Here is a 64,092-nt window from a genome sequence, read left to right as displayed (position 1 = left end):
AGAGACCTTCTTCAGATTCAGAACCACCTCTGTTGCTAGCTAGCTTTTGTCAGATTTGTTCGTTTTGTTTGTTTTTGGCATTGATTTAAGAGCCATTGAAAATGTATTATTTGTGTGACTCACATACTGAACTGAAATGTGTTCACTAAAAGAAAAGAATATTCTCCATCTCACCCTGTTTGCCAGCCTCTTGTCACCGTAATGTAAGCCCTTTATGAAAAATCTTTTGTAAAATCTTTGGTGTGTGGCTCAGCTTGGAAGCAGGCATCCAGGCTCTGTCTTTGCCCCAGCTGGAGTGTAGAGGCACTAACTAATTTAGCCAATTAGACAGGAGAATGATTAAGGTGGCCAGATTGAGAAAGGCAAGGTTGGACTTTGGCCAGGACACTGGGGTTAGCACCCCTGCTCCTCCTTGAGATGTGGCTGAGAAGGATCTCTAATGACCACCAGACTCTGAGTCAGTAATGACCCCCGAGAGGGCAGCGGAAAGAGGAATGACCCTCGCACGGCTGTTTTTCTGTCTCCTTTGCTAACTAAATCTAGGTGATTATAATCTCCTATAGGTCACCGACATCAAAATCTGGCATTCTGTGACTTTTGTAGTTGTTTACAAAATAATTAATGTCACTATTTCCCTAACCCACAGTGAGCAATGGAATTTCCCAAGTAACAACTCCTACAACTCTCCACTGTCAAAATATCTGCGCTTGTCACATATCCATCCGTCTGTCTGTCTGTCTGTCTGTCTGTCTGTCTGTCTGTCTGTCTGTCCATCCGTCCATCCGCCCGCCCGTCTGTCCATCCGTCTGTGCACCTATCTATCTACAGACAAATTTAAAATGCCACACCTCATTGCCAGCGAGTAGAACCCACCAGCGCCTTGATTGTTCTCTCCCACCTTAGTGGAGAGCAAAGTTACTTCTCTCTCTCTCTCTCTCTCTCTCTCTCTCTCTCTCTCTCTCTCTCTCTCTCGCTATCTCTTCCTCCCTCTCTCTCTCTCTCTCTCTCTCTCTCTCACTGTCTCCCTCTGTCTCTCTCTCTCTCTTCTTTTCTACAACAGCCTGCTAGGTCCTGTCAGCACCCCCTCATGTATAATAAATGCCTGACATTTGGTTACTCTTACCTGCCGCTTGTAACCAGTCAAACTGTAAAAGGTGTTTTTTTTCTCTGTTCCCCACCACCCCAAATGCTAGATATTAAGAATTAATGGGCATGATTAAGACACTTTGAAACCGGAAAAAATGATATATTTAAATATTAAGTCACATGTAATTAAGAACGGAGAAATATTCATCCCCGTCGTTAGGGGCAATTATAACAATTTCCATCAAGGGATTTCCCAGCTTGACTTTTTGTTCGGAGCTATAGTGATTAACATTATGGCTAATTGAAGTCATTTTCTTAGACTCAGGGTAGTTCTCTTTCTCCCCCCTTTGTCCTGAATGGAAGCTCTGCCACTCCAAAAGCAGTTGAGCACAATTTGAATAAAAGATTTCTTTCTGTTCTCTCATAGTCTTCTCAGAAGTGGTCCCATTTAATTGTCTATTGGAGTGTTTCTCCTCTTTATTGGTTTGAAGAGGTCAGTGCTCCTAGCAGTAACCATCAGGAGACATGGGCAGGGATGTTTGACCCAGTGGGTGGACAGCACTGAAATCCCTACTTGCTGGAAAATGCCAGAGAGAGAGAGAGAGAGAGAGTGAGAGAGATTCTCATAGATGCACTTTAAACTTCACCACTCCCTGATAACCACTCAGCAATCACTGTGAAGTTAACAGTTCAATCACAGACTTAATATGCAATCATTACAGCTTAATAACCTGTAGGCAGGCACTGAGACTGGAGAGGACAGTAAGTCAGAACTTTACAATAATTGTATCGTAGTTTATATTGTGTAGTAAGCCATTCTGAGCTGAGGTATGATATCTAATAGTGCCTATGAATTTTCCAGAACTACAGCATTATAAAGATGTGACAGAAACAAAGGAATGATGTATAGCAAGAGAAACTGTGAAAGACAACACAACCTATAAATAAATTGGTGGTCTGCCTATTTTTGGCTTGAGCACTTACTGTACTGAAGCACACAAGGCCTCATAAAGGAAAACTGTGTGTGCGTGCGTGTATGTGTGTGTGCATGCGTGTGCACGCGTGTAAATACAGCAGACAAAAACTAAAACTAGCACTGTTTTGACTTAACTAACACAAGTTCACACAATGACCAATAAAAAACAAACAAATAAAGAAATAAAAATAAAATTGCAAACCTTAACCACTCCATTCACTCTTATTCTCAAAACAGTCTGCGTGTGACAGCCCCCCCACCCCACCCCACCCCACCGCACCCCCCCAGCCCCTTTCCTCACACTCTTGTGTGTGACATGGGCCCATTCAGCAGGGCTGAGAGCCATTTTAAAGTCCAACAGCAGCACCACAGAATGAGCCCAGCGGTTGTCCTCTCACAGAACGTTATTACAGAAGGAGACAAGGTCAGATTGCATGGATGATACATGGGAGGCGCTTTTGAAACAAGTAAGTTGTCTTTTTTTTTTCTTCTTCCTTTTCCTCTTTTTTTTTTTTTTTTTTTTTTTTGCATAGAGCCTAGTGTATTTATTGACCTTGGCATTTCTGACAATAGCATCCATCACATACGCGAAATCCATTCCAACAGGCAACAGTGGTCTGTTCTCAGAGCCAAACGAACTGGATGGAGGGAACAACATAAGCAGATGAAGGTATGACAGAAAACAACAGACAAATAAAAGCCTTCCACGTCCCTTTGCGTTTAGACACTCACACAGGCTCTTGTTTCTCCATTTTGACAGGGTTGATTTACGACCCTTGACTTCACCAATAAACGTTGGATCAGTATCACAAAATTATGACCACAGTTCATTCATTGATGTATTGGATGGTCCTTTGGTATAAATCAATCATTCAAAAAAAAAAAAAAATTTTTTTTTCATTGTTTAGAAAACCTTGAACCCGAAGAAATCTAATAATGAGTTATTCATATTTCTCTAAAGGGTTCGTTTCAATTTTCAAGGAAGTTTTGAGGCATGATTTAGTTAGTAGGTCAGCACTGTCTGCATGGAGACCTATTCATTCAGACTGAAGCAGGGTTTCACTGTGTCCAGAAAAAAAAATGACTGGAGACTGTCGTACTGTGCGCCACAAAGACCCAGAGACAATCTTAAAAAAAAAAAAGAAAGAAAGAAAGAAAGAAAGAACGAAAGAAAATCACCAGCAGGTTGATCAAGAAATTGTTCTGTTTGTGTTTGTTTGTATCTTTTATTCTAATCTAACTATTACACTCCATTTCCCTATTTTTATACAAGTCAGACTTTTTGGTCTTTTAAAATTCTTTATCTTTATTTATTTATTTATTCATTAATTCATTCATTTGCTTTTAATATCTGTTTTATGTGTAAATAAGCATGTTGTCTTTCTCTGTCCTCTGAAACAACATTAATATGTTAACAAGCACTGGTTGGTGAGGTCAGCAGAGGTAAATAGCACACTGAGGTGTGTGCGATATGACAGCAAAAACAGAGCATCAGTGGCACAGGAGAGTCGTGTGTGTACGTGTGTGTACGTGTGTGTACGTGTGTGTGTGTGTGTATGGTGCAGTGAAGCCTGCCTCAGGAGATCCGAGCTGGGAGCACTCAGTCGACGACCTCTGTCTCTCCTGCTGTGCTCTGTGAGAAAGCAGTAAAACACAGAGGACAGTGGAGCATTGTACTGGGCAAAGAACTCTCTCTCTCTCACTCTCTCTCTCTCTCTCTCTCTCTCTCCCTCTCTCTCTCTCTCTCTGTCTGTACAGAGTTCATGTTCAGTGTGTGAGGGGGGACCTGAGCCATATTGCACGTTGGCCTGTCTCTGAGGCCGTCATTACGGTTTCAGGCCGTCGTGTCACGTAAAGCATATTGTGACATACCCGCTCCAGACAGCGTGTCTCTTTGTCTAATTTAGAGTATTTACACTGATACTGTATCTGCATATTTTTCCCCTCTGTGGCACAAATGTTAGGCTTTTAATAATGCAAAGTGGTGCTGAATAAAAGCCATGGTCAGTTACGCAATATGATTAAAAATGGATTTACTTTACTGAAATCACAAAGCAAATAACAACAACAAAACTTCTCAGTGTAAAATTTCTGGGCGCAGATCAGTCATTGTTATTTCATGTACTTTCATTTTCCTTATAACCTATGAAAAAGAATACCAGTTACAGTAATTAAAAATAATAAACTGAAATCGAAAAAAAAAAAATGTCTGATACAGAGTTTGAGGAGCAATTGGGGAATGCTCTTTAAATATTACTGTAATTACATTTATTAAATACAGTAACGATAATAAATATATTAATGATGACAATTAAATGTACAGTAATTTAAAATATCTTCAATATGATTTAGAACATTAAATAAGTAGCATTTTGTCGTCTCAAATGTAGTAATTGCTTTCAGAAGATCGAATTTAAAAAATATATTGTAAGTTGTTTGATTTGAATGTTTTCATATTTTTAATAAAAAAATTATAATTTAAACCATTTTTGAACCTTTATGTTACTCCTTTTTAATGAACATTTAAGTCTTTCTCCAGCAAATTGTGTTTCAGTAGCTATATAACCATTGTCTTACCAAATTAAAACTAAATCGTTTCATTTACTGTACACTTAATTCCTAAAGAATTAAAAGTTTAAACAATTTTAAATTTATGGAGCTTATGATTTCACTTTCAGTTTTTGTTTTATTTTCAGTAGTAACACTTCTGAATAGCTCAGACAGTCATGTTTCATGTTGAATTGTACTTTTGTCTCTTAAACTGTTAAAATTCTTTTTTTTTTTCCCCCTTTTGAACAGAAGCAATTAATCCATAAGAATATCATTATAAAAATGAAGATAAAGCAGTTCAGTATGAAATATCTTATTACTATAACCACACTTTATTATTATTATCATTATAATTATTATTAAATTAAACTGAACAATAACAGTCAGTGGAATTATTCTTTAAACACAATTATTTGAGAGACAAACATCAAATAATGTACTTTGCTTAAAATCAATTTAAAAAATTTCCTCAGCGAACATAAACTAGTAATCCACAGCTTCTCTTTGTATTTGATAAATCAATTCATTCTTTACAGGACATATAAAAACGGTTTGAACGTTTTTTTTGTTGTTTTTTTGTTCAACAATAGATTTCTCACAGATTTATCATAAGCTTTAAAAAAAATCTTATTTATTTATTTTGTTCTTTTCTATTATCAGTCCCAGCATGTTCCTTAGCTCCACAATCAGCTTTTATGGCCTGGCCACATGCGTCTGGCTGGACGTGGAGACAGAGGAGGTGAATCCCAGGTGCTCCCATCTCTCTCACATTATTATCGCGTAACCGTTGTGGATTAACGCTGCATTTGGCCACACACAACGACACACACTACCCAAAAACGTACTGTATCATCCCAACAGCTGCTTCTTCTGTGTAGAACTGTCCGCCAAATCCGAGACCATCGACCATGTTACAAAGAAGAGACTGACTTGAACGATACACTTTATCACAAATACACACATGCACCTACCCACCCACACACACACACATACACACACACATTTTTTTACACAGACACAAGGCTCTCATTTTGTGCAGCAAAAAAAAAAAAAAATAAATAAATACAAAAACTAAAAAAATAAAAAACGGACTCTCTTCTGCAGACTAAAATGGAGAAGGAGATATACTCGCCCTTATTTGGGGGGATGGGAGGGGTAAACGGAGCTCACTCCCAAAATATGGAATGACAGTACCCTCTGGCTGTGGTTTGTGGAAATGCACCATAGTGAACCCCTGAACGTCGTCTGGGAGCCAGGCCTTGACCCAGCCCTTGCAGAAGTTTAATAGAAACCAAGCCATGGAAGGGTGGATTCTGCTTTAAAAGCTTCATCAAGTGTGACCAAGTGCAGTCAGCAGTAACCCATGTTATACAGGGCACAGTTATGACCCTCTCAAAGGCCTGGTCCAGAGGAGGTGGGTGACAGGGAGGGCCACACGCCCCTCAGAAGTTTCCCACCTTCCCTTGAAGCTGGCCAGCGTCTGCCCGGCGGGAGGTGGACAGGGCCCTGCTTTGAAAAATAACACCTTTGTGATCTCCCGTGTTCAGAGACAGAGCATGGTCTACAGATGGCACAGAGAGAGACACTCTACCACACTGGTCTGAAAAAGAGAGAAGAGCAAGGGAGAGAGAGAAAACAGCGTGTGTGTCCGTGTGTGTGCGATATGTCTATATCTATATCTATAGATGGATAGATAGATAGACAGAGAGACAGAGAGAGAGAGAGAGAGAGAGAGAGAGAGAGACAGAGAGATAGAGAGAAAGGGAGGCCTTTGAACTTATGCCAAAGATCGTTTGTGGTCTTCAGTGCTGCCAGAGGTACCTCCTGCCATTTTACGGGGGGGGGGGGGGGGGGGGGGGGGGGGGGGGGGGGGGCTTAGACTAATATTGCTGTCTTTCAGGGCTGTTTACTGCACAAAGTAGCAACACTCACAGGTTTGCTTTACAATGTGTCTGGGAGGTAGACATCAAGCAAATGTTATCTGATGACATTAAAAGTGAATCGAATGTGTAAGGAGTGATTCAGTTTAGATTATACACAAAATCACTATTTGGAGAGAAGGAAAAGACTATAGTGATTGAATTTACTTATGGATGCAGATCATTTGAATTCTAAGGAGAATATAAAGACACTGAGACTCCTTGAATACATAACATTTGAAAAGATGGATGGCTCCATTTAATAAACTAAAATGTGAAACTTTGTTGTTGTTTTTTTCGCATGAGCAATTAAGAAAAATAACTTATGACCAACAATTACCATGAAGTTTTACGAAACACGGACACCCTCCATATAGCGTAGACGTATACTGTGCCCAGCTAATGGCGAGCAGTGGAAAACGAAGAAACAGAGCGTGATCTGGAGAACCCGCTGAGTTTCTGCGGAGAGGAATAAATCATTACAGAGCCAGCCATGGTGACAACGCATTTTCCCCCTCTGTCTTAGTGGAGAGTGGAGCGTTGAACTTCTAACCCCGTATTCTGAAATCATTTTTAGCTGCAGCTGACAGTTGGTAACCGCCGCTTGACAGCACTCTCCTGATGGCCGGTGACACTTTCCTGTGTCACAGCAGGTCCTCTCCAACGATCCAGGACGCAGCAAAGGCGGTCCGCCGCGAACTGTTTTTCTTTCCGTTTTGTCTGGCGGCCACACATGAGTATGTGTATTTTGACCTTCTCTCCTCTTCCTTTGTATTTGTCCTGAGTTTTTTTTTAAAGTTTACTTGAGTCTGGCACTACTATCAGATCTAGACTAATACCCATGTGTTCTCAGTGGACAATTTTTGTTGTTGCTGTTGTTTTAATTCTTTTTGCCAAATTCTCTACTTGCTGCCCTGTTCTTCACTTTACTCTTCACCTCTTTCTTTGCTCAGTTCTTCATATCTTTTTAGACTCTCTCTCGACTAAACTCACTGGCTACAAAATCCACTGTTATTAACTACATTCGCCTCTTAATTCGTTTTCAGAATTTTACTGTCGATGAAATGTTGATGTGCTATGCATCTACTCAATGCGATTATTCTTTGTGTACGCTATTTTTGGGGCCTACTTGCCTGACCTATTCAGAGCCTTCACACTGCTCTCACCCACTTCTCACCCACGACACACACACAGCCAGTAAATTAACCCCAGGGACAAGAAGCAGGGCCGAAGGAAAAAGATCAGTCGGGAAGTCATTTTCAGCTCTTAGAAACGTATAATCCTCATCGTTACACAACGCGAAATTTAAGAGACACTCTGTTGTGAAGCTTTCTTTTGGTGCAGCACAAAGATAGCTCTGTGCTTAAGTGTTACTATAAAGCATTGGTAGCTAATCCACAAGAAGCCGCGATATGTTATTTTAATGAGTGTCGCGGTCGCTATGGCTAATGTGTCCGGGGCTCTCCGTTGCGTAGGGCGGGGAAGAAAAATCACATGATACAGGTGACTGGCGCGACGATATCTCACTAGACGCTGGCAAGATGCTTCGTCAAACCCGTGCATTGCCCCACTTCACACAACCATTACTCGTCACAAACGCCGAAACGCAAATGTGGTACTATCTAAATGTGTTTAGAGGGTCGTCCTTTCTTGAATTAGCTAATGTAAGACTTTCACCGAAGTCTTGAAACTGCAAAGAACAAAATAGATATTAAAATATGATCATGAAATGATAGAGATGCATGGAAATGGTATTTTCTTATAAATAAGAAAACAGATATATTGCTCTAGTTTTTCCAGTCTCGTTGCACCTCTCAGTTACAAAGCATGTGTCATGTAAGAATTCTGTTCTCCAATATCACAAAGCGAGAGCAGAATAAAGCGCTAAAATTTCATTGTAAACGGGCGAGCATGGAACCATATGGCTGCATACACATTTCCCCCTTTCATACATGTTTCTTTTGACATCAATAATTCCTCGGTATCCAGTAGAGCTTGGACCGCTTCCAAAACAATTATAAAGTTGCCGTGGAAACTGAGGCGGGGTGCCAGGATGAAGCATACTGTCAACGCTTGGAGAGAGACAGACACAAGGATGAAAACAAGAGGGGGGCAAAAAGCTAGAGATAGAGAAAAGGGAAAAGAAAAAAGATGACAGCACATCTGTGTATCACTGTCACGATATTTCCAAGGATCTTTTTAATTCTGTTTCACAATGTTATAGGCCTATTGCAAAAACACGAGCTCGTTTACTGGCCCCACTTGCATTGCTGAAAACGAACTTCTTTTTAAGGCAGAGGAAGGGACCAGTGTAATGTATTGTAACCTTATGCTAAGCTAATGAACAAGAAGATGAAGTCACTGTAATGGATACATTTCTACATTCATCTTTTGGCTCCTCATTACGTGCGAGTGTGACAACCTCGTTAGGAATGGACACCAGATTACCCTAGTGAATAAAGAGCAGAACCTTCATGTACTTCTTCTCTCTCTCTGTTTTCTCCCTGCTTTACACACACACACACACACACACACACAAAGAGACAGAGAACAAGAGAGAGAGAGAGAGAGAGCGAGAGAGAGAGAGAGAGAGAGAGAGAGAGACTATGGGTGCAAACTGGGCTGTAGACTCAGATGACCTGCTGAGATTTTCAAAGGCTTCTTAAGTATGTTTCTTCAGTTGGTGTTTTTAGTTAAACCCTGTTTGAAAGTTGTCACATAATTTCGTTTGATCTTAGCAAGGTATAAACTGAGAACACATTCCTTTTCGAGTGAGAATGTGGAATTTCTATTAAAAGTATTAATGCTTTCATAAATATTGTCTGTGATGTTTGGCTGTGATATCACATCATACTGATTTATGTTTATGTGTATACATAAATATAAGACATGTAAGACATATGCTCTCAGATACCTGGCTTTTTTTACTTCATGAAGACTCAGTCACCAAAGAGGCTATAAAGAGCTTGTCTGAGTCATGAGGCACATCAAATATGGTATGCATAATATTCAAAGGTTGTCTGCACAGAACTGCTCATTTATTAATTAAACATGTTTTTGTGGTTTTGCTTCCTGAAGAGTCAGCTCATCCACAGCCAAATCTTCATTTGTTCTCATTAGTGTTGCTGTAGAGAGATCAATAATTGCATTCCAGGGAGCTATTCATTATTTAAAATAACTTTAATAAGCCAGCAACTGTCATTTTCAGCCATTTGGATGAGAGAGTGTCTTCATGGAGTGTGTGTGTGTGTGTGTGTGTGTGTGTGTGTGTGTGTGTGTACAGAGGCTTATGCAGTTTTCTATCGATCATCCTTTACTGAGAATTTCTGCACAGTTAAACATTTACATTCTACCCATGCCTGTTTGATTATTATTGTCTTAGCTCCTGTAGTCCACACACAATTATTTCCTCTCTCTGTAGGTTAGAATTAGCTCAATACTGCACCCCTGTGGTTAAATTCTTCTCACAATTAAATGAATCTGCCTTTAGACAGGGGGCAATCAGGGGCCAGGATCGATAAGGCAGCTGAGACATTAACAAAGTTTCTTTCAGATGAGAATCCTCCCGGTCTCTAGAATTAAGAGGTAAGCACATCTGCTTGTCTCCTTTCTGCTGAGTTTAGTGATAATGCGAACATGATAATACTACACAGCCTGGGGCAAGACTGGAGAAAAGACTGGAGCAGAACTGTTTGGTCCCAAAACACATAATAATACGACAAGGATAAGGGCCTTGTTTACTCTCTGGAGACCTGTGGAGATGTGAAGACAATCAGACCACTGTGACATTTTAGACTCATAATGAGTTGTAATTTTCCAACAGATGTTGCAATTTTCACCTTATTTTGGTGATATGTGTCCCTTTAACGAGACAGATGGGTCTGAGGTGTTGTCAAGGCATATAACAGCATGAGATGAGACCTGACCCGAAAGAAAACTCCCACCATAGAATATGTTAAAACAAAATCTATAGTTAGGCAATTGTGTAACACACTCCGATGGAATGAGGGATACAAAGGATAAAATCAACATCTTACAGATATTGGAAAAACGGAGATTTGTTCTCTTTTTAATTTTTATTACTTACATTGTCTTCAAAGACGTTAACCAACCAACCAACTAACAAACTAACAAACTGACTAACTGACTGACTAACAAACAAAAAAGGTGTCAGCATTTTACCAAGACAAGGCATTTTGAATTATATTGTACAGCAAATTTGCGGGGCAAAAATGAAACAAACAAACAAACAAAAAGATTTTCTTTTTTCACATCGATTTCGGAGATCTTATTTTGTTGTGGAGCGTACCGAATATTGTTTTTTAACTGAATCCCTGCGTTTCTTTCTTTCTTTCTTTCTTTCTTCCTTTATCTTTTTCTTTTACTTTAAGGTTGCTGTTGTCAGCTACGTCAGTACTGCGTATATCTGCGCACAGTTTCTACACTATGTATACCATCGGTACTGTAGATCTGTAGCCATGTAGTACTTGTTAGTCTGCGCCTACGCAGTAACGCCTCGTCAGAGGATAGCCAAAACCGATTGGCTGAGGCTGAGGAATCTGCGCGCAGAGACAAATGCCACTGGCTCAAACAAATGAAAAAAATCACCGAGGTTAACCAATGGCATCTGTTGTTCAATATAGGGCTAGAACACTTGTACATGAACATTATTTCCCTTACAAGGAGGTACTGGTGAGTTTTTAATTTTAACCGTGATTTACAATTCATGTACTATTTTGTTTATTATGTTTTTTTTTTACACTGAATCAGTCTTGGAGGGCTACCTCTGTTAGAACAACGCTGGTTCCTGTAGACACGGGTTACAGCAAATTAGCGCTTAACTCTCTTAGGCGGGCGTGTTATTATTTTCTGTGGTAGAATCAGGCTTAACAGTTTACTACAAGCTGGGTGCTTGGGTGTGATATCTTGTATACCTCAGTCAGTTTATTACTTGAGAAAGATACGTACAGCTTTGTCTGTTAATGCCTTGAGGAGTACCAATAGATAAATAAGTCAATATGGGTCACTGGTTGCAGGCTAACGGTTTCCATTGGTTGTTTTTTTTCTCGCCCTAATAAGACATGGTCCTACTGGGAGCAGTTTGTCTGACGCCACCTATAATCGCCCCGCTGTTAACAATGCCAGCTAATGTCCACGCAAATATAACGCTACTTTTGTGCGTATGCGTGCGTGCGTGTGTGTGTGTGTGTGTGTGTGTGCGTGCGTGCGTGCGTGTGTGTGTTTACACGTATAATATGTTTGGGTTAGCAAATGCTTTAATATAGATGGCAGAATTTTCATTATGGCTTGCTGTGTAATGCCCATAGGTGGCGATAAAGTTTCAATTGTTTGACTGAAGTCTTCTTCTGTTGAACAGATATATTGGACAGTTGATCAGTAACAATGCATATGTATATGATGCCCAATCATGGTATGCCAGGATGCCCCCCTGGACTTGAGTACCTGACACAGGTGAACAATCTCTGTCTATCTAAAAGCATGGCATTAAAAAGGCCTCACAGAATTTTACATTTCTGCTTACTTAATACTGTCTTGTATTTCATATGCATTTAATACTGCATCTATAAACATAAACTTTGATCAACATTTTTGTGTTCTTTTTGTTCCCTGGATAATGCAGATTGATCAACTTCTCATAAAACAGAAAGTCGAACTCATAGAAGGTATTGCAGTTGTTCTTGTTTTTGTTAATGAATACGATGTTACTATAAATGATATTGTTATAACTGTTTTTTTATACAGTAGTAACACAACAGTTCAGTTTTGGCTTTCATGTACTGTGGGTTAGAAGTGCAATTTATTTGTATGGACTTTTGTCTCTTTATCTTAATATTGTGAGCAGCTTTGGCGGGCTTTGAGAGCAACAACAAGTATGAGATCCGTAACTCCATGGGACAGAACGTGTTCTATGCTGTGGAGGAAAACGACTGCCTTACTCGACAGTGCTGCGGTCCTTTACGTTCCTTTGTCATACGGGTTCTCGATAACTACGGACAGGAAATCATAACCATTCACCGTCCCCTCAAATGCATGTCCTGCTTTTTTCCATGCTGTTTGCAAGAGGTGACTTAACCAGCATTAAACCATATATATATTTATACAGTGCGTTCGGAAAGTTTTCGGACCCTTTCAAGTTCCACATTTTGTTGTGTTTCAGACTCATCTTAAAATGGATTCAATTAATTTTTTTTCATCAGTCTACACACAATACTCCATGATGACAAAGCAAAAACAGGCTTTTGGAGTGTTGTACCTGTCTGATCAAGGCCTTTGTCTCTGATTACTCAGTTTGTTTGGGCAGCCAGATCTAGGAAGACTGTTGGTGGTTTCAAAATCAGTTCTGTTTGAGAATGATGGAGGCAAGCTCTTGGGCATTTTCAATGCTGCAGAAATATTCTTGTATCCTTCTCCAGATCTGTGTCTTGACACAGTCCTGTCTCACAGGTCTATGGATATACACCATCAACTGCAAGACCTTATATAGACAAGCGTGTGCCTCTCCTAATTATGTCCAGTGAATTCATTTAGGCACAGGTTATCTCTGGTGAAGTTGTAGAAGCATCTCTAGGACCATTGATGGAAGTAGGATGCACCAGAGCTCAACTGCAAGTGTCATAACAAAGGGCCTGAATACTTATGTAAATGGGATATTTCAGTCTTATATTTTTTAAAAATTAACAAAACCCTCCAAAAACCTGTTTTTTCTTTGTCATTATGGAGTTGAATCCATTTTAAGATGATTCTGAAACGCAACAAAATGTGGAAAACTTGAAAGGGTCTGAAAACTTTCCAAATGCCCTGTAGATATATAGATACATACATATCTTAACATGAACATAGTGTCACAATATGTGGTCTAGGTGCCTTAATTGATATTTTCTTCTAATTTTTACTATAGGAGTAGCTTACTTGTCTCTCTAAAATGCTCTGAATACATGCAATTGCCATCCTCCTTCTTCTTCTTCTTCTTCTTCTTCTTCTTCTTCTTCTTCTTCTTCTTCTTCTTCTTCTTCTCACATCCCCAATTCTTGTACCTGAATTCCCTTTGTTAGCTGGAGATTCAGGCTCCTCCAGGAAACACGGTGGGCTATGTCATCCAGCAGTGGCACCCCTTCTTCCCCAAGTTCATCATTGAGAATGAGAACAGGGAAGCCGTCCTCAGACTTCATGGGCCATTCTGTGGTTGGAGTTGCCTGCCCGATGTGGACTTTGAGGTACAAATGCGTGCTGTTACAAAATTAAGTTAAACAAAACAGGACACAAACATTTTTCCAATTCTTCTACAACTATCATACATTTTTGAGTTTCTTGAAAGCAAAAAGTCTAGATATATATATATCGATGTGTGGTTGAGGTTATTTCCGTCTTGTCTTGGTCTGAATTTGTCCACTCCAGATATTCTGACTTGGTGCCAGAGCATGGCTAAAGAGCCTCTTAATAGCACCACTCCAAAAGTAGTAGCAGAGAGGTAAATGGCTATGTCCCATAATAACCACCAGAGGGAGCTATATCCTAACATTTAACAATAAGAATTCTGTGCCTTACAACTTTTAGCCTTTCAGTGCGTCAAACCAAGTGCTTTCATCATTTATTTTTAGTAGCTTGAAAGAAATACAATGTATTAATGTGATGTCTTAAGGTGTTACCAAATATGGCATTATTAAAAGTGTGTGTTTGCATCTCTGTCATAGATTTTGACCATGGATGAAATCAGCATTGGGAAAATCAGTAAACAGTGGACTGGCCTTCTCCGGGAAGCCTTCACAGATGCAGATAACTTTGGAATCCAATTTCCCATGGATCTGGACGTTAGGATGAAAGCTGTCATGATTGGGGCCTGCTTTCTTATTGTAAGTGTCATCTACTGTTTGATCACATGCACCCTTCATAACCTTAAGGTACACAGAAATATTTTAAAGTCATTCTTAATTAAAGTGAAATTTGTTAGTGTTGCTTATTATTCAGATGTTTACTCTTGACAATAAACTCTGGACATTCACCAATCTTCAAAACAACAACTAAACAAATAAATAAATATAGAAGAAAATGCTCATAACTTTGCACTGTCTGGCTTAGTAATTTTGCACTGTCTGTCTTAGTAATTTTGCACTGGCGTGTGCTGTTTGTACATGTTTGCACACATGCACTTTATGTAGGTCTGAGTAGTCTTAGTTAGGTCTGTGTAGTCTCATGTGGTTCAGTGTTGTTCTATGTAGCACCATGGTCCTGGAAGGACATTGTTTCATCTCACTGTGTACCAGTTGTATATGGCTGAAATGACAATAAAGCCAGTCTATGTCTGAGTCTCTAATTATACAGCAAATACAACATATAACGTTGTGTAATTAATATTGACTTTATATTTTCATCCATATTCATAGTAACACCGCATTATTTCTTGCCTTTCTCCAGGACTTCATGTTCTTTGAGAGTAACAATTAAGCACTGGTCAGATACAGACATTGCGGTGCTTAGAGAAGAGAGAAGAGAGTGCAGCCTCCTTGACCTGGCACTGTTTGTGAAACCGACCCCCCCCCAACCCCCCACCCCACCCCTGCAGGGCTCGTGTGGGCCCTTCCAGATAGGATACAGCTGGGAATTAAAGAAGGGACATGTCTCTTTGCTCTTCCTTTGGAAGTGGTCCTTTCATATGGACGCTGATGCTGAGTCAAGGTTTGATAGACAAGTGTAGATGTGTGGGCAAATCTAAACAAAGGTTGTTGTGTTTTTAGTCCCCAACGCTTAACGCTGTCCTAAAGTATTTTGTCACACAGTGGTACCAAAATTTCAAAACATTGTAGAAAATAATGTTTATTATATTTATGAGCTGGTTATATAAAAAAAAAAAAAACAGTTTGAGAGGGTGTTCTAGATCTCTCTATAACTGTCAATCGAGTGACCAAAAATAACTTCATAGCACTATGACATCTGCCGTGAAGCCAGAGGGGTAAGTCTTCTTGTCAGCTTGTTGGAACACATTAGTGTCTAATACACTGCAAAATTTACAAGATTTATTTTGTTAGAAAACTTTGGCATGTACTTATTTACCTTTATGAGACATAGTGAGGGAATTCCCTAAATGAGTTTGAGTTGAAATGTTCAGAAAAATCCATAGCCATGCATGTAGGTATTTATGTTTTGATTGCTAAACAACTTACATGTGGACAAAATATTCTTTTTGGTTAATGTTGATCTGCAGTGTTTCAGAACATTTGTTTAAGTATTTGTTTAAACATTATTATTATTTATTTTGAATTTATTTTGTGAAACATGATTCTTCTGAGATTTTATAGCTTTTATTGCCTGTCTAGTTTTATGTATTTTGGTGGACTCGGAACAAGCTATTATTATTTCAAGTAAGATTTAAAACCACACACTAGAGGGCAGTGCTGCTCTTGTAAACCTACATTTCTCTCTCTGTCTCCCTGTCTCTCTCTCTCTCTCTCTCTCTCACACACACACACACACACACACACACACACACACACACACACACACACACACACACACTTTAAGAACCTACAGAGCTGCATTAAACATATATGTATGTCTCATTACCTAAGACATATATATCATTTTCAGTCTGACTCAGGTAGGCCTATGCATGGGACTGATGCTTGCAATATAAACATATCTATGTGGAACTTGTCTCGCTAGCCAAATTCTAACCAATGCCTCCCGTAAGGAAATACTTTTTTCATACACTGATGAATGTAATCTAACAAGTGCACTGTTTTTGTGATTTGTATAAAATGTACCTCTATTCACCATGTTTTGTCCTCCAGGCGTAATATTCTTATTCTGAAAATTAAAAAAAAAAGAAAATAGCCTCCACATGACTCAGCGTCCCTTTGCCTTCACAGCACTGGTAAACTCTCAGAGTTAAGAGAAGAAATAACTCCCCTAGTAATATTCCCCTATCTTATTGATCAGAACAAATACTGAAGGAGTAATGTCAAGTGACCACTGTGTCATCTGTGCGATGGGAGGTATTCAAAAACAGATTACTGAAAATATTACAAAATATGACCAATGGGAAATATGCCGGAAGCAATTTGAAGACAAAAACGATATTAAAACCAGGCTTAGCACACCTCCTCTTAGTTGAAAAGCAGAGTCTTCCTACTACAAATTCTATTGTATACAGAATTATTTAATTTGGACTGTTTTTTCCCAGGAATACACTAAGGTCTTCGTGGTTTAAAATCTTTTCCACATTACAAGTGTAATAAAGTCATTTTCAGCTTTTTTTTTTTTTTTCTAAATGAAAAATCCAGCAGATAGAACGATAGGGAAAATGAAAAGAAAGTTAATTGACAAACAACTCACAAAAGCTTGCTGCTTTTAAATGAAGAACTTTTTAAAGAACCAGCACTCTCCTTGCTCTGACGTTACCACAGTTTACAGCTTGGTCTGAAAAACTGTAAAGTTTTACAATGAGAACACTCTCAGCACTAAACACTAACACACAGTGCAATGGCGGGAACTGTTGAAATTACCTCGGATTTGAATATATTGATATATCAAAAGGCACGCTGCCCTGCATTGCTGCATCCAGTGTATTCTACAGTTCACAGAACCATTATTTTGATGATGCCAGCCAAATACTTGCAGAGGTGAAATCTATTCTTTGAAGTGCTATTGCTAAGCAGTTTGAAATGAGACTTTTTGGTGTAAAAAAAAAACAAAAACGACTTGTGTCTATGGGAAAGAAAGAAAGAAAAAAAGAAAGAAAGAAAGAAAGAAAGAAGAAAAGAAAAGCCACACAATCAGACAATTAATTCCTAAGACTTGATGGTTACTTTATAGAGTAGATAATGCAGATTTAACACCACTGATGTTGAAGGCAGATGGTACAGAAAAAAAAGTAGACTCTTTTTGTTTCTTTTGAACATTAATTTCCCTTTCATTACTGCATGTTTTTCACAGCCAAAATGAATGAGAATGGGCACAGAAGAACAGCAGTGCACAGTTTTCCCTGCTAACTTTTGGCTGCCCTCTGTCAACTGTGGTCGGAGAACGGACTGTACACAGCCATCTTTATTTTGAGAGAGCCTGTTGCAATGAAGCAAAATTATGATTCAGTGGGTGACATTGTAGGGTAATGCCATTTTTACCATGCTATCTGAAAAAGATCAACAAACCTCGGTTGTAAGGAAACAGCTGATGTAATTGTTTGATCTCTGAATGGGCAGCGCTTAACTGAAGATTTATATGCCGTAAAGAGAGAGAGAGAGAGACAGAGAGAGAGCAAAGCTAAAACCAGGATTAAACTTGATTTACAATCAAGTGCAATGGGACAAAACATTTGATCTGATATTTCGTGTTTTTTCAGATCGTAAAACCTGAAATGGAAGACCTTTTCCCTTTCCAATAACAGACTTGCACAAATTCAGCTCATAGTCTACTTCTGTAAGATTTAAATAACCGCTTTCAGTTTAGACCTGGACAGCTTTTGGAAGCTAAAATATTCTTGCTTTCCTTTGTATCCCCCCCATGTCATTTTTCTCTTTATTTTTAGTAGACAATGATAATCTTGCTTAAAATTATGCATTGACGACTCAGATACTAAATAATTTTTTGCGTGGAAATATTTGTGTATACAGTTTACACACTTATTTGAAATCTGCAAGTGATTGTCAAGTTAGCCTTATATGAATCTTTTCTTCAGTGTGACTGTTTAAAAAACAAAGATGTATAATCAAACTGTTTCTTGCTGTGTTGAGTAAATCCATGGTGAATTAAACACGCCTTGAAAGTTGTGATGATTGCAGTTTCATGATCAACGCTCTGGCAGTGCAGTTGGCATGTGAAACTTCATTTAGTGGGAAAACTGGAATGGTCCCTGAGCTTGTTTGTGCACAACATGTGTTGACTTCTTGCCAGAGCCTATCTGCCATCTGAAACATGTATCTTTTAAACACAGTGTTGTAATGTTTTGTTGTAATGCTTAAACAAATCCTGCTGTTGTTGGAAAAGGGTAACCTCCAGAACAGCTGAATTTCTGAATTGAAGCCCTGTTTCTGTTTATAATCAACTTTCATTTTTCAGACAGTTTTAAAATTCTTATCCCTAGGGCTGTTGAATTCATGTCAGATGGCTTATTCCCAATAATGTAGGACAAATCGTCCTCTGAGGTAATTTTATGGATGACACCAGTTGATTACATAGTTTGAATTCTTGCTTGGCTTAAAAAAAAAAAATCCTACAGACGGTGTCCACGGTTACTCACTCACGTTCCTCTGTTTGACGTATAAACATTGTTTGTCACAGGAACAGACAGCCACCTGAAATACCAAAAAAAAAAAAAAAAAAAAGAATGCAAAATTCCAGCTTGCTCAGCTCTGGAAAATAGTATTTTTCTCCACTTATTGTCAGAGGGGAAAGCACTGTCTAAGGATGTCGGTGTTTGGTGGGCAACATGTGATTTAAACTAATATTCTGCTCTCTTCTCTCAGCGAGGTCAAATCTGAATAAATCCCAGTTATAAAGTGCACTCCAAATCACTGGTGTTCCCTGAACTATGCAATATAAAACGTGTTTCAGGTAAATAGTTTATCGTAATGGTCTTTTCTAAGGATCTTAACATTTAATCATGTCCCACATGCCACGCAATCAAATGACATTGCTCTGAATGGCACAATCAGCCGAGAGAAACTCCATGAAGATAATTGTACATGGTAGGGCATCTTTTCCTATTGCATATCCTCTGCCAAGCTGTATTCGGACTGTTCTGATGAGGCGTGTGGCTTGTATGGTTGTCTTATTCTTAAAGGGAATGAAAGTTGTAAGTGAAAATGTGAGGATGTAGTCTTTGTTCCACCTCTTTCACTGCTTTACAGGAAAGAGACATCAGAGCCCAGCTCACTGTGATGAATTGACGCGACAACAGCTTTGTTTACTGGGACATTCTCATTGTGTTTACATAGTCCTGACATATGGGGTGCAAGTAAAGTGTTCAGTTCAAGCCTCGGACAGAGCAAGACGGAGCATTTTCTGGAATGTCCGTAAAAAAAAAAAAATTGCACTGAAAAGCCATACTTGATAAAGTTTGTATAGTTTTTAGAGACCTGAGGCCCACGTTATCTTATTGGAGAATTTTGCTAATGTGGCGAATACATTTGCATTTAATGCCTTGATGAGGAATTTCCGATGGGTGTGACGGCAAAAAAAGAAACAAACGATGTCATTTCAAGACGAGTGCTCCAACCCATCTGGAATTTCCTGTGTCGTCGTGTGAGACTCTGCACAATACTAAACAAAGGACCCAGTAAGATCCATCTGTTCAAACGTTGCCTAAGAAAACACTTCTACATTCAGAGTGGAGGGTGACTGAAAAAAAAAAAAAAGGAATTTGACCATGATGTACAATGCGCTGCTTCACTCTCCAGCACAGCACCGCCTTAAACACACATTAGAACCTCTCTGACCGAAAATCAGTGAGTCCTCATTGTTTACACAGAGGCAAATCCTCCTTTTAACATCCTCTTTGAGCTTCTTTACAAATACTCCACAAAGCTTGAGCTATTCTAATCTTGCTTCCAATGCACATTCTCTACAGGGATTGGAAATACAACCTCAATTTAAGTGTTTTATAATGTTTTTTTTTCCTTCAAAGGATAGTGATGAGAATATAAATAGGTAGACTTTTATGAGCCTCTGACTTCAGACTGGTCTCTCTAATGATCATATTCGGTATTATACTAATGAGAGACCACTCGTCAAGCTCATCCTCTATATAATTTAAGGAATAACTAGAGGAGCCTCCCAGAATGACATCTTGAGCTGTCCAGTAAAAACTCCACTTTCCAGCTCTTGGAAATCTCTGCTCGGAGATCCCTCCAAATGGGACAGTACATAGTTATGTCTGCAAGTCTCACCATAAATCTGAAGAGCAGTACAGGAACAGCTTGGTACTGGCCGAGTTTTATCTGTAATTGTGAGGGAAATGACTGAAGAGTTATCACAATAATGTTATCTGTAGCTTTCCCACTTCTGCAGAACTGATGGTTCCTTTTGTTCTCAGATAGGCTTTAATGGCAAAACGAAAAATATAGTCAGTTGTATGGTGGGACTCCCCCACCCCCCACCACACCCCCTAACACACACACATACACACCCCAGTAATGTCACTTTAAATGCAGGTCTGCTCTATCGCTTTGCTTTGCCCTCAAGTCCGGATGCTCCATCTCCCCTCTGTTTGGCCAGCCACAGGGGCAAGAGGTAGTGAATGATTAGAGGCAGGAGTGTTCCATATCGACCCAAACTTATAATTTTAACAAAAGTGGCTTGATGAAAGAAACCTACTCGCAACAAAAAAAGGAAAGCTATTTCAAGCAGCAATTATGGCAAAAGCTCCATTAGAGTTGAGGGACTTTGGCGTCCGAGGCAGGAGTGACTCACAATTGTGACTGAGAAACCATTTTCCAGAGCTGACAGTACTGACAATGTCTGACAACGGTACATTCTGGGATTCCCTCTGAGTTCAAGAAAAATCTAGAATGGCCATTGCTCCAAGTGTGTCTTGTATTGTCATTTGTAATAAGAGTTCCCAGTGGCCCGTGTAAATGTCTAATCCTGATTCGTTTATTAGACTCCATGAAAGCGACGCCTCTCCCTCAGACAAAGTCTGAGCAATGGCTGTATGATCTAGAGACGCAGTCAATCTGGATAAGTCATTTGGGATAAAAAGAAAGGAGACAGGAAAGCATAATAGTGAACGATTGAAGAGGGGTGTTTTTTATTGAGTTTACGAGGTAAATTCTTTGCCTTCAGAATACTTGGGCTAAAGCCAAGAGAATAAACTTCATATATTTACACTGATTTATCAAGTAACTGGAAAGATGAGCATAGCAGAGAACATGGAAAACAAAGCTGAGGTTGGAACTGTGCTGACAGAAACATGCATACACCAAAATACAATGTTGTTCCAAAATATAAAATATTAGTTTTAAAATACAATAAGTCAATGGGATCAGTGGAATCTATGTACACCATCTAAAACTGCGTAAGCTGAAATCTCCCAAAACAGATTTAGTAACAAACAGTTCAATAACTCGATAAATCTGCTCCAAGTTTCACAACTTAATAATAACTGGCAATATCTACTAGGCTGTCATCCTGTAGAAGGTTCATCTTTCAATAATACTGTATGATAGTTGTAAAGAAAATATGGTCTGTAAGTACGGACATCTATATTAGCGCCTTGTTCACACTCGAACTCAGAAATGAAGTCTTTTTTTTTTTTTTTTCATTTAGCTACGCTGACGAATCACAGTATGTTTAAAGAAATACAATCTGAGATTCCACTCAACTTTTTGCCCTGTGGTAAAATTCTTTATAAGGCAATATTAAATAGACACCATATTTATAGTGTTTTGTGCCTTGTCTTGTAACTTACTAGAAGCAGATACAGAAGTTTGGAGAGTTTGTTTCTTGTTGTCTACTTTCAGCTCCAAGTCCAGATGTATTACACTTTGTAATATTCTCTAACCACTCCTTTTTCAAGCATATATCCATGCTAACCTCACTATACTGACATAACAGCAAAATGCTTAGAATCACAGAACATCAGACAAAAAAAATTGGAACAAAATTTATGTCACTAAAAATGTTTAGTAGGAGCACAATGGTTCCTGAATGATGCAATCATATTCTTTTGTCTAGAAGCACAAAGCCCATGACATGATGTACATAAGAGACCTAGTGAATCCATGAACCCTTTCAGGGTTCAGAAATATTTTATAGCAACTGCAGATTTTACAGGTGTGTGTCTGTGTGTGTACAGATGTGTGTGTGTGTGTGTGTGTGTGTGTGTGTGTGTGTGCGTCTATGACTGTTTGTGGAGAGGGGGCATTAGTGTCATAAATAATGAGTGACTGTGTGTGTATGTGTGCGCGTGTGTATAACTAAAGATAGTTGTGTGTGAAAGTCAAATATTTCACATGTCATTTTTAAAATGTTTGGAGGAGAGTGGAGCTCATAGAGTGAAGCTGATTTAATTTATTTATCAACGATGACATTTCACATTTTACTCTTTACATTTGTTAGCGCAAGAAATACTTCCTTAACTGGGAAGTGAGGGGGCAAAGAGCTGTTGACCACAAGCGTCCCGTATTTTAGGGACCATTTGGGGAGGGGAGGAAGGGCGGTAGAGGAACAGAGGGGGTGTTCGTTAAACACAGCTGTACTTGTTTGAAGTCACACGTTCACTCCTGCCACTCTCGTATTGGATCAAGGGCTCCGTTATCTTCTTTTCTCTTACCAAGTGGCAGTACCCTCAATTAGCAAACCACACCTTGCACTCCCTGCTCTCCGGTTATAACAGCGGGGTATTTATTCCGTTCCGCTGAGTCGCTACTTGAACCTCTTCAGCACTCGAACAGACTCTACTCTGAGATTGGCTGAGATTCTTGTCCTCATTATTTTATCATCGCGAGAACCCTCCACCCCGACGCTGGATGGACACACTGCGCACTGACCGTTACTGTTGAGCGACGGGAGAGACCCAAAGAAGTGCTTCCCTTAGTTATTCCTCACCTACTTTTATTCATCAGGGACTTTACAAACTTGTGAGCTGTGCGATGGAGTATCTCGGCCGGTATTACCTGCTCGGTTATTTGCTCCTACAGTGTGTCCTTTATTCTCAGTGCGTCGACAGACCTCTGGAACCAATTCCAACAGGTAAGGAAAGTCGAATTAGTGGTCCTCTTTCAGCCTCATAAAGATTAGACTACAGTTGTTAAAACTGTGAAGGTCAAAAGAAGGGCATCATACCTTAAATAGACAGATTATTTCTGTGTCCATTTATAACTGTTTATATAGGCCACCCACACTTTACACCGGTCTTTAAAACATAGAAGTTTGTTCACTTTATGGAACTGTTAGGATGCCATAAGAAGGTTAGACAAAGGTGTTAGCTATATGATAATAATTACTATAATACGGGGCTTCCGTGCGAATAGACGACTGAGGACGCATATGACTCTCGCTTTGAGCGCAGGCGGCATGTGAGAATGGGACGTGTGTTCGGTGTCTGCAAAGTAAGTGAAACGCTGACGCCAAAATTGCACTGCAGCTACTATATCTGCATGCACCGTTTGCCTTTCAAATAAGCGACAATGTTTGGTTTCTCACAGCTTATCCACACCCCATGAATGCGCATCCAATTGTAAAAACAGAATTACAAGAGCTGGATAAATAAAAAGAAACTTAAAAAAAAGGAAAGAAAGAAAGAAAGAAAGAAAGAAAGAAAGAAAGAAACGTAGTTCGACTCTATTGGGCAATAAAAACGATTTCCACCAATTAAATGGCTCAGAAGTTTAGTTTGATCTTAACCCATGTTTAAAAACACTTTGTGGCTAAGAACTCAGTGACCTATATCCCAATCCATCCAAAAAATATTTACCCCCCCCCCCCCCCCAAAAAAAAAAAAAAACCAACAGGAATTATTTATTACATTGGGCATTTCCATTAATCTCTGTCTGTGCACAAACCATATCACTTATCATACCACAGATCAGCTGTATGCATTTTTGTAAGTCAGTCAGAATGTCAACATTTACTAACCAAACAAAAGGCAATGACAGCGTGATCGAAATTTCTTTGAAAAATAATTTCCGCAAACACTGATTTGTCCCCATCAAGAACATCAAATCGTATGTTTTCATACAATCCACTTCTTTGAGAGACGTGTGTATAATGACAAGAAAATCTTCCTGATTTTGCCAGAAACATAACATGGTGTGCTACCTGGGATTATGGGTGGCCATTACGCTTGATGTAATTTGGTGTACAAACTGGAGCCAGACAGAACCCGTTTTAGAAGCTGAAACATCAGCTGTTCTGTGAAATCCCACAGATATATTTAACACAAGGAAAACCTCTCTAAAACATGATGGAGGTCATAGAACCTCACGAACGTGTCTGAATACTCCCCATTCAGTAAACACGCGGATGTCTCTAAATTACATTCTCATTCAATTCTGTATCATTTTATTTAATTACAGCTTGTGACAGTCATAGAGAAACGTGTAAAACCTGTAGCCAGAAAACCTTGAATGAAACCATATGTGACTATTATAAGCACATGCCCTCCACGTTTGCTGCCTTTTTTTTTTTTTGTCTGCCATAGACAAACAACATGAATTATGTGTATACTTGCTGACCATATTCGCATAAACAGAATAGCACATTCTGGGCTTTTATGTTTCTCTCTGCTTTCCTATGGTGCCGCCTTCCATTCTCATCAGCTGAATGCATATTAATATTTATACACGTTCTTTAATTCTGTCAGTGAGAATTTAACCTTATGTATTTTCTGTTTCACATAAAAACACAATATGCTGCCTGAATTTTTGCAAATATTCGCTAACAATCGTATTCTGATTCATTCTGAAGGACCAGCTTTCATAGAAATTACTCACACAGAAAAGCCAGAGGTCGCTTTTCACAGAAGATGTGGTTAATATGTGGCTCATGCTAAAACTTACAGTGTTGAAACATTTGTGAATTCTAAATGTTTTCTTTCCTGTTTTATAAACTTAGATAATGTTTTTCTAGGAGTGAGATACCTTAAAGCACTCACAGACAGTTAAACTGAGCAGATGAGTGGTGATGTGGACTCTGATTGTCATCTGTAGAGAATGGGTGGAATGGGGGATAATCACAACACTAAGGGCTGTTTGAACGACACTAAACATTCTTCATTCAGCCCTGAATAGAGCCTGTGCATGATGGCTCTGTAAACCTACCACACAGAGTAGACAAAAGCAGTCACTTTCTCTTAAACTTAGCATGCCGCTCCGCTGAGCTGGTTGTAAAAATCCAAATTTAAATGAAAGCACGCACTAGACGGTAGCACAACAGATCATAATAGCTCCAACTGTTCTTAATTGCGCACGAACCCCAGTTTGCCTACGTGTTGCCTCTAGTATAATTAAACCGTGGTCTTTAGAGGCTATACCACTGTTGTGATGACGCATTTTCTGCAGCCAATCAGGGATTGTGATGAGGTTTTCCAAACACCCTGGACATCATGACAGCCTCTTAAATGATCCGACAGCCTATGTGTGTGAGGCCCTTTTACCAGGGAGTGCAAGGATTTTAATTTAAATACACCCTTTAACCACCCCAGGTGAACCGTCCAGAGGTCATCTGTTGAAGGATTTTGTCTGAACACAGTAAAACGAAGAAGAGTGATGTCAGAGAGGAAATAACTGATTTTACCTTGACAGTCGAACAGAATGTCCTGTCTCACCAAATTGAATGAAAGGCCTGTTTATCCCTGTGCAAAAGGTTACTTTTATGAGGATTTTAGAATGGCCTCTAGTTTGGTTATTGTACCCTAAGGCATCGTTGTGGAGGTCTCATTCAGAGGGCTTATCCTCGGTCTGCCCTGTCCACCTCCACCCTTACAGACTGAAGCTCTTATCCAGCCCATGTCCGTGAACAGCCTTTGTGAATTATGGCCCCGCAGGTTCTGACAGCATGTCAGATTTATGAGTTCCGAGCTGGCGTACATCTATATGAGTAGGCGCTGCTAGCATATAGACTTTTCTATAGCGCTAACAGTTTGAATTGGCAGGCTAACCCTGCAATTGGTCTTTCAAAACATGGCAACATATTGTGAGGTCCTTGATTAAATTGCATTTTTTTTCTCCATAAACAACCACAAAAGGCTCTGTTAGTTGCTCCTGTGGCATTTCCTTAAGACTAGTATAACATTGTTAATTTCACAACAACAAGCGTGGCCATTTTGTGAAAAGGCGAAAATTACACGAAATGAATATGAACAGATGGTAACACAGCTGGTATCGCCAAGTCTTTGTATTATGCTACAATGGACAAAATCCTTTCACTCTATATGTTTCCCTCCCTTCGTTGTAAGGTACTGAATTTGAGAAAATGGTCTTTTTGACGCAGCTTTGAAAGACTCCCAGCAATGACCATTCAGCAACCTTCTTTGGCTGTCACTTTTACTCTGTCGGGGTAATATGCTCCAAGGCTCCAAGGGCCAGTTTACACACCGACACACACACACATACACACACACATAAATTTCAATCTGACTGAAATATTAAGGTGTTATTACACAGACAGCTGAACAATTGGAGGACCCTCAGTTATACGTAGCATGCTGACTAAAGCTGTGTTTTCCATCTTTTAAAATACAGTACTTTTTTTAGTGTTCTCCTCGTAGGTCATAATCAAAGCTTTGTAAAGTATTTATGAACCATCTGAAACACAAAACAGGCACTGTCCCACTCGTTTTCTGCCTAGCTATTTCCTTTCACAATTAAAGCATGCTTTTGCTATGGCAACAGATGACCCAGTTTTTTGTCGCGGAAGTGACACAGTAATTACCATCAGTTTACTTAAAACTGTGTGACATCAACAAATTTGCCACAGACATATTTATATTCCGCTTTCATCGTCGAAATCATTTTACCAGCTTGGGTTGTAATAAATAAAAAGTGCATGGTGTGTTTGCACTCCAGTCAGACTGTCGTGGAAAGAGTCTTTTTGCGTTATTGCCTTGGCAGATGCCGATGATGTCATGCAGTGTTCCGAGCTGGAGGTCTTTATGACTGCACTGGAGATGTGTAATCTAAATCGCAGCTCCTGCCACAGATATGCAGCTAAGTTCCATCATAATGGGAGCTGATTTGTGCGTGTGTGTGTTTCACCAGTCTGGAAGTTCTATTTTAGTTGTGGACAGCTGAAATAATGTCTGACTTGTGATCGACCCACTGTCCATTCACCCCCCCGACACCATTCCCCCCCCCCGTTCTTGCTCCACACCCAACTGAGGTTACAGGGCTGTAAGTGGAAACACATGGTCTAACACACCTTGGTGCAGACATGGTGATTTGTTAGGTGAAAAGGAATGTCTGTGTGTCGACTTTTCTGCCTCTCAGGTGGGGTGTTAGGGCTGTCGCTGGGTGTAAGGCAAAACTGTTTGTGGTTGCATCAGAGTGCTTCCATTGAGCAAGTGTTTTTTTTCCATTGATATAATGATAGGTTTTTGTTTGTATGCCTATATCTGTGTGTGTGTGTGTGTGTGTGTGTGTGTGTGTGTGTGTGTGACTGTGTTCTAGGGGTGATGGTTTGCTTGACATTTTGCTAGCATGCCCATATTAAGTGAAAAGAGCGAGAAGGGACCTCTCTGCTTCCAGGCTGGGCACACTTGTGGAGGCCTGTGGTAGACTGTGAGTCAGAGAGAATCAGGCCACTCGGTGAAGTCAGTTACATGACTCAGTAGTGCTACCATACTTCAAGTAAGCCGTCCAGGAACACGGACTGAAAGATACACACAGACAATGACCTTACCCTTTCCGGGAACAGTTTAAAATCTCTTTGGGATAATTCTTTGGGCTTGGACCGTCTGCAGGCGCATATCCAGCTCCTTGGAAATGCCCTACTTTTCATCACTGTACAAATGGAACAGGGGGAGGCCAGGGCAGCGATCATCCTGAATGCTCAGACTGTGCATTGACAGTAATAACACACACATCAAATATTTCACCCATGCGTTAAAGTGAAAGAACAAATAAAAACATGAGATGGGTATGAGACACAGGTTTAAATTGCAGGAGCCTCTGTTCAGCCTTATGTCATGCTTTTAAAGGGGGTGGTATGTTTGGAATCATCCACCTGCTATATCTCAGTCTAACAGATGGGCTGCATGGAGAGGAAGACTCATGAGAGAGTGTTTCACTTGGCTTTGTATTTTTCTCATACAACATTTGGGAATGTAAGAGAATTCCTGCAAGCTCGCTTGGCTGTTTTAGCAGGTCAAAAAAAAAAAAAAACAGAAATGGGGGGGAAAAGAGGAAAAGCAGAAGAATGCTTCCCTTCCTCTGTCTCTCTCTCTATCTCTCTCTCCCTCTCTCCCTCTCACTCGCTCTGTGTGTGTGTGTGTGTGTGTGTGTGTAAGAGAGGAAGAGAGAAAGAGAGAGATAGAGCGAGAGAGCTTCTATGTTTGCCCATAAAGCTGCCAATAAAATATTGACAAGAGGAGTATAAAGATGTTGATTTACTCCAGATGGAGAAGAACACAAGTCTCTCTGATAACTTAAGTCTTTTTTTTATCTCCCCTGCAAGTGAATGTGCTTGACTAGGCAGAAGGATCACAGCACTGACTCAGTACAGTGTGAAAGTTTACATAGCCAGCCCTGGCTTGCGTGCAAAGAAGGGCATTATCAGCACTACTTGGGGTAGGGCGTGGGGGGGTGGGGGGGGGGGGCAGGGGGGGTTGTCTATGCTGCATTCCTGCATGCCTTTGGACCGTTAACAGAACACTGTCAAGCTCTCTTGTGTTTACTCTGACCAGACACCAGCACTCCAACACCAGTGTTGTCTCTCCAGTTCAGCTACACTGTAATACATGGACAACTGTGTTTTCAGAAATTGCTGGAAATGATAGAATCTGAGATAGAAATGATAGAATCTGAGATAGAACTGACAGTAATCTGACATCACAACAGTATTTTTGTTTCACTTGAGACTGAGAGAGTCATTTGGTAAAACACCATATAACACAGCACATTCCACAATATCTGTGAACGCCATTAACAGAAAACACGTCCCTATAGGGTGTGCAGCCTTAAAAAAAGAGTATTATTACTGGTTTATTACTCGTTGCTTTGCATGTTCAAGAAACTCTGAGAAAATATCATGTTCGGTATAATGTTAGGGAGAGAAATGTATCATATTGGAGGAAGCTTGAAGTGATTAAATCCATATCTAGACGCCAGTGTGGATATTCCATAGAAAGATTATTCACTGTCACTCTGTACCTCCCAGTGACTCTGAAAACAGATCCTTGGCAGAGATATTGACTCTAAATTTAATTTGTGCGAAGAGCCCACTCACACTTCCAAGTAAGAGTTCGGCGACTCTTTGGCTCCGTTCTTAAGAAACATGGGAAAAGTCACAAACATACTCTCACATACACACACACGTATATATACACACAGACACACACCCGCAAACACCACGCATGTTGCGGTTCTCAGTGTCAGTGTAACTGTAAATGATATATTCAGTGCCAGATGTGGAGTGAAAATGCACTAAATATGTACAGCAAAAAGACTGTCAGAGAGAAAGAGAAAAATGTGATTTCACTGTACTCCCCAAAGCCTTTAATACTCCCCCCTACCCACCACTACCACCACAGGCCCCTTGTTCCATTGTTGGCAGTGAAAAGAATGGTCCACTACTGAGCCAGCCTCCCTAACTGGGGGCCGTCTCAGGCTGACTCATGACAACTAAATCTTGGCAAGCACATCTCTCCATGCTCAGTTCACCACACTTGTGATGTAGAAAGCGTCTCTGCAGCATGGCACACGCGTGGCATTCGTTGAAAGGGGGAGAAATGCAAGAATGGTAAGCTTACCCAACTGCATCTGTTGTTTTGTTTTGCCTGTCTGTTTACTTCTGCTGTCTCGAGGGATCGGGGGTGGGGTGAGGGGCGGGGGTCACGGTTCGGTCAAAGTAATTGAGGTTGCTTTCTTTTCTCCACCACCCCCACAACTACTGTAAGTGTCTGGAATGCCCCAAATAAAATAGTTTAGAAATTCTTCCCATTTCCTCATTGGATAGCTAGCTACGTACTTTACTGGTCTCACCAGTGCTGTAACAGCGCTTTTCCGGTTGTGTCTATGATGCTTCAGTGCCATACATCCAGATATGAACAAAACACCTGAACAGCCAAGAGACAGAGAGTAATGGATAGCGCAGTGTACAGGAACAAGTCCAATTTTCTAGTATCCTCAGTGTCCAGCTATGGACATGACTTTTAAAGATTCAGTTAGTACGCTTTTTTCCTTTTTTCTCAGCAACACAGTGATACATATGTACTGTAATAATTACAGTGTGATTTATCCAGTCTTACTGACTCCACAGATGAATCAGATTTGACAGTTTAACTTTGGCTTTCAGAGAACTTCCTAATTTGTGACTGGCTCTGTGCACTGTAGAAGCAGAAAAATGACAACTATAGCCTTGAGGCAGTCAACAGATTTTATTGGTTTATTTGAAAATAATTTAATCCTCAAACTGCGAGAGAAATTGTATTTTTAGATAACATTTGTAGCTCTCTCTATGAAGTTGGAGACATTCAGTACATTACCATGTTGTGTGTCAAAGAAACTTCCTGAATGTGGCCTGGGTTTCAACTTACGCTCTGTGATAATGTAGAACAAAAAATGGGAAAGTGTGTAACATGTCTCTCGATTCACTAAAAACAGCTGCTCTGGAGCACATACTGTTAATGAGTTTCCCTGATGTTGGTCGATTTCCCATTCCACCGTCCCTCCCTCACACCCACTCACCCTTTTCCCCCAGCCAGGCAGTTTTTTTTTTTTTTTAAACACCAACAACAAAACCCCTCAGAGTTTAGAGGACACTCTGTCTCTGATCTCTGGTGACATGTATTTCTGTGCTATCTGTGTTTGGTCTAGTTCTCCTCTGGCTGTCACATCACACCCTATTCATTCTAGCTCACAGAGACACCTTTAAAACTTATTATAGAACTCCATGTCTGAGTGTAATGTCAAGTCACAGACTAGCGTGACTTCATGCAGAAATGCAAATAGAAAACAGGGAGAAAACGGCACAGGCGTGAAATATAAGTCAAAGAGTTTCTCATTTCTGTGGTTGCTGTAGTAACCTGGATAATGAAGCCAATTCCATGGAGTTGCAGCTGTTAGAGCCACAGGCTGATGACTGCAGTGTTGCAGACTGTGTGAAGATATGAGGGAACGCTCTGATTTTCCTTTTTTTTTTTTTTTTTTTTTTTGAGGCACTGACAGTACACACTCAGAGACTCCCTTTTCTCTGAAGACTACGTGAACCTGCAATTGCTCAGTGTGTTTGTTTTGGGACTTGAGTGTGTGTGTTTGTGTGTGTGTGTGTGTGTGTGTGTAAAACCCAGGTGCTATGGGGGCAAAGAAAGGTCAGAGGGGTTTAAAAGGTTGAGGAGGGATGTGACTAAACAGTGTCCCAGGGCACAGAGAGGTCATATATGCAGGAAGAGTCTAGAGTTTAGAGATGTCCCTAGAATATCTCCCATCCTATACCTACAACATCAGAGGACATGTAGCCATGGCGACCCACAGCTGACAATCCCACAGGACTCATCATGTGGCATTAGTCGTCTGGATATGAACTTTCCTTCAGGCATGACTTCTGCTTTCAATTAAAAACAAAACATATTCATCTATCTTATGCGTTTTTAAAAACAGATTAACACAATGTGTTAAAATCCCTCTTTTGTGTTAAATCAAATGTGATTTATTCTGTTTTTGCCATGAACTCATCTGACATCGAGAATTTGCATGTCCTTCTGGAATGGTGCACTCAAGAGCTGAGTCAGATATCCGGTCTGTATTACTGACTATATTTATCTTTTCAAGTTAAAAGTGAAACTGTGCTTCCGGCTCCAGCTGAATAGACATTGATAGCAGATATGTTGACTTTCTCTGACTTCCTTCCCTAGATCACTTTTGCTACTTGTATTATGAACCTCACCCACACTGTGCTGTTCCCTTAATGAGTCCCTTGTTGTTTGCAAATTTCCCATGCCATCTCTTGAAGACACCTGAAAGTTTTTGAGTTCTGCCATGAGCAACGATAGTCGCTCAGGCCGCGGTGTTTCAGACGCGACCTTTTCAACTGTGGATGTTTTTACCCATTACACAAAGTTCTAAACAACCAGCGGTGATAGATCTCTATTAAAGATGATGAATGTCTCTGCTGAACCTGGCTTTAGTTTTCTTAAGATTTCTCTGGGGTTGTTCTCCAGACCCCAGTGATGATTGACGACTGGGGAACCCAGCCTACCTCCTCCTGGTCTGGAGTTTGTTTTCACACACTGCTGTGGAGTTGACTCCCCTTTGGTCCGGGGCCTGTCCAGGCTCAGCCTCACGTCAAGCGGAAATGTCGCAGGGGCCTGAGAAACCAAAATGCCCACAACCCTCACTTGTTCTCCTCCTTCATTTAAGAGACTGTTATTCTTGGAAATAAGCAGTCTACCAAAAAATATGATTTTGCAGATAATGGTAACTATGATATGTCTATGCGTTTCTCTTACATGAAGATGGATTTGTCTTTCTCGGAGTGGTGACATAGGTCTGAGGTTTGGTTGTAGTTTTGGTTTGAAGAAACCGAATACCCCCTATTTCATAGAGGGAGAGTAAGAAGGAAAAGAAAACAACATGTATGTTTTGGTGAAGTAGTTCTTGAAAGCCTATAGCCAGGATTTTGAGAAGTTGCCCTGTTTTCAAGAATCACAACCATTCGATGTTTTGTTTGTTTTGTTTTTTTTAGAACAGACTGTTTTTAGTTCTGTCTATGAGCCATTGACAAACAGTGTAAAAAAGGAAATTGTACTCTTCTTGCACAGTGTGTACCCATTATGCATATTTGATGTTTGCTCATAACTATTTTTTCCTCCCACGTTTCAGACAAACTTCTGGTCCTCACTGTTGCTACTCAAAAGACAGATGGCTTCCTTCGCTTCATGCAGTCTGCAGACTACTTCAACTATAATGTGAAGGTTAGACAAGACCACTGCTCCTTCACTGCCTATCTATACATCACAATTCACGCAGTATTCAACCCTTTTGCAGTCTGTTCTTGCTGTGCCAGCACATGTAGGACTGTTTACCCACCTGCGCTGTGCTACGCTTCAGTACACGACTGTAATGTGTAAAGAGTGTGTGTGTGTGTGATCATCATTACGATGGTGGTGCACCGTTAAAGACGCACCGTGAAACCTGATGTCGACTCTTTCTCTCTCTCTCTACCCCTAGGTACTGGGGATGGGGGAGGAGTGGAAAGGAGGGGATGTGGGCAAGTCCATTGGCGGAGGTCAGAAGGTTCGACTACTGAAGGAGGCTATGAAATCTCTGGCTGATAGAGAGGACTTGGTTGTCTTGTTCGTGGACAGGTAAGGCGGACTCCAGCTTTAGTGGGAGGTCAGGGCAGTTTTGTTTCCGAAGACAAAATAAGAAAAGGTTTCAAGCAATGAATGCACTTTAGCTCATTTTCAAGTTCTCTTCTGCTAAGAATGACTTTCCATACAGCGGATGGGCAATACAGTAAAATGCTGTGGTGATTTCCATGATTTTATAGTCATTAAAACTTGTGGGTCAAAGGGCTCAGTATTTTTTTCATTAACTTTGAATATAAACCAGATGTCCCTCGATTGCCACAATTAACCAAAAATGCTTTGGATCCTCCTACCATGCAAACATAACAGCACCGACCTCCAGTTACTTGTCGTTAAATTAGGCATGGCGTCTTTAAACGAAAAGCTACAGCTGACTTTTAAGCCAAGCATAAGATCCCCTATCTAATGCTTGACTTAAAAGCCAATTGTAACTTTTTATTTAAAAACGACTTTTTCATGCTCCTCCTAACTGTGTGCTTTAAACTTCCTTAAATAGACATTTTCTTTCACTTTAACACTGAATGCTGTGGCCATTCCATACAATCAGAAGAAGCGTCAGGCTTCCTCAGATTGGACGGATGTTTTCAGCGAACAAACCACGGTGATCACTGTATTAAAACAGGCATCTAATACATTCACATATGCAATTAGGTATGCTTTACCTAATGACTTAGTTATATGATGTCAGTGCAAGGACTGGAGAGTATGCTAGTATGCTAGTGTTGCATAGTGCTCATTTGCCAGCTTCAAAGTACTTGACTATGATTATATGCCGGCCCTGCTCTCTTAAACGTTACAATTATTTTGTCGTCTGTTGAAGATTTTTTTTTAAATGTTTTGTCGCTGTTGCTTTATTTTTTCTCTAAGAGGAGCACTCATAGCTTTCACATATTGTCCTCCATCCTCCTTTTGGAGTATAGATGTTCATTAGGTCGATCCTCCATAATAAAAACTCTCTCATGAAACACCATTAATCTAGTCAAATGATAGGGTGTCTATTTATAATGAGAGCACGAGGTTCACACTGTGAAGGTCTGGCTCTTTCAGATGTGAGGTGAACATTAATTATGATAATAATTGCATAGACGAAGGCCTACGGTCTTAAGCAGCCCTCACATAGAATCCCCTGTAAGCAACATTTTTTGTTTATCTGAAGGAAACATGAAATACCTCTCTTTGATTCAAGGAAAAATCTTTATTACAGATCTCTCTGAAAATTTGAAACAGCTAATTATACATGCACATAGCTAGAATTAGCTAGAGTCTTTTTCAAGGCTGTTAGTTCAGAGAAAAGTTTATAATAACATCAGCTTTTCCCATAAGTTGTCTCATGTCTGGCCTGACACTGGGTCAAGTCAGATATTCACAAAAGAAACCACTCTCTTCCTCTTTGAAAAGGACACATTTCCTCACGCTGTTCTTAAGTTTGGCCCCTCCCTCATACCCCTAGTTGTTTACATTAAGGCGTGGGTGGTGATATCACTTCCTTTTTAGACCCAGCGGATCACATTCTCGCTGCTTTATGTCATGTACATACATCACATTGTGATGAATTATAAGTGCTGGACAGAGAGGGGGTTTTGTCTGCATATGCATGCCAGATGTTACATGTCTCGCTGGCTCCGTACTCGCTTTTCAGTTCTTCTGATGACATTTACAGTAGCTCAGATAGCAGGAGTTATTAATAGTGCCTGTAATGCATGTTCTAAACACCTGCAGAGAGCCCCTTAGTCCCATTCAGCAGAAGAGTAGAAGCAGACCCAAATACAGGTGAACTCTCAGTGGTCCTGCTCTGTGTGTGTGTGTGTGTGTGTGTGTGTGTGTGTCTGTGTGTGTGTGTGTTTAAGTAGGTGAATAACTGAGGGTACTCTAGTCTGTAAATATGATTGTGAGCATAAGCCATAAATGTAATTACTAAAAATAGAATGGTATGCATTATGTGTGTTTCATTTGCACAAATAATTCCAGACCTTGTAGGTAGGACTGTCCATTACTGAATAGTAGAGTAAGAACATAAGGAAGCAGTTGTGATGAAAGGATGATTTTATTTATCTTTTGTCTTAATTCTTCCTCTCGGGGCAGTTATGATCTCATCTTTGCTGGTGGACCTGAGGAGATTCTGAGGAAGTTCCAACAGGCCAATCATAAGGTGGTGTTTGCTGCAGAGGGTTTGATCTGGCCAGACAAACGTTTGGCAGAGAAGTATCCCTCCGTCCGCAGTGGGAAACGTTTCCTCAATTCTGGAGGTAAGTTCTGAGCGTGTGAGTGCCTCAGCAGATCATGGAAGATTATGTGTATTTGTCTTACTGCCCCACGGGAATTTCCACATGTGACTTGTTTTCCATGGGGAGTTTTAAATTATGGAGTGCAGTCAGACAGAGGTGTGTAGAAAAGCTCAGTGTGAACCCCATATCTGTGTGACCTCTTTTTCTCAGTCAACCATTCTGTCTTAGGTCTTGCGTGTCAGACCCAACTGTATTTTACAGATTCCTACACCCCCCCCTACACACACACACACACACTATGTCTCTCTGACTTGATGTCCATCCCTGTCACACACACACACACACGCATTTCAGTTTGGGAGGTCAGGCACGATATCAATATCGTCATGCATAAGGTCACAGGCAGCAGCAGTTTGCAGCTGTGTGTATGAACCCTGGGCTTGAAGACTTTTGAATAATCTAAGCAAAGTGATTGTACTGAGCGTATGAAAATGGTGGAATTTCATTATCTGCATTCCACAAATAATATAAGATGAAGAATGTGTTTTCTCTCAAAACAGCAGTACATTGGTTGGGTGTTCCGTGCTATTTCAGAGGGTCAGAGAATACTGGCCCATTCATGCTAGGGGAGATTAGGTGAATGGTGCATTCATGTGCGAAAGCTTTTTTTTTTTTTCCCTCGGTTTACACCAAACCAGGTCCACGACACTTTTTGCTCTTTCTCACTGACTTCAGGAAGGGAACAATTACCTTTGGCCTATGGCATTCATTGACCTACGTTTATTTGCATTCTCAAAGCAGACGGCCATTATGCTGTCTGCTATTTTCAGTGGTTGAATTACTGTCTGGACTGTGGTGAACGGTAAGTCCTGTCCGTAGGCCTAGATCCTGTCACAGTCCTGAGAAATGTGTCATTAACATGATGTGTTTGTTTGGGTTTTTCAGTCCTCTTCTTCAATACTCTGCTTGAAATTGAGGGTTGGTTTTAGTCCCTGGGGCAATACGGCAGGTCACCATGGTGATAGCTTTGTTTCATTTGGACTTGGACCACACTGTCACATAGAGGACATTTGACCAGTTTGTTTATACTGTGTTTAAAGATATAGGGCAGATTGTGAATTTAGTGTGTGTCTTTGTGTGTGCGTATTTCTAAGACAGAGTGAGAGAGAGAGAGAGAGAGAGAGAGAGAGAGAGAGAGAGAGAGGTGAACTTGTATGTGTTGACCTCAGAGATGGTGTTAAGGAGAAGAGCAGATTGCTGAAACTGTATTGTTAAAAAAATGGATTGAAACCACATGTCATAATCCCTTTACATCTGGGTTGAGTCATGGTTTTAGCTTCTGAATTTGGGCACTCAGTATAGAGCTATAGTTTATTGCTCTGTAATAAAGCTCAATAAAACATCCCACATCTGAATAGACTCTTTCCATAGAAAAAGATCAATCAGTTGAACAAGTCCATTGTTGCTTAGTTTTGGAGAAAAATAATATTAAAAGCTTTTCATTTCATTTTAAAATTTAAATTCTATTCATTTATTTAGGACACACAGCGGATTTTCACAGTTCCTGTAATATTTTCCACGTATTTTAATGAAATCTATCTCAAATAATCAGATGAAATTAATCATGACATTTAAGCCAAAGTCACTGCCAAAATAAACTGTCGCTCCCTAAGAAATAACACTGATGATCCCCAGAATTGGTGCAACTGGGAAAATTTGTGATTTACAAATGTAGTCCAATATGTTACTCCCAGCAAAATTTCAATATGTTGTAAACTAGCACTGGGTCTTGATCAAACCCTCTATTAGCCTTCGAAGGAATGAATCCAATATTCAGCTTCCTTTGAAATGATGTGTTATTTGTTACTATATGATAAATTGTCCAGATGGAAAATTTTACTCGCACATACCAACATATACACCAAAAGTTAAGGAAAACTCCCTGATGCGCCTACATGAAAATCTTAAATTTACATTTGAATTTTAATTTGTGTGGTTGTTTTTATGTCATGGAATGCAGTTGTACTGTTCTCTGTGATGCGGATCAAAAATTGAATATTGCTGAATAGATATATCACTTAGATTAAAGTGCTTGCCACCATAATAATAGGCTGGCACTGTGGCGGTGTACCTTAATGCATGCAAATCCTTATAGAAGAGTATGCCTGAAGAAGCCATTAAATGTGCTTTTTAAAGAGATATATTTTAGAAAATCTGAATTCCATGTAAATGTATCTAAGAGCCTGTGTCCTAGGTTCTTTAATTTTTTTTTTATTTTATTTTCTCATCTATCCACAGATATTTTATCTGTGCAATATTTGTCCTTCAGTTCCTGTTTGCATTGGCCAAAGTTGTACCTAAAACTGCACAGAGACTAGTGACATAGCCAAACCCTGCAATTTTCAGCTGTGGTCAGTGCTCTTTAGGAAGAAGTGGGAGGGGGAAGGGAAGACTGGTTGCTATTGAGACACTGAAAGCTAGCACATAGCTGAGGGCTTGCTACTCCCTCATACCCTTCTTATGCAGAATAAGAGTTCAGATCCCTATTTGGGCCCCCTTCTGTGGTTCGCTGGCCAGAAAAAAAAAAATCTCCATTCCACGCTTGTTTCTTATCTGTGTTCTTTCCTATAAGACACACTCTGTAATGGTTTCTTGGACTGCGGTTAGGGTGAGGCTGGGTATTAAAGTGTTTTCACAGGGGACATAATTGACATATAGGAACCACCATGCCTGCAAAGTCTCAATAATGTCAATTACTCACATGCTACTTTACACCCTATACTTTCCCTTATGAAGCCCAAATGCGCTAACCAGTCGTGATCTCGTTTTCAGGCTTTATCGGCTATTCCCCTTATGTGAACAAGGTTGTGAAGCAGTGGGACCTGCATGATAATGATGATGACCAGCTTTTCTACACTAAGATTTACCTGGATCCACTGCAGAGGGTGAGAGAACAGGGCCTCTTCCTAAAGATGAGTTGCACTGCAACTGCAGCTAGAGCTACAGCAGCTAGCTTGTAATCTGACCACATGTGCTCGTAAAATGCATGACAACACATCACACTCCCAGAAAACAAACAGAGTGTTTAAAAATATCTCTTCAAACAGGGTCACCCGAGGACAAAGGTCCTATGGTCATTCTAGTTTAAATTAGATCTTGTCTTGTGTGTTCATGTGTGTGTGGGTGTGTGTGTGTTTCAGGAGAGCCTTAATATGACTCTTGACCACAAGTGTCAGATATTCCAGAATTTGAATGGAGCAATTGGTAAGTGTCATTAAGAAATGAACCCCTTAAAGCAGTTTCTACCACTCATAACCCTTAAAGTGAACCGCACCATTAATGTAGATTATTTAGATTATTTAGATTATTTTAGATTTTGTTGTTATTTTGTTGTTTTGACCTTTTTCCCATATTACTACATCAGTTAGTTATGTCATTCAAAGGTGTTTTCATGTAGTATGTCTTTCAAAGATATTTTTATGTAGAATTTGCAAAGCATTGGGCCAGATTCTCTGTCAGGATTCCTGACAATCTTCATCCCTACAGATGAGGTTCTGCTGAAGTTCGGAACAGATCGAGTACGGGTCAGGAACACGGTGTACGACAGCCTGCCTGTGGTGATCCATGGCAATGTGAACACAAAAGTGAGTGGCTCTCCTTTTTATTTCAAGAACAAAAAAGAATCAAGATCTTGCTTCTCCTTTGTTTCCCATGTCTCAGTTCTTCCCTCAGATATGACTCTACTAAGATATATTCCCGTTACTAACATTGGAATTTCATTCCATTCTGCGTGAAATGAAGAGGACTTGAAAATTGTAAGAAACCATTTGGTAATTTTCTGGAGGTTGAAGGTCTGGCTCAGGACCCAGACCTATTGCCTCATTCTTTCTGGTGTCTGGTTGTGCAGCAAAGTTTAGGACCATGCCACCAGTAAGATAATGGAAAGGATGTCTGGTCGATACAGCAATCTCCATTTACCGGACAGAGCCTGACTTTTCCCGTTGCACCAGCAACCATGTGTGGTATCCACGGGATATGAAGCTGACCCACCGCAGACTTGAGTCATCCTTCCCACAGTTTCCAAAATCTGTCCGTGTTGTTTTCCATTTCACTGGCAAGCTGGCCCTCATCAGGCTTCCTGGATGTGCAGTGCTGACCAGGCAACCTTCCAGATCTTCCTGCTGCTGTTTCATCATCTCGTTAACCATCATCCTCGTAAATGGGATGAGGATCTCCCACTGACACACTTTCACGTAAACGTGAAGATGTGTCAGTGAATTACTGCGGGAAGATAGAGATAACGATATAGTTTATGTACTCTTTCTTTTGAGAAACATTAGGCCCCAGGAACTTCCCACTTTCCCTTCACAGTGCTTAAGCCTCCTGGTTGGCTTAGCCGTAACCCCAGACCACCGTATAAACATACACATGCTCCTATCAAGTGAACCTCTCGACAGCCTTTTAACATGCTTAATCTCTAAGCAAATTACGAGTTTAGTTGCATCTGGAGACCATCTGTAAAGTGACTAATGTTTTTGGATTGGACAGGTAAAGCTCGTTTCCCCAGTTTTACAACATTGGCTTTCCGTAATCAAAAGCAGCATAGAGTGTGCATGTTTCCCCTTCTGTAGTTTGCATTGCATCCAGCACTCTCATTTGCAGCACGTTATCCATGGAACACCGGTGCTTTATCCAGGAAAAGGAATATCAAAAGCATACTATGAAACATCTCTCTGTCTCTCTCTCTGGTTTCATATACAGTTTGAGATCAGAGACAGAAGTAATCTGTCAGTCTACTCATCTAGTCTTAAATTTTCTTTTTAGACATGATGAAAGGATAACCAAAGCTGCTAGACAGGCGTAATTGACCTCTGGTATGTCGGTCTCGTTCAGGGTGTGTCTTCAGAAGTATTTAAGTTTGGTGACTTCTGTATGACATCACCAAGACAGCTAAATCTGTCTGGCTGCAATAAATCTTTGCAGCTCCATACATTGAAATTTGTATCCTTAACCATACATGTACTTTGGGGAAAAAATATGATTACAGTCCAGTTTGTCAATATAAATCTGACAGAGTGACCATTTTGGTCAACAGTTCTTTGGTCTGACCAAAGATAGAGTGGATATGCCACAAAACTGTCACAAATCGACAGTTAAATTAGACAGACCAAAGAATATGTGAAGAATTGCCGACAAATCTTAAAAGTGATCGAAAAAAAAAACATACACATTTTGGAATTTTTTTTTTTTTTTTTTGCAGTTTAATAATTAGTGCACATCAACACTCTATTTCTTTTTCAGATATATTTGAACTACTTGGCCAATTACATACCCAATGCCTGGAACTATGAGCGTGGTTGTGGTGTGTGCGACAAGGACATGTTGGATTTGTCTCAGGTTGAAGTAAGTTAAATAATGGAAGCCACACTGGCGTCTTTCTGTCTTGGCTCAACACCATTACATTTTCCCCTCCACCTCTCAATCAGTGCATAGTCCAAGCAAACTGTAAGGTTAAGGGTTAAGTGCTTCTGCCATTTCGAGCATTGAGATAAGCCAGACCTGAAGAGGTATGAAAGCTGTATCCAGCAAAAACAACGTGACTTTCCCCGTGTCCCCTCCAGACCATCATTATAAAAGCATAAATGCTTGGAGAAGCACTCCATGCAAAGGAAGCCGCACGCTGCTGTGGTACAGGAAATGGCTTTTGGGGTTTTTGGAAAGGTTCACTTAAAGGGGTGTCACTGTCGACCAGCCTGCTTTCTAGTGGGCTCCTCATGTGGGTTTTATCCACAGGGTAAGTTACAGCGGTCGCCCTGAAAATTTGTCACAGAGTTCAGCCATGCACAGCTGACTACAGAATCACAATGAACCATCCTGGTCCATCAGTCACATAGCTCTATTTTCACCATGGTACTTTGTCTTTCCCTCTGTCATTCTACCCTTCATCATGCACGTTGGGACAAGTGCGCACACATGGAAATGCCTGGAAAAGTGAAACAGTGCCACAGATTATACAGACACATGAAGTTTAAATGAGAAACAGAGTGAGAAAGAACATTTTTCCTCTCAGTGATACGCATGGTGTAATCTACCATCTATAATTGAATTTTATATTCTCTAACAAGTGAATATTTATATCTGAATTTCTTTTCTTAGAGTGTGTAAACAACTGCCCTGAATTGTACAGAGAAAACAAATAAATAGTATTTCCAATGGACCTCTGGTGTTTAAAGTAGCCATACAGTGCTAACATACATGAGTAGGAATAGTAATAACATTTGTACAGTTGCATATTAAAACAATATTTGGTGATGATAATTTAATCTTACTAAAGGCATATATAAAGGCAATCAGAACAGTGATGCTTAACTAACCAAAATAAAATTAAAGACCGTTAATACTATATCAATGTAATATTGCCACAGATTATTTTTTGGGAAATTAAAGTGTTATTCTTAAAAGACAAATTCTTGGTCAAAATCAAAGTACTGGTGTAAAGAGACTTAATGTGTCACTGAGGAAAATTGAGAGGTGTTGCTGAAATAATTTATTTCCCAATCAAGGCCAATCAGAGATTTCCCTGATTAGCTCCTCTCAAAATAGAATAAACCAAAAATCCACTCTGCCAGTGCATGTTTATACAGTTTTTGACACTCTTCCAGTGTTTGGATGCTGTATTTCTTGGCGTGGATGTAGAGTTCCGCAGATGAGGCCTGTCATGGAACCACTGTTTCTGGGCCCTGATTGCTGGGAGAGGAATAAAGTCATTACACATTGCCACTGGGTACATCCTGTGGTTTTGGGTACCAGTCATGGTAGACTGGGATAGTATAGCCTATAGTCTTGGTATCCGGACACAGACCCTCAATCACTGTCCTTTTGGAGGTTGAAAAGGCCCGACAGTCCATCCCTGTCCAGGATTCTGTGACATCCACAATTTAGCCTTTAGCCTTTCTCTCCTTCCTCATCCCAGAAGCTCAGAGCCATCACGGAACTTGTAAATTACACGGTGCCTATGGCGTCTCGTTTCATCGCCAGCCCAGTGCTGTGTAGCTTAGTCAATGCCTGGGAAAGTGGCCTGGATTGATCCGCAGTGCCTTCTGTGGCTCTGTGTCATGGGAAAGTGCTCGATACTATCTGACCTCACATAGCCCTTTTGGAAACTCCTAGAGCCTAGCCTATATAGCAGTCACACTGAATATATGTAATGTTTACAACATTATCTCGTATGACATAAGTCACAGGATTTTAATTCCATGAAATGATTCAGTTGATTTTCACTCAAAAGAATCTCTGCACAGGTGCTGTTAGTTTATACACAGTTTTTTTTCTTTTTCTAATATTGCATCTAACACCTCTGGAGGAATGATGAATTCTAAACAAAATTCCATTAGTGTAACGGTTTTTCTCACACTGCTTGACAGAGTTTTTCTTCTATCTAAACAGGAATATCCCAGAGTGACAGTTGGTGTATATATTGAGCAGCCAACTCCATTCTTGCCGGAGTTCTTCCAGCGCCTCCTGTCTCTGGATTATCCCAAAGATAAACTTGACATCTTCATTCATAACAATGTACGTATACAGTTGGATTGAAATATGAATGTGGCTTGCCCTTTGAAGAACAGTGGTATTTCTTGAAATGTCATAATTTTCATTTAAGGAGAGATGTTTTAAGGTTATGGATGTGTTGAAGTTTGCAGGCGAAGGTAAAGTTTAAAATTTAGAAGAGCAAAGAGACCTATTAACCCTTTTACCATCATGTGATTTGTATCTTTAATCTTTCTCTCTCCAGGAAGTTTATCATGAAACGCACATCCAGAGGTTCTGGGAAGAAAACAAGAATGTATTCCATAGTTTTAAGGTCGTTGGGCCAGAGGAGAACCTCAGTCAAGGGGAGGCGAGGAACATGGGAATGTAAGACTTTCTCTCTATGCATAACTTCAGAGAAAAACAAATAATGTGCTAAAATTACAACGTGAAAGCAAGGACTGTGAGCAATTCAGTCCAATTTATGTTCAGAAAAAAAAAAAAAAACACTCTAGACAAGTCGGCACTCCCTTTCATTTTTCGCTGGCACAAAACGTGTCTAGGTCGCCCTGCTCATACCAGAACACAGCATTCACAAAATCTTTCAATTCTTACTAGAGCCTGTCTCTTAGATTCCTAAATGATTCAACTCGCCTGTAATCTGTTCTGACACAAGATTTGGGCTGTCAGTTGATTAATCGACTACTCTGTGGGATGCAATAGACAAGATCACTTGTTCATGTATGAAGGTGCAACATGCCTCCTGCTGTCTGCATTGACTGAATATCGTCAGTTGTCATGGACATATGCAACTATTTGTATTCATTACTGACCCAAAGCAGAAGAGAAACATTCCTGCAAGAGAAATAGCTGTGATTTGAGTTCATGATAGAATACATTTTAGTCTATACATGATCCCTGTCAGCTTTGTCATTTGTGAGAGCCAGGGCCGTAACCAGGGTTTACAAAATAGTGAGGTCGGGAGTGTGGGGGGGTGTTAGGTTTTATCAAAATTATACATATTGACATTGCATACATAGAAAGAGACCTATTGCTATTTACAGGAAACAAATTTTAAATGTGTTGTACTTGTACGGCACACCATCTGAACTGGACTGAACTGAATAACCTCTCATGTGGCTTCTGTACACACACACATTCTATGGACACAGGTGCGGTCCATAGAATTATTATCTATAAAAATAAGAGATAAATGCTTGAGAGTAACACCATCACAAGCAAAAGTCACTATACGCTTATATTCATTTCCAAATTTGGCTTTGAAATGTTGTATAGGCCTACTATTGTTGACACCGTCATCTACAGAAGCTGTTTTTATAATCAATGGCATTGTGTGAAATGTTAGCTAGCCTGCTAGCTAACGTTAGCTAGCCTACTAGTATGAAATAAATAGCCTAGCCTCCATCATGGCAGAGTACGCATTATGTTTCATACAGTTGCCCTTATTCCAGGCGCTGTACCAGGTTACTATTTTGAATGTTTCTTACAGATAATGGGATAACGATCATTGCTTTGTCTTACTGAATATGGTATGCTGCCAGTTCACACACAACTCTCACAACTGTCACATACAGTGGACACTAAATAAGTCTAAACTGAATTAAGCATGCACTTGTCTTGGAGGAGAAGTTCACAACCACTGATTCTTTTTCCAGTTGTATTTAGCTTCAAATTTTATTTTAGATCTAAAAAATATTGCCAAGATCCTGACCTCAGTGACCTCATAGCTAGTTATGGGCATGGTGAGAACTGACAAACTTTGCAACTGTGAAGAGGATCTGACTCCTGAGCTTTTCAGATCAGTTTAGTGTGATAAAATAACATTTCAAACAAATTTTAGCACTTATTATGCAAGACTCTGTGAAGTGTTGAAACTCGCCTAATCCCTGTTTTGCACTGATCTCTTATTTAACAGGGATTTGTGTCGCCAGGACCCCACGTGTGACTACTACTTCAGCATTGATGCAGATGTGATGTTAACCAACAGACAAACACTGAAGCTGCTCATTGAGCAGAACAGGTAATGTGATGTTGTGCAAGTGTCCCATGTGTAATAGTTCCTTAGTACTTGTGTTGTCCTTTGAAACTGAACTGAACTGCTACCCCTGAAGTTCTAAAACCACAGGAACATTATAGCTGTTTCCACAACACTCTGTCACAGTTCAAAAATAAGAGCAAATGACTTCCTGTTTTCACTCACATACTGAAACAGTATAGGACTGAGGTCAAAATGCCGTCTTGCATTTTGCTAAAAAAAATAGTCTTTATTTTGCCTACTGATTTTTAGAGTTGTGTTAAGCATATGTGCGTGAGGCTGCTGCTATAAGCATGTGTTAGTGTTCAGATCTGACGGCCTGTTTTGCATGGCTGTGGAGGAAGCCCTCTTGGGTATTTAAAGAAATCCCATGGGAATTCTCTGTTGGCCTTCCAATTGCAGGCTGCAAATTTAAGCAGTGCCCATAAAAAAAATGTTGTGTTTTATTGTAATGCGTTTGTATTGTCGACAAACACTGTAATTTCCTCTGATGTATTTTCATATTTTCCTCACGACAGAACACTATGAGTGAGCTTCAGTGGTTTCAGTCCATTTTACTGGAGATGAAATGCTGAACTGTTATAGCATCAACATCACCCGCATTTTTAGATCTCCATAATTCTATTCATTAAGATCATCACCAGACATGATTAATCTGGTTGCAGCTGATATGCTTGAAGCATTATGTTAAATACGAGACATGTAGATTGACATAATTTACAATGAACAGGAAGGAGTGAGTTAACTTTAAATTATTCTGTAAATTGACATTTTCTTTAAACAAGGAGTTACTTTACTAGTAGAGCATTCAAAGTGTGATTCTATGAGTTTCATTTATCTAAGTCTTAGACTGTCTTTAAAAGGGATTGGGGTTTCATTTTTAGATGGTAGTGATAGAGATTTTGTTTGACCAGTGGTCTCTGTACAGCTGTTTGTTCAATGCCTGCAAAATGGCCCAAATGTTTATCCTAACTGATTCAGTTTTCTCCCCCTTCATCCCTCTTCAGAAAATTAATTGGTCCCCTTGTCACTCGTCATGGCAAACTGTGGTCTAACTTCTGGGGAGCCCTGAGCCTGGACGGTTACTATGCTAGATCTGAGGATTACATTGACATTGTGCAGGGAAAGAGGGTGTAAGTACCATGGCTTCAACCCAGGGTATTTCAACTGATGGAGGATTGCAAAAGTTTATTTTATATCCCAACTTGTAAAGGTGTCTACTGGTGTTTTGGAAGTGTATGGAACCATTGCATAGTTACTATCTAAGAGCTGCACAACTGCAGTGTTACAGTTATTGTCTGTAAGTACCCAGAAACCGCTTTGGTAAGGCACAGATTGTGAAAATATGTCAGAAAAGATAACCGACCATTATTTCCATCACTGAATAGAAATTACCACAGACTTGAGAGACTGAAAGGCTAATGTGTTAATACTGTTGACATGCTGTCTGGCATTTGTGTCTTGCCAAGCTATCTTCATGTGACAGTCCTGATTCAGTCTTGACCCATGAACCACTGGTCTTTCAAAAAAAAAAAAAAAGCAGCTAGCAACCCTACACTATGATAAGGCCATTATCGATAATGATACATTCTCTTTCTCTCTCTCTCTCTCTCTCTCTCTCTCTCTCTCTCTCTCTTTCAGTGGTGTCTGGAACATTCCATTCATGGCACATGTGTACCTTATAAAGGGTGAGACTTTGAGGACTGAACTGAAGGAGCGAAATTACTTTGTCTTGGAGAAACTGGACCCAGACATGGCTCTGTGCAAAAATATCAGAGAACTGGTAAGACCACATGTACAGGCTGTGGCCCAACATAGCAGACTTAAACCTAAATGCTAGAATTCTCCCAAGGTAACAGATCTCTAATAGTTGTTCTAGGTATGTAATAACATCATAAGTTATGCATGTAATTATATAATTAGAGGTGAAATTCAGGATATTTTGAGACAGTAAAATGGCCCTGAGGCCTCAGCCTCATCATTTTTTTAGTGTGAACAGTTTCTTATTGAGTGTTAGTTTGTGAATGCCATGTTTCTTGATGCCTTCAAAAGTCTGCTGCTCTTCTCAGGCCACAAAGATAACTGGCAAGTATAATGTGTTAATGTGCTGTTTCTCTTGAAGGCATGATCTCTCTGTCTCATTGTTAATGTAAAACTCTCTGGCAGATTTTCCCCTCCTGTTACGTCAAGCAGACTCCATTTTCTATTTGTTAGCTATGTCATGTGAACTTTAACAATGGGAAAGCCTGGCTCTACTCTGTCTGTATTCTTTGTCCCACAACTCTGACCTCTAATTGTCATTGTGTGTTTCATTCTTCTCAACTGTCAACTCGTTGCTAGCGCAAGGCTTTGCATAGTATTTTTTTTATTTTTTTTTACCCTTCCCAGCATGCCCCATTCCTGATAAAATAACCCAAGAAACTCTGGCTTAAGAGGGAATCTTGCTCTGCCCTTTTGCACAGGCTCTACCCTTTTCTCTGAAGGGTTCAATGTATGTGACACATACTTATCTTCCCTATCTCTGTCTCTCTTTTAATTAAAAAATTGTTACTCAATTTACATGGTGATTTTCCTTCGTTTTAGACAGTACAGAGAGAGAAAGACTCTCCCTCCCCGGAGTCATTCCATATGCTCAGGCCCCCAAAGGTTATTTTGATTACTTTACACTCTACATTTTGACTTTTTTCACAATAAGATTCAAGTAAATGTAACTGACGCTATCTTCAAGGGATATAAGCTTCACGTTCCAAAAGGCTGGCAAGTGTTGGTTTCAGCAACGTTTCGTAACTGACACTGTATGTGTGTGTGTGTGTGTGTGTGTATAAATACATATATATATATATATATATATATATATATATATATATATATATATATATAATATATGTATATATATATATATATATATATATATATATATATATATATGTCTGTGAAATTACATTATGAATAAACTAGGCTTTATTGTGGTATGTTAGTTTTAAGTCTACAAAAATAAATCCATACTAACATGCCTGTTCACTGAGAGTGATTTATGTACCTTTAGTCATATTCTCCAGGAAGTAGATGTTTCGCGAGTATGACTTTTGCGTGCATGTTCTGCTAAACAGGCATAAAAATGTTAGATTTAAACTAGGGATCTGTCTGGAATGCACTCTCTGCCTCTGCCACAGATGTAATCTGCAAGTCAGCCCAGCCTTTTGGAAAAGTGAAGTTGCTTGCTGAGTTTGACAAGACAAATCTGCTTTGCAAATAAGTCCAAGCTTGATTCATAGTAAAGAAAGCACATGGTTTTGAAATGAGAATTTATTTCCGGAAGAAATGAAATCCCACCAGTATTCCTTAGCACAAGATAGAAGAAACTCTAGATGAAACCTAGATGAATCACTGAAGAAGATCTTGATCAGATAATGTTGGCCTGCCTACCAGAGTTCCCTCCAGTAACACCGAGATGCTTCATATCAAGAGCAGCCGCTCCCCTTAAGCACATAAGTAACAATAAAGCTTTTTTTTCCCCAAAAGCCTTGACTCATCTCAGCCTAGTCTACTCCCTAAAGCACCTTCAAGTTCTCTCACATCATCTATGACTAATATTTTGACCATATATTCTGATTTGTTTGAGGCAAAGAGATTTGGTTTGCCTTGAGTACAGTGGAAATCAATCATTGACTACATATCTCAAAATGTTTAGGAAAAGCCTAGACTGAGCGAGTCAATACACGTCCAATTGCCAGAATCCTTGCCCCTGCTTTTTAGTTGAAGGAATCCTGATTCCTTAAATTTGCTCTGTTCCCAGCTTCCCAGCACCTCCTTGTGTTCCTACTCCCCCTACTTGCTCCCAGTCCTTCCCAGTCTCTCCCATCCATAAATAATCCCAGATTGTTAAATCTAGATTATTTATTAATTTGTCTTTCTGTTTGATTTTTTTATTTTTAATATGTCTTTTATTATATTGTGAATTTAGAAACCAGAACTTAGAAACTGGTCTAGTCAACAATTTTGAAGTGTAATTTTAGCTTTTGTGAGCCTTTTTCTTTTTTCTTTTGCATTTTTTACAAATGAATTTTTCTCTGGTATTATGTGGAATCTTAGATTCTTTTCTTTGTCTACTCTAGGGAATTTTCATGTACATTACAAACCGTCATGAATTTGGAAGACTGATTTCCACAGCTAACTATAACACATCTCATTATAACAATGATTTATGGCAAATTTTTGAGAACCCTGTGGTGAGTAAACAGATGTTTTTTTTTTTATTACACTTAATTAGTATTTCTGAATATTTATGATCAGATAACCTATTTTTTCCCAGCCCTATGTCTGTATACTGTGTCAGCAGAAAGGAACTGACCTCCTGAAAACATGGTCTTTCATGACCTTCCTTTGGCTGACAAACACAACAGATTAACATTTAGTCTGGGCGTGCTAAATGAAACCACAGGGGATAAGCCCTGTCTGGTATGCAAGCCAGTGAATAGATGAATGCATTACAGTTTTAACCTTCATGCTTTGATACAGGACTGGAAAGAGAAGTACATCCACCCCAACTACACCAGAATCTTCACTGAAAATTTTGTGGAGCAGGTATGGACAGAGATCTTGAGTCTCAAAGAGTGAGATAAAATGTCATCTGTGGAAAGGGATTAGTGATTCAAATAATCCTTTCTTGTAATGTACAAAAGTATTTATGTTGCACTGATAGAAGTACTGATAGAAACCTTTATGCAATTATTGTCATGAAGTGGTGAAGTGTTTCTCAACCCTTGCTGAACCCACTGCATATTTTGCAGCAATTTTAATTCTCACAGCATATTGCCACCATGGTCAGAGACACCATTTTATACTTACATAACTTCATTGAAAAAAAGTCCTTGAAGAAGTTTCAGCAAGAGGTATAGATAGTCATGACAGTTATTTTATATTTTGTGAACTAGGTTTGATTCACTTTTTTTTTTCTTAACTCAGAGATTTCAATTTATTTGAAGTTTTGGGCTTTTTTTTTTTTTCCGTTTGTTTCACGGCATATCTGACCTTGCATGATGGCGAAGACATGTACCATGTCATTGCGGTGGGGAAATGCTCGTCTGTTGAACTTGGCGTGCAGATGTGCCTGAATGTGTTGGGGTTAGAACAACCACGTAGCACCATCAGTGTGGGTCCATGTGGTAACACAGAGCACTGGTTTATGTCTCGTAGCCTTGTCCAGATGTCTTCTGGTTCCCAGTGCTATCTGAAAAGGCCTGTGACGAGCTGGTGGAAGAGATGGAGAACTATGGCACGTGGTCAGGCGGCAAACACGAAGTGAGTCCAAATTTGTTAAAAGCGGAGAAGAATTAGAAGTGGTTCATTGAAAAACACAGCAATAGTGTCAAATAAAGAAGTTGTTCTTCTCACATCGTTGAGCAAAATATAATGTGATTTCTAACAATTTGTCATGCACTTTCTTAAATGGCATATGCTGGATACAGGGCTGTATTCACAGGCAACTGAAGTGTAAATAAAAGACCACAGGGTTTCAGCTGGGGGCAATTACTTTATTCTAACACAGGCATTGCATGACACACACTCAATTACCAACGCAGTAGGGAGGCCTGGACTTCAGGGTTTAGAAATAGTTCAAGAGACATGAAAAGAAAAACAAAAATTAATGAACATTTTCAAAGGACAGGTGCAAGTTCAAAAACTCATTCAGTTTCAAGTGTTCCAGAACATAAGATAATAACCCTTTAATAATGTTAATTTTTGTTCAAAATGATTTTTCGTGTGACAGCAGGCTATATCTTAGAATTTATTTATGCTGTCATCTGTAAGTGATCTGTAGTCTCCACACAAAATACAATTCACAATCTTCCTCAGTTATGTCAGTAAAGACACCATTGTCTACCCATGATGCACACTATAGAGCTGACTGCTATGACTGGCTATAGTTAGGTATATTGACCATGCATGCCAAAGTCACTGACATCAGAAGGTAGTAGTTATGTTAAGTGTAGTTATGTTAATATTGCAATAAATTGATGCTTGCTTGGTTTCAAGGACTATAAAAATGAACGAGAATTTAGACAGGTTGCATGGCCATTGGTTAATTTAGCATATAATAATAAGTGTCATATTTCTAACTGCAGAGATTCTAATAGATTTGGAACTTTGAAAAAAAAAAAAAGATATTTTCCTGGCCTGGCTGAACATGTTGTTTTTTTTTTTTTCCCATTCAAATTTTCACCTAGGACAAACGGATCAGTGGAGGCTATGAGAGCGTGCCAACAGATGACATTCATATGAGACAGATTGGCTACGACAAGGAGTGGTTGCACTTCATCCGCGAGTTCATCTCCCCTGTGACTCTTAAGGTCTTCTCTGGGTACTACACTAAGGTGAGTCTGACCACCCGGGCTAGTCAAGACTGGCCGACTTGACTTGGCTTTCAGTGTAGTGAAGTCAGCCACTAAGGTAGACAGAGGCTGGGGCCAAGACAGTACATGTCTAACCTGATTGGTTCTAAAAACGGTTTCAAATGGATCTGGAAACTTTCTCTCTTTCTGCCACCCTCAACATTTGATGGTTGAAGAGAATCATACTCACTTGATTTGATTTGATTTGAGTCAGTGAATATCAGGAGGGACAACACCACAAGATTTTTGGGGGATATTTTTTGTTAGAATAAGAGTCTTTAGAAAGCCAAGGAAACATACCCCTTAAAATTAGGGTTAGTTTTATTGCCAAGTTTTTTTGCTTGAAAACTTTCTTGAGAATTGCATCCCCCAATCCTGAATTCCTTGCAGGCATCAGATCCTTTGCTGCCACTGATCACTGTCCGTACAGACATAGGGCATGGTTTGAGAAAGGCTTAAGTTCCAGGCAGAATTGTTCTTCTCTTCTTTTGCAGGGTTATGCTATCATGAACTTTGTGGTGAAATACACTCCTGGCAGACAAGCCTATCTGAGGCCTCACCACGACTCCTCAACGTTCACAATCAACATTGCTCTCAATCAGAAGGGAGTAGACTTCCAGGCAAGAGTCTTATAACAAATCCCTCACTCTCCACCCCTGTAAATCAATAGGCTTGTAAAAAAGTTGTATTTCAACATGTTCCCTGAACTGAAAGAACTGAAATGATTGACCCAAACTCTGGTGGGTATCATAATTGTATTCCCAACACAGTTATTTTAAGCTTTTCATGAACTGAGGTTTGTATCTGACATCCTTTTTTCTTTCTTTCTTGCTTGTCTGCTTGCTCTATTCATTCCTACCTTTCTGTGTGTATTTCATTCCTGCAGGGAGGTGGCTGTCGTTTCCATAGGTATAACTGCTCCATTGAGTCTCCCAGAAAGGGCTGGAGTTTCATGCATCCAGGGCGACTGACTCACCTTCATGAAGGACTGCCCGTCACTGGTGGCACACGTTACATTGCTGTGTCTTTCATAGATCCTTAAGTCATCCTAGTGTGTTAAGATTTGACCAGGTTTTGTTTGTTTGTTTTTATCGTCAGTTTGTTTAGTTCTGTGGCTTTTCTGTTTATTGTCTTCCACGTGTTTCATTGCTATATTGTACTGTTGAAAGAAAAAAAAGAAACAGTTTAGCAAAATTACAAAAGTAAAAAAAAAAAACACGTACACAAACACACGCGCACACACACACACACACACACACATATGCATAGGCTTTGAACAATGTCCTGCTCTACAGGAAATGATTGCATTTTCTCGAAATGTTCAGGTAAAACCAAAACACCTTTAGAAGTTTTCCATATTGTAATATTTGGTATTCTGAATACCTAACGAAAAATGGACAATAATTCAATTTTGTAGTCAGAGTGAGTCAGTTTTTAAGTGTGAAATCTGTTGAAAATTGTTTTCTGTTTTTGTATTTCTTGCTCAAAGTGTACATGCCCAAAAGTCAGAAATATAATTTTGTATGTTTGCACAACATGACAGAAAAAGTAACAGGATTTTATTAAGAATCCTGGGGCTGGTTTCACAAAGATAGACTTTGACTATGGCTTAGATATAACAAATAGTCAGACTTCAGATACACATCTAAATTTGAGCAGTTTAGTTCTTGACTATCTTAAGCAGGACTATGGTACAATGAATTCTGGGTAAACGGAGATTTTTTTCAAAAGATGGCCGACCAAGTAACCGCTTCCAACCTCTCAGCTCTGTTTACCCCAGCAGAAAATGTTTGTCTTTTGGAAGAATTCAACAGTTACAAGGACATTTTACTTGGAAAATTCAGTGAAGAGAGTAAAAAACAAACAAACAAAAATCTTATATGGACAAAAAATTGCAGCGACAGTAAACAGTGTTAATTCCACCATTGACAGGAGCATCAAAGACGTTCAAAAAAGATCTAAAACTGAAAACAGCTGACGATGTCCTCACTGCTGTATATTTCCAGTGGGTTACTGCGGTCTCTAAGGCTATGTTCACACTGTCAGTCCAAATCCGATTTATGTGCATTTCTGATTGGAATCCGGTCATATGTAGCAGGTCTGAACAGCCAAAAATCACATGAGATCTGATTTTTACAAATCCGTTTCAAACCACATTCGTATGTGGTTTGAAAACAGATTCAAATCGCATTTTTGCAAGTTCGTTTAGGTCTGACTGCTCTGATCGGATTTCAGGCGTTTTCTTTTTATGTTTGTGACTTTTGATGCCACGTAAAGTTAACGTGCACATCACACATACAGGAAACATGCTAGTTTCATGGCAGAGGGAACCATTGATGAGTGGTTGTAGGTCATTGGACAGCGATACCGGCGGCGACAACTGCCTGAAATAAAGCGGCTCCACATTGCCATGTTGTAAATAAGCAAGCCCATTTCATTACCCTCCACTTTAGTTTGTTTATATCAACTACTACTTTCAGGCACAATGTCATTACTATAGAAACCAATGTGGATAAGACCGAAAATGAGGATAGCCACCCAGATACACAGATCAGATCTGATCACTTGCAATATATAGTGTAAACAGTCAATCAGGAAGATCGGATTCTGATCAGATATGCAAAAAATCAGATTTGGACTGACAGTGTGAACATAGCCTCAAAGCTCTTTCCCTTCTCATTGCTGTCTCCATAACATTGTTAGCAAACCACAGATTATGAGCCATGCTTTCCTCTTTTTTTTGGTGAGTGTTCCTGGTCAGCAGGGTGACACTGATTGTTACCATGGTAACATGGGTCTTAGGCCTGAGGTAACTTGGGGTAAGGTGTCTAATTTTTTGGCCTAAAATTAGTCAGTCTTTATTTTTGTGAAACGGTCTAACTTGCATTAGACTAATCTATGAGCAAAATTAAGACTGGCGTAACACTGCAGACCAGTCTAAAATATTTTTGTGAAACCGGATCCTGGTTGAATGAACTTTTCCCTAGACCACACAAAGAAAATGCCTAAAATAACCTTAGTTTCTGAACTGAAAACATTTCAGAGATGTCAAATGACCTTAGTTTCTGAACTGAAAACGTTTCGGAGATGTCAAATGTTTACTTTCTCTGAAAGTTGTTGTTTATGAATGGGCTTTTAGCCTCAGCCAGGTCAGTTTCTTAACTTATTTTGAAATCTTTGAAAACAATTAAAGATATTTTTAAAAATGAATACAAAAATGTTTCATTTCATTTTTCCACTTGACAGTAGAAAACTTGGCAGTAGTCTGAATATGCAATTGTTCTCAAACAATTTCTGAATTCCTTGAAAGCTGTAGCTATGAAATTGACATAATTGAGTCAGCTCAACCATACAAAACACCCTATAATCAGAGGCCAGATGTAAATCTCTTGAATTCTTGGACGCTTGAAATGTTCATGGAATTTACTTCAATATCCTTAATATATGTAATTACTGAGATCTTTCACAGATATGATATAAACTGTCCATGACAAAATGTCAAAAATGACAAACACCCTCAAACCTTCTTTTGTGGGGGGCTTAAACTTCATCTCAAATAGAACCATGCACATGTGATTTTCATACATAATAGCTGACTTTGTCAAAGAATGTACTGCTGCACAGTAAATTTCCCAGAGTAAAATTGACTCAAATTGAAGAAATTTTACTCTGTCAGGTAACATTTGGTTTTCTTCAAGTTGAGTAAATTTTACTCTGGCACATGTACTGTGTGAATTCTTCACAACACACATTCTATCAAGATTAATGATTCCTTGAATGGAATTCTCACAAACAATGTTTAGAAGAAATATCTTGAGAAAGGAGTGGGTGAAGAGGGGTTACCATGACCTTATATGTCCATTCCATCTGTCTGGATTATTTTTTGCGTGAAAGCCACAGTTAGCTCACCCTCATAATTTATCGTGTTCTCTTTCATCTACCCTGGATGAGCTCTTAAAACCATTACGCCGTTTAGACTCTGTGTATAATTAGCGTTCACCGAATCGCTGCTTGGAATACGTTGCCCCTCCAGGGCCCCTACGTGTGAGCATTTTATTTATTTATATTCACCCTCGTCTCCAGGGGAACGAGGAAGAGATCCCTGACTTACTGCACGTCGTCAGAGCCTTCTCCCCGCAACTCTGAGCATTTGAAGACTAACTGTGAAACGGTGGAGTTGGGTGGAGAGGGGAGGGGAGGGAAAGGTTGGATGGATGTAGGTCAGGCATGGGTAAGCTGGCTCGGTACGTAGAAAGGGCCCTTTGTGGACTGACCACTCCTCCCCTTGCCTGACTCTGTGAAAGGTGACATTGATTTGAGCCAAGAGCACAGGAAACCTGTGAGACTAATAAGCTAACAGATATTTATTTGTTCATTTTTCTAGAGGACAGCTTATCAAATGAGAGTTGAGGAAAGGAAGAAAAATAAAGGAATATTACGCGTTTTCGAATCTTTTTTTGTCTCCTAATAAATTACAAGAGGCCATTTGGGATTGGATTTGTGCAGTCAGATCGAGCTGTTGGCCTCATTTGCCTTTTCTGGTTTCCTTGCCTCAAATTATTGTTCTGTATTTCAGTGTTACACATTTGTAACTGTAACTCACAAGACAGCATCTGGGCAAAGATTCCCAACTCTGAGTGGTTTACTCACAGGGTAGCATTTAAGGTCAAAGGCTAAAAACATGGTTGTAGAGGAAAGGAGATGAGGAACATTGGTTAAGTGAATCGATATGTCTGTGTAACTGCTGGGTGCCTTATGACAGATAGTGATTACTGACCATGTGGCATACATTTGACATATGACCACACAGAGAACAAGGCAGCTGGGATGCCTACAGCTCAATGTAAATCTCTACATACACACATAGAGATGGCACACACACACACACACACACACAGATACAGATAGAATGTGTGGGGCCCTGAGGGTGTGGATGGGTGGTGCCACCCTGTTTACTGTGGCACTAGGGCAGAGCCTCTTGTTTACTAGCATGGGTGATGAGAGGAAGAAACTGTAAAACAGTGCCAGCCATCTGACCTGCCATCCGCCGCAAACTTGGCACCCACAGTCACCAAACTTACAGTGGAATGGGAATGTTTGCCTTCTCTCCATTTGAGACAGTGAAAATATGTTGAGATTTACAGCAAATGCATTCATGCGTTCTGACTTGGAGAGTACCTGCGTTCATGGGTTTTGAAAGACCTTTTACTCCAACTCAGTATATAGACTCGTTGTAAATAACTTTTTTGTTGTTTCAAATCTAAGATATTACTTTTTCTTTTCGACATTAATGCAATGTGCATTCACACAGGGGTTGCAGCTTTGAACTTGTGTTGACCCCTAGTGGTTGAATTTAGTCCAAGAAATAGAATTATTCACAATCTGTGGCACATAATTTTGCCCTGTGAACTGGGAAGATTAAAAGAATAGGCAGAACTGAGTACAGAATAATGAAGATTAATCAGACCTGATTCAGCTCAAATAAATGTACACAGCTGCAACTTACAATTACGGGAAGAGGGAAAGAGAAGTTTGATTTGAGGTCTTCCGAAATGTTTACATTAAATCATCTTTCTTCCCCACAGTTTGGTCCTTGGGAGAATGGTTCCAAGGACTAGGAGAATGGTGAGTCAGTTCTTCTTTTAGACAGTGGAAAAGTACTGGACTAGAGGAGACTGAGAAAGGGGAGAATTATTTAGTCTGGGACGTCCTCTTTTTGAGAATACTCAAGAAGCCAGATAACCAAATAAAACTGTGTGAGTGTTTGTGTTTTGTTAATTCATTCTAGACATTTAAGAGTTAAATAGACTTAATGAGAACAAAACAGAGCTGTCTTAAATCTTAAATAAAATAACCATTCTTTCTGAAAGGAGAGGATAATTGCTAGTTATACAACACTTTTCAATACTGTCCAGTCTCTTTTATTTAAGGGCTGAAATCATTTGATAACAGATTGTAAACCATAGTTTGGGTCCTGTCACTGAAAACAAATAAAGAGTGCCTATTTTAGTGCTTTGACCCTGTGGGCACATTAAATTGAAGGGATTTACTGAGTAAGAAATAAAACCTGGACTGGTCTAACCATAGCAAGACATTAGAGGTGTGGGGTATGCAGTTAAGCCTGTCGCTTTGGTGATGCGTTCATGCTTGAATCAATCAAGTGGCACATGATTTGATCATAAGATCTATGCACAAGCTGGACTGGCTGTGGCAACTCTGCGATTAGAAAGGAAGGAATGCTGAGCATCAAGGAGGTAGGGCTTCTTGAGAAATGCAGAGAAGTAAATGACATAGTTGGTTAAAACAGAGTTCTTCCATGGTGAGGTAAGTGCTCCAGAAGTAGTAGAAGAATGTTTTGTAGGAATTTGTAAAGTTATAACCAGAAGAGTGAACATCAGTGCCCCTGTCACAGCAGTTGAAACACTAACAGTGATGCCTAAAGGTTGATATGATGGATGTGGTACTCACTGGAAATACACTTTCTAGAAAAAGGATAGATGGGAGCTCCAAGGGGTTTGTCTCAGAAGATTCTTCTTCTGAAATTGCTACTGCCCAGAACTTCAATTGTTGCTATAGTTCTAGTTCAAGTGTCAACCAGGAAAGCACGGTCACATGCAATGGCTATATCCATGGTATTCCCTGAGTTTTCCAGCAGTTATGGAAGCCAACTGAATTGCCCTCTTGTTATCAACGTACCCCAAGATTCATGCTTTTGGAGGCTTCCAGCAATCAAGTCCCAACTGGTATCTATGGCACATCAGAGCCAAATATTAGGATGAGTGCATTCTTTGAAGAAATTACACCTTAGGCGGTTGTATTAATTTATTCAGACAATAAATGCATGCTATCAAAATATGAACATTCTGTATCAGGAAAATGCAGAGACTGAAAAGCAAGGAAGACATGACTTAATCCCTTCAAAAAGCTGTGTATGCTCTAAATGTCTGTCTTTCAGAGAGCTTGGGTCTACTTCTTTGGTGAAGTGACTGGATTATTCATGCCTTTGAGTGCTTGTCCTTGACTAATTAACCCCTATCCTCATCACAATATCAATCTCTTCATTTGACCAAACTTAATTTTGGTCACTGTACCAAATGCAGTCACTCTTGCAGTGGATGAATTAACATCTTGTGAAAGTTAACCCAACAAGTGAAACTATGGTATCGACTGCCTGGATTGGTCCATGAGGCAAACCCCCCCTCCCAAAAAAACCCTGAAAGATTGTTGCAGGAAAATGCGCCAGTATTTACTATCAAATAGTCAGAGTGGATGGAAGAGTATGAAAATAGACATTTTTTTTCAAAATTAGTTTTAAAGAATGGCGTCTTGTTTAGTTGACCAACAGAAATTCTGAAGGAGGTAGTTAAACACTTGTATTGCTACAGTGTTCTGGACTCAGGTTAAGAAATTGCAAGACAAAACTGAAGAACACTTGGCTAAATGGGAGGCACTCACTTGGGGGATGGGTTGGGGTTGGGGGGTAATTTTGATACCTTTATGGTGATTCTGGGTGGACTGTATACTCGATACATTTAGATTGTTGACAGTGTTTTGTATGGCCTTTTGAGTCATCCCTCAGACTTGTTTGTCTATGTATGTTTTCAGTTTCAAAGCTGCAGCTTAGCTGGATTGGTCCTTGTCCAAGTTACTCTCAAGTTTCTATTTGCTCTCGGGTTTGTTTTAACAATAACAACAACAACAACAAAAAGTGGAACTAAGCTTTGCTTTTTGTGTTCATGATTAGTCTCTGCAGAAGTAAGTTTCAGACACTTGATTAAGCATTTAGGCTTGTATAATTACTGCACCGGAGACGGGGGAAAGATCCCTGTCTTGATACTTAAAGTGGCACTCTCAGGATGTGTGTGTGTAAACTACATTTTCCTTTTTTTGTGTTAATAGGTTTTGCTTATAGGCTTGGACTTTTGCCTAGTGCGTCACTGTATAATTATCTGAGGGGCCAAGGCGTGGCCTCCCACAGACTTCTATACGAATTTAAAGTAATTTGCCTCAGAGTTCACTAGTTAACACCTTCTAAAAACGTCGCATTCTTTAAATGATTACCCTGTCACAGCCAGTGTGTCTGAAAATGTGACTCAGTGGGCCTCAGTGAAGACTACTTACATACCATAAGCTAAACACCGAAACGCAAATGTTTAGAGAAAGCGACAAACACACCCAGCATCCTACTTAACGACAGACGTATCATTTCACTCACACCCTCAGTCGAGCCAACTTTTTTTTTTTTTCTCTTTAAATCATGTGAATGAAACACCCTCCTCTGAAACTCACAATTAGTTTTGATTGTACAGTTGTTGGCCCATCACCTTGGTGCTTCTCCAGATTACTCAGACTGTTTGCCATCTAAAACACCAAGCCAAATTACACAGCAAAATGAAAGACACCCTGGAAAAACAATCAAAAGCCCATAGACTCTCGGAAAAACATTTGCTGATTTATGGAAACACACAAAAGAAATTGTTATTTCAGCCGCATATTTTCAGTGTGCCACACAACTGCAGATGAAAGTGTGACACTGTCTTCATGGGCACGTGCACACACACACACACACACACACACACACACACACATACACACACGCACATATGTATATATGTATTTCCCTCTCATCTCCAAAAGAGGTTTTATTGAGTTTGGTTCCCTGCGTGTTTGCTGAGGCGAACTGAAGGGGGTTTATGATGTTGATATTGGGGAGGCATTGGGGCATATGGTATGTCTATGTGCGATGTTTGAGGAATGAGGCCAGAAGGCCAATGTTAAGAAAGACCCAGCAGGACAGCCCCTGTCCACAGCAGCAGCTGTTACGAGTGCTCAGACAGTGAGTGCAGTACAGGCTCACCACGTTTGTATGTCAAACAGTCTGCTCTCAAAGTGCTGAGCCTCAAACTACGCAAGCACATTTCCTCTGGTTTTATATGATAAATAATCAGCTGATTTTGTAATGTCTCAATGCTGTTTATCTGTCTACAGGCAAAGAACAGGGGGGCTTTAGTTGTGTAACATATTTTTCAGATGTGAAAATTCAGGTCTGTTGGCGATCTGTGAAATTGTTAAAATTGTTGCATGTACCCTGAACAAAGCAATGCTTCTGAACCGACAGGTACAAATCCAACAAGAGCCAAGCTAGGTAGATCCAGATAACCGACCCAGAAAACTGAGCTCGATCCATCTACACATCTTTGAATTAGAACAAATACTTTGTTACTATGAAAAATAAGACGGAATTCAGAGCTACTAATTCAGAAAAAAAAAAAACATATCCTTGTCTGTCCTTTAGAAAATATACAAGGTTACAGAGTTCCTTTGTCACTTTATCAACAGTAAAGAGGCTTTCTGGTAAGAGTATGCAATGCTACTTTGACCTTTGGAGTCAAATTCTTGATTTTAATGGAGAGGGAAGGGAAAGCACTGTACATATGGAACCCAGGAGCGTGTGGTCTGCTACTAATCTCATCAGCAGCAGCTGACAGTTTTCGTAACAATTCCTAATTTCTAACATCATTTTAAGTCCATGTTTATTTATGCTCTCTGTCCAAGGATTTGTTCATCCGTCACAGTCTGAGATTACAACCTTATTGTGGAATTATCATCAGCCCTCTGTTTATCAGCAGTCACCACTCAGAACCCAGACGCTGTCTCTTATAAAGGACAAGATGCACACACGTGCACACACGTGCACACACACACACACACACACACACACACACACACACACACACACACACACACACACATGCATTCCATATATTGAAACAATTGACTAAGTGAAAAGAGCTCAAATGTCAGAGGGCTTTGGGCTTTGTATTTACATGCTGCTCTTCCAAGATGATCAGATACCTCATAAATTCCCTCCTGCCTTCAGGTCAAAGCTACATTTGTCCTGCCAGTCAAAATGCTCTCAATTTAGAAAGCAGGATGGTTTTGGAGTTGCATTGCCTGGCAGTGCTGTAGAGGGAAGATCACACACAGATACTAAGGTTATTTTGTAACTGGACTCTAGATGTGGGCTGCCGTCCGTGACTAGGAATATTCCATTCACCCTGCTGTCTCCAGATCCAGTCATGCCATGGTCCAGCCTCTCTCTGTGCATACACTCCCATTGAATAAGATAATTGCATGCTTCCAGTAGTGTGGCTCTTGTTGGATTTGTACTTAGCACTTCTTAATGTCCTTGTTGCATGCGGAGAGGAGGCTTCTACTTCCAGTGTATTTGGGGCAAGGGCGTGCGAACCTGTTGCCCTTTTTACAGGCCCCTAGGGAAACGACTGAAGAAGCCAGCTCTTCTCCAGAGGCCATATTGGCTTCAAGTGGATGTTGGCCGTAGTCCTGTTGCGGTCACACCCTAATCCCAATACACCATGGCATCGGATTCAAAAGGCTAGCCACAGGCAATGCTTCTGTTTTTTTTCTTTTGTCTTTTTGGACAAGCATGCATGTCTCCAGAAAAAAAAATATGCCACTGTGGATTCTGGACTTGGGACTGAGGTTCTGTCTTGTGGCACTTGTGTTTGTTTTTGGGTACTTTGTCAGTTTTTGCTTTTTTGCCTCGCTCTGTCTCTGTCCTACTCCATCTTTCCTCGTCTATTCTTTATGTTTTCTTGCTCTCCTTCTCTCTCTCTCTCTCTCTCTCTCTCTCTCTCTCTCCTTCTTTGATTTAGTGATGTAGCTGGATAATAGTCCCACCGTATTCACCAGTACTGTTTTCATCATTTCCACCATCTCTCACTCATGTTCAGTGCGGCTATTTTTAACCCAGCTATTACAGAGGGACTCAAGACAGATGCTCTGGGCTTGTCCGCCCTTTTTTTTCCAGCCTCTGTAAGCACTGTACAATGGCTAATGGTAACTGGATCATCGTTCCAGGAAATCAACCACACAAAAATGAACAAAGAGAGGAGAAAAAGGCATTGGGCTGCCAGTCAGACTAAACTACAATAAGCCTCAGCTATGAGAAAAGCAGACATACAGAAAGAAGCCGCGCAGCTGAAGGCATTCGGCCCTGCTGGAATGACTCTACCTAATGCTTTTCACCCTGTTGCTTTCCTGTCAGAAGTACAAGAGAGAGCCAGTAGCTGTAAAGTGTACCAGGGCGTTAAAAAGCCTCGGGCCTTTAGTTCCTTTGCCCAATGGTCTGCCAAACTTTGCCAAACACTTTCCACCTCCAGCCTCTTCTTTTCTGAAACGCCCAGCGCTGTGACACAGACGCGGCGGGATGGCAAGCTATTTCTTTAAGAGCTGAGGTAAGACGTAAGACCAGCGGGGCATTCCCAGCAGACGGCGACCTTGTCTTCACCATGTTATCAGAGCAAGCTCATTCACATTCCATGAGCTCATTGCTCCATTCAGCAGGAATTTCCGCCCCCTGATTGCATGAGCAGTAGCCTAATGAGTCCAAGTGTAATTTTCACAAAGCAGAATAGCTTCTTAAAGCATTCCTTTTCTATATTTAACACCTCCATTTGAATGGGGAGGTGTGTGAGAGGGGCACATAATTTTTATGAGAAATGATTACTTTTAGTGCGTTATTGCTGACAGGTGTGGATGTAAATCTCTCAGACACCCGACAGGTAGACAGTTTAGTATGGCTTCGGGTAGGTGTTGTGAGAGAAACACCACAAACAAAGCTTTTGGTTTCCAGGGAATGTGTGTGTGTGTGTGTGTGGGGGGGGTGATGCTACATTTAAATGAACGTTAGGGCTCAGTTTGAATGCACCAGGCCTGAAAATTCATGGTCAAACAGTGGTCATTCTTATGACCAAGTACCCCTCCCACACACACACAAACAGAGACACACACCCTGCAAAAATAAGAGGGAAAGAGAAGAGAATAAAGCAAGAAAACAGAAGGGCCTCCTGAAAAGCAGACCGTGTGGTTCACTGCTGCAAAGCCGCAGACTGGTTCACAAGGTCAGCAAAATTCACACACTTCTCATTATGGACAGAGAGTCCAGAGAGAATTCATAGACCCCAGATGTATAGATCTTTACCAGCTCAAAATAAAATCTAAAACTGAGTTCATAACTGATTTGAAAAAAAAAAAAAAACAGAGAGAGAGAGAGAGAGAGAGAGGGGGAGAGAGAGAAAATTAGTACTATGAATAGACATTTCCTTGATGAAAACACAATGAAGAGTAACCTAACAAGGAAGAAGTTAATAACCACTGAATAGCATGTCATTAATAACATTTTTAAATTTATAATTTGATATTAATATAATATCGACATAAGCAGACATGGTAGTGGTACCTTAGAAAGGGGCACAGGGCAGACTTGTCAATACAGTTGAACTCTATATCAAAAAAGAATTTGTGTTAAAATGGATTTAGCAACACAGATCTCAGTGGCTTGAGAGATCTGAGGAATGCAAT

General features: G+C 40.0%; 2 protein-coding genes across 2 annotated transcripts; both read left to right on the top strand.

Annotated features, from left to right (window-relative positions):
- Nucleotides 1-11,934: 11,934 nt before the first annotated feature.
- On the top strand, nt 11,935-14,994 carry LOC115808138 (phospholipid scramblase 1). Its single transcript, XM_030769418.1, has 6 exons — nt 11,935-12,003; nt 12,173-12,215; nt 12,395-12,615; nt 13,605-13,766; nt 14,244-14,402; nt 14,965-14,994. The coding sequence occupies exons 1-6, from the start codon at nt 11,935-11,937 to the stop codon at nt 14,992-14,994; spliced, it is 684 nt and encodes a 227-aa protein (XP_030625278.1).
- Nucleotides 14,995-27,185: 12,191 nt separating this feature from the next.
- On the top strand, nt 27,186-52,750 carry plod2 (procollagen-lysine, 2-oxoglutarate 5-dioxygenase 2). The gene is made up of 21 exons (XM_030768674.1): nt 27,186-27,230; nt 28,960-29,007; nt 33,023-33,112; nt 33,369-33,505; nt 35,591-35,754; nt 38,566-38,678; nt 38,934-38,997; nt 39,280-39,377; nt 41,035-41,136; nt 43,180-43,305; nt 43,526-43,647; nt 45,197-45,301; nt 46,324-46,449; nt 46,958-47,099; nt 47,900-47,962; nt 49,432-49,545; nt 49,835-49,900; nt 50,513-50,617; nt 51,544-51,690; nt 52,203-52,328; nt 52,595-52,750. Exons 1-21 carry the CDS (start codon nt 27,186-27,188, stop codon nt 52,748-52,750), a joined length of 2,259 nt encoding a protein of 752 aa, XP_030624534.1.
- Nucleotides 52,751-64,092: the final 11,342 nt, after the last annotated feature.

This window comes from Chanos chanos, chromosome 3, assembly GCF_902362185.1.
Source record: "Chanos chanos chromosome 3, fChaCha1.1, whole genome shotgun sequence".
In the NCBI taxonomy this organism is placed as follows: Eukaryota; Metazoa; Chordata; class Actinopteri; order Gonorynchiformes; family Chanidae; genus Chanos; species Chanos chanos.
Note: the sequence above shows the minus strand (reverse complement) of the source record. Positions and strands in the feature narration are given on the sequence as shown.

Bases quoted from the DNA above. Each gene is read 5' to 3' on its own strand.
- LOC115808138 (XM_030769418.1), top strand. From the start codon at position 11,935: ATGCATATGTATATGATGCCCAATCATGGTATGCCAGGATGCCCCCCT. The intron at 12,216-12,394 runs GTATTGCAGTTG...TATTGTGAGCAG, and splicing joins GAAAGTCGAACTCATAGAAG to CTTTGGCGGGCTTTGAGAGC. The intron at 12,616-13,604 runs GTGACTTAACCA...TCCCTTTGTTAG, and splicing joins TTCCATGCTGTTTGCAAGAG to CTGGAGATTCAGGCTCCTCC.
- plod2 (XM_030768674.1), top strand. From the start codon at position 27,186: ATGCAGCTAAGTTCCATCATAATGGGAGCTGATTTGTGCGTGTGT. The intron at 38,998-39,279 runs GTAAGTGTCATT...TCATCCCTACAG, and splicing joins GAATTTGAATGGAGCAATTG to ATGAGGTTCTGCTGAAGTTC. The intron at 41,137-43,179 runs GTAAGTTAAATA...CTATCTAAACAG, and splicing joins TGGATTTGTCTCAGGTTGAA to GAATATCCCAGAGTGACAGT.